Here is a 70,539-nt window from a genome sequence, read left to right as displayed (position 1 = left end):
AATCATGAGATTGGCTTAAAAAATCACAAAGTTTTTTTTTTTTTAATAATACATTTGGGGGTCTTTTTATTTGCCTTCTGGTTTCTGGGCCTTTTGGGGAGCACTTAGGCCATGTAACCCAGCTTTTCCTCTACAACTATGAGTGCTAGAAACTTATTTTTCTTAAAATCAATCAATAAATGAAACTCTCTTCTGCTTGGCAGCCACTCACTGGAAAAAGAAAAATAGCCCAACCGTAGAGGAATGGTTCAAAAAAACCCATAGGAAGTTGTGGTTATAGAAAAATTAACGTACCAATTACGCACCCAACGAAACAGACAAAGGACAGATAGATACTTAGATATTTGTTTATCTTTTATTCAGTACTCAGACCCAGCCCATTCTCTGGCAAAAAACCCCAGCATCCCTGTCCAATTTTTTTGAATATTAACATTTGACAGACACACCTGGTCTATTCAATGATTTCACTCCATTTAATAAAATAATTAGAAACGACAGAGGTGTTGTCATGACACTCACTCTATAATTCAGTAACACCCTGTTAAATAGAAAGATCCGATGACTATATTGCGGTACGATGTCTCTTTAAACAAAAGCTAACTGTTGTGGTGATTGTTTTGTTTCTGATATTTACTTGGCAAGGATTTGTAAATTTGTTAAAAGGTCCTAACTAAATAGTTTTTTAACAAAAAGGAAATCTGAGATCCTCCCATAATCACCTGCCTCCAAGGGCTGTGGCTTTGATAAACACAAAGTATCACCCGACTCATGAGAGCATTGCAAGAGGTAGCAATGGGGACTATGGGGAGTGCAGCAATGACTTAAAGCCATCCCTGCTCCAAATGCAGGAAAGAAACACCTGAAAATTAGGCTCTTTGCACCTGATTCATCAGTGCCCCACACCTTGTTGGTAACATCTATGCAGCTTGGGTTTCCCCACGCTAGCTGTAATCTAGCTAGCCCAGTTAAAAATAGCAGTGAAGCCGAAGTAGAGCAGACTATACAAGCCCACCTGGCACCCTGGGTATGTACTCGCGTTGCTAGCTTGCACAGGGGTCCATGCTGCCATGTTTTCCCTGCTATTTGGAGTGGGGCCAGCTAAATTAAAGCGAACATGAGTATGCCTACCTGCGCTGCAGTCACAGCTCTGAAGGCAGTGTAGACATTCTCGGTGTCATCAGTTACATAGTACGTTGGTGGGGGGCATGGATCAGTGTTCACATCGCGCTCCCCGTCAGTACCTGGCCCAAGCCAGAGAAGCTAATGATCCAACCAGTGGACCAAATTTGGTGATGAATCCCGCCTGGTCATGTGCCACCTGCGGTACGTTGCGCATACGCTAAGAACAACAAGTTTGGTTGCATTTTGCACTCTCTGTGCACTGGTATAAATGACAACACAAGGGCCCAGTGCCTCGAAGGTGTTTAGGCACCAACTGGAGCTAGCTGCCTTGAGCATCTGTGCCAAGGAGCATAGCAATGAGGAACCAGGCCCCTCACTTAGAGCTCTGTGCTCTTGCTTGCACCAGCCACAATGATGGTCCATAGACAAGGATGTTTACAAAAGGACGCTGCATTTAGTGTAAGCCCATTAGAAACAGGTCAGTGGCCAAGTTCTACTCTCAGTTAAATGCTCGCAGCCCCGTGAGATGCTGCTGAGACCAGAATTCTGTGAAGGCTCCTCAAGGCAGGCAGCAGGGGCATTCGCTAGCCTGTTTTGAAAAAAATACATTCTGATCTTCACCTTCTGCTGTAAACTGGTGCTGAGTTAACCTTTTCTGCCTCACTTTCACCCACGTGCTTTCAAATATCACCAGTCTCCACCGGCAAAATCTCTCCTTAAGTGCGGAGGGCAAAACGGATGGGGGGAGAAATGGTCTTTTCTTCATGATGACACTGCACACGGCAGTATTTCTAAGTGTGAAGGAGAGAAAAGCAAGGGGAAAAAATCCCAAAGATAATATTGGAATATATGAATGCTTCAGATCTGCACTGTATAACAGTGATAATTGGGGTCAATATCAGCCAATTGAAATAGAAATCAATAATATCTCTGAGCTCCGTAACAGCAAAGTGCTTTGCAAATGACAGTGTATATATAGGATCAATGCAGCCACCTCTGGGGTGGAAGGTAAGAGTGGTCTGACAGTGCACAGGAACCCTATGCAGGAATGTAGGCTAGGAAATGAAGAATAATATTTCACCAGATCTTGAGCTGGTGTAAATCAGGATAGCTCATATGTGAGTTACACTGAATTACACCAGCTGAGGTTCTGGTCCATTGTATCCAATTAAAATGGCAGGAACTTATAGAGACAGAACGTAATGTACCCGCACTGGAATCCTAGTTTAGGAAGGGAGGTAGAGCTCAACGGATCAAATTCATCCCTGGTGTAACTCTACTGGAGTTACCCCCGGGCTATATTTGGCCTGAAACATTTAAACTATCTCATTTACTGTTATTCATGCTCTACTGGAGATGAAAATGTTTATACTAAATGAGAGTCTCTAATACTCCTTGGAAATAATAGAGTGTGAGGTTTATATGGGCTCTCATTTGCGAGGGCAGCTAGGGAGGCCAACTTGTCACAGATGATGTGGCAGCCACAGATTCCATGGTTCTTTACGCATGGTCCCTGCGAGGGGAGGCAGCTGCCCTTTCTCCTCCTTCCTCCTCCAGTGTTTCCACTTCTAGCAAGTGGCTCCTAGCCCAGCTCTGGCCCAGCAGGCTTGTACTCAGATCCACACCGGTACTTTGTTCCCCAGGGCAGGATGTGGAAGATCTGGGCCAAAGATATGGTTGGGAGCTGGTATTTTGAAATTGCTGGGAGTAAGTTTAGCAGCTCTTGTGGTGACTGATGGGCATGTGTGCAAAACCCAGGGTGGGGGAAGGGAGGGACACTAGAAGCTGGTAGCTAGGAAGCAGAAGTAGGTGATATAGGAGCCCGGGGAAGAGGAATGGAAACTGCTGAAGGGCAGCGTGGCCTCATGATGACTGTGGCTTTTTTCCATAAAGCCCCCATAAATCACCAGTGATCATAAGGCAAAAATCCCCCCCCTTTTTTTTGCCATCCTAGTTATAACAAAAGAGGAAGAGGGAATTTGCCCTTGTGCTTATCCCTACGGAGGAGCTGCCTAGCTTGCCTCCATCGGCGTGACGAGCAGGAACAGCACGTAAGAGAATTCCGAAGTGTGGGATCAGTGCCTAAGGAGTGAGCGCTCCATTTAACTTGGCACACGTGCACACTCCAGACAGTGCCAAGATGCAGCCGGGGTGTCCTCCTCGCTCAGTACTCCCAGCCGTTAGCCGGAGGCTGTTTCACTTGGTTACAGACTCCATCTCAAGGTCATTCCAACTTGCCACCCAGGCGAGATTCGCATAATGGCTCCAGCTTGATCGTGAGCAGAGAGCACCACACCTCTCCACAGAGAGCTGGGTAGAGTTTGGACAGCCAGACTTCGGGGACCCATCTTCATTCCTCCCAGTTCAGTTGGGCCACCTTTGCCAGGTCTGGAAAAATGTGTATTCTGCAGGTCTCAAAAGCAAAACCAATGGGCTAAATGCTTCCCTAATGCATCACCACTGCAGCCAAGGGCATGATGCCAGCGATGAATTCAGCCCTGTGTTTTCTTTGTAAGTCCAACAGCCTTCAAAATCCACTCCTAGAATTAACAGGTATTTCTTCTCTACGCAGGCATGCGGCCACATTGTTGCAGACCTTGCCATGCCCTTCGCTGGATTCTTGGAGGGCTGGTGCTACAGTTCCGTTCATTCTGTGTGCGTTTCCATTCCAGAGGGGAATTTCCAAGCAGCTTTGTGGTCTGTCCCTTGACTCCCTTCCCACTGGGAGCCCCAGACTGGGCAGTCTTGTTTGTTCAAATGCAATTTCTAATGTCTCATGGCTTAATGGGAAATGAGATGTTCTCATCAATTCTGACTGTCACTCGCTCCTCGGGGGATTTCAGATTCTCCCCGGCCCTCTCGTGATACTTCCCCACTCGCTGTAGCTGTTTCTCTCATTTTCATTTCCAGACTTTTCCAAATGCTTCTTAACAGAATCGGTCTTTGAAGCTACTTGCTTCAAACTTTCTCCTGCTACGTTTTCCCCAAGCGTGAATAAGCTGCAGCATTGCCAGACGCCTAAACCTGGAGAAAGCGTGTCAGGTACCGGTTGGAACAGGGACTCCTGGGCTCTAGTTCCTGGCTTCACCACGAATTCCTGTGTAAAATGGGCCTGGTACTTAGCTCACAGCTGTGATGCCATTGACAGCAATAAGGCAGTGTCAGTGTAGAGTAGGTTGGACTTGGTCCTATCGTTGTGTGCCAGCCTTGTTCTATACAGGTGCCCCGATAAGAGAGTAGTGCATTCTCTACATCCACTTGATCATTGGTCTTTCTGCTGCGATCGCCAATGAAGGTGGCATTCTTTTTTGCAGTATTTCCACTGGGAACCAAACAGCGAGCGCTGGCTTATTTCACAGAGGCACCAGATGGTAAGGCCGGTCGCTCATTACCAACCTGCGCTGGATCCCAGCCGGTGGCCTTGAAGTGAAAGGCTCTGTATTCCTCTGCCCATCCGCTGGGCTAGGCTACCCAGCCCCCAGCCAACAGAAGCAGTGTCCATGCTCAGGGGATGCTCTACTTTGATCCAGGTCTGCCCTTGGCGTTTGTGTGTGTGTGTCACAGTATAGACAGAGACGCAGGAGTCTGGGGAGCAAGAACCATTTTGTATAATTTGCTGAATTCCTGCTAAACCTCGGCTGCCTCTCCTGACCCCAGCTGCCCTGCTATTCCCATATGCAAGCCATTGGGTTGCTATACACAGATTAAAACATATCCCCATTTCTGCTAGCAGAGACCCAGGCTGTAGCCCTGTTCCTCTCTGTCAGCCATTAATCTTCCCAGGAACACCCCAAATCCCCCATCCCACCCTCCTCTCCATGTCTCCTGCTGCCTCCCCCCACCCCTGGGCCCCCACCTGTGCATGGAATCCTTTCACTTCCACTTAACATTCTCGTATTTCGTATGCACAAAGATTGAGGAGTGTCTCTGGGCATCAGCATATAAATCAAACAGCTGCCACTTCTGATCTGTGGGGGGGGGGGGGGTGAAATACGGTGGGAAAGGGGAAAGGCAAGGAAGAGCAGAGGTGGTGCTAGCCCATTGGGGGCCCAATGCATGAATATCCCCCCCCCACCCCACCCAAAAAAACCCACAACACATACTAAAACAGCAAATAAGGGGGCCTTGAGCTGTTCAGGGCCCTAAGCAATTGCTCAGTCTGCTTATGCCCAGCTCTGGCTCTGCGAGGAAGAGATCTTACAAGGGAGAGAAAGTAAAATAAAAGAGGGAGGGAGGAAGAGAGAAAGTGCTCAGAAAAGGTTCAGTTCTAAAGGAATGAACTGAGAAGAGGGGAGAATTTGCCACCTGGTGGCAGGGGCTGGAAGCGTAGCAGAGGACCTCAGGGCCCAATGCTCCTCTGCTGCTGGTCTCAATCAGGAGTGAGCTTAATGGAGTGAGACCGATGTAAATGAGAGCCAAATCAGGGGCACATTCCTGTGAGGGGACTAGAGTCACCCATGTGACTCTGCAGAGCATAGTTGGCCAGTTTCTCTCTTGCTCTCTCCCACTGCCCTCTTGCCTGTCCTTCCCTTGCTCCCACTAGGGATCTTTTATGTGGGGCAGTCTTTTAAGGTCCCCCATCAGGGAGGGCAGGAAATGCTGAAGGACGTCATCTTGGGAGCTTTGTGTCTGCCGACACAGAGCGCTGAGACCTGCCCCACTGTATCACCTGTGGATCCTGGGACCACTCCCACTTTTATTGTCCCTAACTAAACGGATGCCATTGCACATCATCAGCATTTGCATATGGCTCAGGAAGGAGCTGCAGGACTGAGGGGGGGGGGAATGCACAGAGCTAAGCCCTAGAAAGGTGATGGTCAAATTTACCCTCCCCTCATATACACAGTATCCTCTCCCGTTGGCTGGGACATTTGGCGACCCTGACACCCAGTCCCAGAAATAAACGGCCACAATCTAGCCACTGACCCAACGCTTACCAAGCCAGCCCTATTGAAGAGGAATACAATAGCGGGGAGGGAAGGGTCTGTGCCCAGAGTTGACTGGGGGAATGGAGAGAAGACTGCGGGGGAAACCAGAATGCTAAGCCGTAAGCGAGAAATGTCAGCACACGGAGAGCACAACCAATTTTCTTTCAATAGAGTTCATGCCATTCCCGCAGTGCCTAGAATAACAAACTCTTTCCAGCACCATCCAAGCCTGAACGCTGGAGGAAGCTGCTGAGGAACTTAATTGATTAGCCGGATGCCTGCGAGAATAGATTGCCCAGCATCAATGAAGTTACTGTCCTGATAGCTAATGTGCAGGTCAGAATGATGCTGGAGGAACCAGCTGTATCTTCGTGTTGCACAGCCCCTTCTTTCAGTTCAGAAACAACGCAAGGTTTGCTTTTATTACGTGGCTGTTTTGCAGCCTCCCTAATACTATTGCTGTAATGCAGAGGGATTTGAATCCAGGAGCAATAGCCCGATCCTGGCATCGCACCAGCATTTAAACAGGAAGGTGACAGCCGGTCAGCTGGACCCAGAGCATGGGAGGGCACGCAGGTGACCAGACCAGTCAGTCATAGAGCCACCGCAAAGCAGTGTGGGAATAGCAGGAGCACTGCCAAACCAGTCTGAATGAGCAATGTGTGCACGCGAGCATCGGTGAGTACGCATGGCTCTTGCTACGCTGTCAACGCATACTAGAGACTACGCTTTAACGGTGGAGCTAGTACACTTTTAAGGGTTTACAGCTTGTGTATGTAGGTCATTTCAGTGAGCACAATTCCAAATCAGTGCATAATAAACCTGCCTGTAAACAAGCCGTTAGGCAATATGGTGGTAAAAACGCCTGGTCCCTATCTGCACTACAGCCTCCACCATTGCTACCAGAGGCGGACCTGCACCCAGGTGAATTGTGTCTCTCATTGCTAATGTAGCCAAGGCCTGGTTCTGTTCTGTCTCCTCCCCCAGGGCCCATTCCTGGCTCACCCCAACCCCCCATGGAAGCCAGTGAGCATTTTAGGTGCATCGGGAATGCAGGATTTGGGTCCCTGTGTCTCTGCCTCACTTGCCCACGCTGTTCGGGCCCCACTGGCCCTTCCCGTGCATGCCACAGCAGAGGGAAAGCGCTCACTGTGCAGCAGAGGGCCTGGGCTAGGCAGCAGTGAGTGCTTAGCTGATGAGACACTCACGCAACAAGTGCCATCGCACGCATGATCTCGGGCTAGGGTGGAAGCTGTGCCACATTCTCCACCGCCCAGCACGAGAGTGGGCCTGCGGGGCAGAGTGTGAGTGCCCAACATGAGACACATCCCAGGGCTCTGGTTTTCAGAGCCCAGGTGCGTGGCCTCTTTGGAACATCAGGCCCTTTTTAGGTGTCTCAGGTTGAGCATCCAAAAATGGAGGCCCCGAAAATGATGAGCCACTTTTGAAAATGTTAGGCCCCTGCCTCCATCCATGCTCCCCCACCCACTGAGCGGGTGTCTGAACGGGACCACTGCATTATTCACTCCGTGTCTCTAGCTCGGTCATCAGAGATGACTTCTGTCCTAGATCAGCCGAAGAAAACAAGATGCCAAAAGTCTGGTGGGGCTGTGAACCTGCCTGTCATGTTTCCTGACAGCCGCAGCATGTTCCTTCGGTTTTGTTTTTACCAAACTGTCACCGCATGTCACAGCCCCGGCTCAGGTCATTGGTCTAAAAACTTCTCAAGCCAAGAGAAGAAAGTGTGTTGTTGTTTTTCTTGCTTGCTGACAGTGAGCGCAGTGCCAGTGAGAGGGGCCAGCCCCAGAGAATGAGCCCTCTGCCCACAGAATAGGAACAGGCAGGACAACCGTAACCCACTGGTCAGGGTGTGCTCCAGTATTGCCAACCCCAAATGTTCAGAAATCATGAGTCGGGCTCACCCTGGTTGGATCCTCAGGGTTGACTGGGATGGTGACTGTCACACAAGCTTCCCCGATGTTTTCCTCATCGATATTCGACCTGGAGGATGAGAAGGGAGTTTAGTCCCAGAGTCTTCCTGGGACAGGGTCTGTTTTCTGGAGGAAATGGGAACAGAGTCTCAACAGGGTCAGCTGGCAAAGTATAAATCCTCTCCCAAGGCCTGGGGCATCCTGAGGTTCTTGTGGGCAGAGCCAGGGCTAGGCAGCGCTAGGCTAAGCAGACTAAGCAATTCCTTCAGGCCCCAAGCAGCTCAAAGGGGCCCCCTATGAATAACTAGTATGTGTCGTGTATGGTGGGGGGGCAAATATTCCTACTTAAGGCCCCCAATAGACTAACACCAGCACTGCTTGTGGGGTAACTGGGCCCTCTTGAAACCCACTGGAAATGCAAGGGCTGGAGTCCAACATTTGGGATCCATCCCACTTCCCTGCAGGGAGGTCTGGTAACAGCAGGGGGATTGCTGCAGGCCAAGGGGATATGACAGTGGCTAATGACAGTAGTGACAGTGTCCCAGCAGTGCAGGTGAGAGCCGCCTAGAAATACTAATAAAAGGAGAAACTACAGAAAACAAAACAAAACTGTGAGGGGAAACCAAGACCCCCTGCGCTCTCCAGTGGGGATCAGAGGAAGAGGCAAAGCATTGTGGGATAGAGGGGGCACTCTGGCTGGATCCTGAGCCTGTCCAAATATCTTCCCATCGAGCTGTGCCTGGCCTCCGGCTACTTTTCGAGGGTCTGTTCCTCCAGTCGTGCTGTGATGACTGACTGTGCTCCTTGCTGTCTGTAGTGTAAGGGGATCTTGGGCTGGCAAAGAGGCTAAATGGCACTCATCCCCCTGGGCTGGGGCAATGCCAAACTCCATTAACTCCCGAGGCCCTAACTCACTGCCACTGCTCGCACACCATTCCCACTGAAGATAGAGGGCGCTGTGTGTGCAGGGCTGATCACTTGGCTTTCAAAGGCTGCAGAGGGAACAGACAATGTACGTACATGCCTGGGTGCAGACTGGTGGTGGGACCGGGGAGTTTGCGTGTGTGAGCCTGTTTTAGCTCTGCCGATTCAATACACAGTTTCACTTTCCCGTCCCCTTTATCCTGACAATTATCCATCATCTCAGGAGATTATCTGACTGCAAGACAGATCTTCAGTCGAGTTGGCATAGGCCTCTATACCAGGCCAGTCCTTATGGCAGTGTATGTCTTCCCATAGCTCCTTGGGGCTGAATGAGCGGAGGTACAGAACGGGGATGGGCCAGTGCTAGTGAATCTTCTGGCTCATAGTGTCTACGGGGAGGAGAGGAGCACATTGGACCAGCACTTAATTTTCCTGCCTCAGGAGTTTCTTTCCTCTCCCTCCCCATATTGACCACAGAGCTGTTTCTGTGAAGTGGATAAATTCCATAAAGGCTACCCTGAGAAAACTGAGACCCACAGACTCGCTTCACTTGTGACCTAAACCAGATTGGATGAAACCGAGTCTGAGTCTTTCAGAATTGCCAGCATGGAGGAGCTGGGTGGGGAGTCGACTAGCTCATCCTCAATTAATCCTGAGCCATCCTCACGGGGCAGTCAGATTCCTAGCGGAAATGCTTGTACCCAGCAGGGATTGTGCAGGCTGATCTACTGAAACCGGGAACTGCTGAAGCTTGGAGAACTAAGAGCTTAATTAAAGTGAAGGATTGAAGCCACAAGAGGAAGGTGGGCAGGCAGGCACTGGGCAGTTCCTCCGCAGATGGGATCCATCTCCCACCTGTCAGTCCATACTAGGCCCATGCTCGGCATCGCCAGTTCTGACCTGCATGCTCCCCTCATTGTTCCAGCCATGGGGCTCCTCCTGAGGAAATAATGGTGACCAGATTTGCTGCGTAGCTGTGATCTTTCCAGCACAGGCTGGGCATTGAGACTGCTAAACACAGTTCATCCTGGGGCTTAATCAAGATTTGAACCCAGGTCCTTGAAAGTAAAAAGCCAAGTGTATTAAATTATGGTGTCTCCACCACCTCACATCCTGTGGTTTACTTATATTATTATTATGTGTATAACCACAGCACCTAGCCTAGTCCTGGGCCAGGACCCCATTGTGCTAGGCACTGTACAAACACACAACAAAAGACAGTCCCTGCCCCAAATTGTATCTGCTAGTACCTCAGGTGTCCACAAATGTGCATTGGCAGTTCTGAGCCACTACCTGATGGCGCGTGCAGGCTGGAAACCAAAACCTGGTTTGGTGACATTGAAATGTCAATGTTGTTTTCCTTTCAAAGTGTTCAAAATGGCCTCTCTTTTGTTATATTTTGTGATTTTTTTTCTCTATTTTTAAAAAAAATATATAGCAAAAATGATCAAAATTGTTTAATATTTGAAAAATATTTTAAAACTGCACATTTCCCCCTCAAAATGAAAATAATTAAAATTTTTCATCAAAAATTTCAATTAAAAGAAGCCCACCTTTTTCCCTCACCAAAAAATCCTTGGTTTTGGGCTGGTGTTTCTTTGCAAGGGGCTCAGGCAGAGCTGTGATGATCACGGATGCAGAGATTATAACTAGAGGGAGTATGAAGTTCTGGGAGGTAAATTCCCATGCAGATCAGGTACACATAGCCACAAACGCTTGTCCCAGCTGAACCTTTTAGCTGGAGTCTCCCCCAACGTATGGATTTTCTACATGCAATCTGGGCATTTACCAGCTTGTAATCCCTTCTTTATATTACTGTGGGGCACTCAAATCAATCTGCAGCTTCTCCACATTTTAATCACACCTTACCTCAGCAGCACCGTGGTCTTGTGGAAGTGTAAGGCAGCACAGTCAATGGCTAGGACACTGGACTAGCATGCAGGCTAGCTGTGGCCTATTCCTGACTCTGCTACTGAGTTACTGTGAGCCTTGGGCAAGTCCCTTAACTTCTCCCCATCTCGTTTTCCCTTATTGTAAAGTGGAGCCAGCAATTCTGACTTCCCTTAACAAAATGCTGTGAGATCTGCAGATGAAAAGTACTTAAGTGCTACTAATAAGAAATACTTTGTTCTTCTTTAGCTCCTTTCACCTGAGGATCTCAACATACTTTAAAACCATTAGCTAATGGTTCACAGCTCCCCATCCTACAAGGTACATAAAGTAGCATAATCCTCATTTTACTGATGGGGAAGCAGAAGTGAAGTGACTCCCATAAAGCCATGCAGCAAGTCAGCGGCAGCATCTGGAAGAGAGCAAGGGCTGAGAAACCCATCATGAAGTGCACTGTCTACATCAAGAACACATGCTGAGCGATGATTGTTAGGGACATTATCTCCCTGAGTGAGGAGAGGAGGATGCCACTTCTGAGTTATCCCCTCTCTCCTCACAAGTAAACACGACTGCCATAAAAGATCAACCATCTCGCATTATATATGTGTTCCTCTCCTTCAGCAGCAAGACTGTTTTAGATGCCAGCTGGGCGGGGGCGGCGGGGGGAGGAAAGTGCTTGCAATGTGCAAATACAAAGGCATCTGAAGACTGTTCAGCCTTTAGCAATGTCAGAGTTATTAGATCAACAAGAAAACAACAATAAATGTGTTTGTAGTTCAGTTGGAAAGAGAAGCACCTGAACTGTCCTGGGCAAACCTCCGTGGATTTGCAGCCCGGGTTTGGTTCATACATTTTCAGCTGAAATCTGGAAAGAGACGGAGAGCTGCTGAGGCATGGAGTCTGAGGAGGCCGTTTCAGATTGCAAAAGCTGCAGAGGAGAAGGCTCTTGCACAATTGCTAAGCCTGAGTGAAAGGACAGAGAGGAGACGGGTGAGGAGTGAGTGGTGGAAGCAGGAAGAGAGACAGAGACTCCATCTATGAGACAAGCTGTAGGTGAGTGCAGGGAAGTCTTTAAAGGCAAGGAGGGTGGTTTTGAAGTGGAGCCTTCCCAATGAATAGGAAACCAGCGGTGTATAAGGATGAGAATGGAGCACTTGGTCTGGTCTGCACATGACAGAGTCTGGAGAACTGGGACTTGGGGAGGCCAAAGAGGAGCAGTTTGAAGTAATGACCTGGAAAATCTGCCTCCGTGTTCCTTAGCAGGATAAAATAAACCACCCCAAATGCCCCCTGCCCGCTTTGGCAGAGGCTCTAGGGCAGCTGTGACAAGGGGTGGGTGGTTCAAGCCTGTGCAGCCATCCAGTCCAAGTGTATGTTTGCACTAAACCTGCCGACTCTTGACATCAGCACTGAATTTTAGTCTCTCTATTAATTCCAGGCTCCACCATCCCTGGGGCAAAACGGGTCATGGGTTCGTTCTCACTGCCAGCCACTCTCACTGCAAACTAGGCCCATTTACAGTGCCATGTGGCACCGGCTCATTGGGCAGAGTCCGTCACAGCCACAGCAGAGAGGTGCTTTCCTGCAGTGCCATCGCTGAGCGATTATGTAGGCGTGCGGGGGGAGGGCTCTCTGCCTCCCTTGATCACTGCTAGACCCAGCATGTGGGAGAAGGTTTGTGAAAAGATGTCCCACATTCAGACCTGGTGTAACCAAGTGCAATATCTATGGAGTTTCCCCCATTTACACCTGGCCTTAGTTTGGGCCATTCAGACCGGGCTTAGGAGGCGGTGACAAACCCCATGCTTACACCTCAGAGATTAAACTGGAGCATGCCCCAGGGATCATATTGCTTTAGTGGCCACTGTTGATTTATATAGGCCTGGGAAGGGGTGATATATAAGAAATACTCCGCAGGAAACATGCTTCGGAAACACGTCTGTCAATTACAATTCCTCCTTGCCCGAGGGGGAGGGGTGTGTGTGTGGGAGGTAGTATAATTAGCACCTGCCCTATACCAGCAATAACGCCCCCTACCACAGTTGCACTGGCCATAAAGTTTGTGCATGGGGTGGGGGGAGGAGGGAGGGAGACCAGGGGTCCATCCATTCCCTTCCCACCCGCCCCCAGAAAGGGGTAAACTGGCACTTCATCCCAGGTACTCCCAGGGGCCCATGGCCTGCATAGGTGTGTCAGGGTGTTTTTTACACCCTGACTCAGGCTCATAGTCCCACTCCCAGTGTAGCCCAGAATATGGGCCACATGAGCTGACTCTGGGCATCGGGCAGGCGTATGGACCTGAGCACCGAGTGCACCCCCTGGGAGGCTGCAGGAAGACAAAATAAAATTCAAACCGTTTAGGTTGGAAGGGGGATGGGGTGGAGAGAGCAGGCCGACCTCCCCCACTGGCAGCCTCCTTTCTTGTTTTCCTCTTTTTAAATGTCTGCTTCGAGTACAAAGGGAATTAGAACTTGGCCGATTCACTTTAATTATCTGACTGGCTGCAAATCTCTGTTTGTTTGTTTGAAATCCCTTCCAGGCCCTGACAGGAAAGAATTCCTGCACATTTGAGATAAAGGATGCTGAGATGTAGAGGAGGCGTTTCAGGGTCAACAGAGGAAAAGCCAGCCAGTAAACTGAACTGCTGCTGCTTCTCTTTATTATCATTACTGCTATTATTCAGTGCCATTTACGTTGCTGTGGCCTGACACGAAACATGACATGGATGCTAATGATGGATAGCGTGAAATGGACAGAAAGCAGCCTGGGTTTCAAGGGCCGGCCCAGCCCTGAGCAGCACCTTCAGTTTGTGTGGCAAGACACAATGTATTAATATATTATGCTCCCTACTTTTTTGTTACCCCCTTTCATTGCATCATGGCTAAAAGGAGATTGTAAGCACCTCTGGGTAGGTATTGAGCCATCTTGTTTGTTCTGCACAACACCTAGCACACTATGGGCTCTGTAAGATAATTGCTACTTGCGAACAAACTTAGGGTTAGGGTTTTTTAAGTATTTAGGTGCCTAATTCCCATTGAAAGCAGTGGGAGTTAGGCACCTAAAGACCTTTAAAAATCTAGCCCTTAGCTTTTAGATAACACTTTCCATCTGTAGAGCTCAAAGCAATTGACAAAGAGAAGGGAAGTACATAGATGGGGAAACTGAGTCATGGAGCGGCACCATGACGTGGCCAAAGCTACACAGTGAGTCAATGGCAGAGATGGGGATAGAATGTGGGTCTCCCAACTCCCTTGTCCAGTGCCTTCTCCAGGCTGCTTCCCTCCTTGATGCTGTACAATACGCACACTTGAATGCCCTGGTCTAACAGACAGACACTGAGGGTACATCTACACAGCAAGCCGCAGGCCAGGGCAGTGAGTCTCAGCGCCTGGGTCTAGAGCAGCAGGCTGCCGCTTGCCGTGTAGACGTACCCTGAGATGACAGGGCGCACGGGGAAATCAGAGGAGAGAAGAACTTAGTGGTTTGGGGGGGTTTGTAGCATCCTTCTTGTGGAGAGCCCATCAACCGTGACTCTGCAGGAGGGTTGGGGTGGGGAAGGTGGGGTAGGTGTCAGATGTATTAGGGAGACATGGGAGAAGGAGGTGCCTGGGACACAGACGCTGGCCTGGATGTGATGGGATGTTATAAGCCACAAGGCCTGAAATGTCATCTGGCAAGGAGTCGTATGACGGGTGGAAAGGCAAGAACATTTCCCTCATGGGCTGTGTGTGTGTGTACCTTCATGTGTGTGCTGGTATATTGTGTGTCCAAGCGTGTATGTACTGTGCACACACATCTGCAGTGGGTCAGAGACAGGCCTCAAGCAACTCCCTGATGTGATCACTCCCAAACACTAGGGAGGGTCAGGTCTGGATCTAAACTTCCAGGTCCTGGCCCATCTCGCCATGGCAGCCATTTAAAGTGATAGCCCTGGGTGTGGTGCACCCATGCTGCGTGTCTGTATACTCTGTGTGCACATGGCTGTGTATCAGGTGAGGAATTTTCTTTACGTCCCTTGCCCGTGGAAAATCCAGATCCCTAGTGTTATTGTCCAACAAGTACACATGGGCATCCCCACTATGTGTATTTATTTTTTGTAATCGGAATGATTTATTTGGGGTACATGTGTCATAATTTACTCCTTCAAAGATAAGCTGCTGATACAATCTGACCGACATTGAAACCCTGGCTGCCTTGACTGACTGGAACATCTGACATGAAGCTGAAAATTCAAGTGGTTCCTGGCTTCAGGTTGTATCTCGATGCCTCTGTGTGAGCTAGATACACCCAACAGTGCATTCAAAGGAGACTGCATTCAGGGTGGGTGCACAAATGGCTGAGTGGAGCCACAGCGGGAAGAAGTCAGCAAAATAATAGGCTGGCTGGGTGAATCATTCATTTCTTCTGCTATCTGGTGGCATTTACATGTGATGTGAGGCAGGAGGTCAGTTTCCAGTCTCAGGCCAGGTCTACACTACAGACCTATATTAATATAACGAATTGTGAAAAAAATCCACCCCCTTGAGCAACATAATCATACCGACCTAACTCCCTGTGTAGACAGGGCTATGTTGGTGGGAGAGCTTCTCCCACCGGCATAGCTACTGCCTCTTGGGGAAGTGGGCTAGCTATGCTGACAGGAGAAGCTCTCCTGTTGGTGTAGAAGCAGCTTTGCTACAGTGGTGCAGCTGTAATGGCGTAGCTGTAGCGCTGTACAGACCCTCAGTAGTGAAGGGCCTAAATCAAACTCCTGAATCTGTATCTGAAGTTTGCAGCCCAGGCCCTTACTAATATTCCACCCTGAGACAAAGGGGTCCATCAGTCAGTGCACCCAGTTCTTAGCTGAATTCTACCCTCAGTTAGGCCCCAACTCACATACACACATGTTTAAAGTTTAACGTATGCTTACGTGACTTGATCAAAAGGGATGGATTTAAGTGTGCGCTTAAAGTTATTTGTATTTAAGGGCTTTGCTGAATTGGGGCCTGTCTGATTCCAGGATGCAATCCAGACCAGTGAGAAGTTGAGTCACCACCTGCCCCGTAACCCTGGGTGCCTCAGAATGCTTTGCTGTTGTATCTCCCAACCTGGGCCACTCACAAACAACTTAAGAGCATGCAGGTCATACCCTGAGTATGTGTATATAGCCACAGCCCTGGCCCAACAGCTCTGATCCCAGCAGCCTGTCAGCAGTCATTCCAGTCACACTCTGGCTTCCACCAGCCTGGCAGGGTGGCCCCAACATACTCCCAGTCCTGAATTTCCCCCAAAATGTGTGTTCTGCACTGACCCTCTCCTGGGCAGTTCAGATATTAGCGGTCCGTTGCCCCTGTAAAGGGTCAATATGCAACAGTTTGCTACTTTAACTGGAGTTACCTAAACAGTTCTGTTGAAACACAACACTGAATTAGTTTAATTAAAAAAATAAAACAAGTTCATTTAACTGCAAAGAGAGATTTTAAGTGAGTACAAGTATAAGACATTAAAGTCAGAAACGGCTACAAGAGAAATAAAGATAAAACACTTTCTAGTAGCTAAAACTTAACAAGCTAGCAACGTTGCTGACCAAAATCTCAGATCAGGATCCCCCCAAAGTGAAAGGGCTGATTCTTTTGATTTTGTGGGGGCAGGGGGTAGAGAGAGAAAGAGAGAGATGGGAAGAGAGAGATAGGGACAGAAATCAGGAGAGATCCCTGGAGGTGTTTTTTGTCTTTCACTTTTATAGTCCAGTCACCCTTTGAAGTGGATTCTTCTGGGGATTACCCCTCAAAGCAAAATTTATACAAACAGTAACAAAGGCAACTTTATGGAGTCTGGTGGTGAAGGTGGCTCCTTGCTCTTTCTTCTCCCCTGTGTATGCTGAAATGCAGATTTGCCTTGTCTCCTACCGATTCCCCCCTTGATTTCTCAAGAACCCTGTTTACTACTTATATGTAAACTGAGGTAAACACACAGGCCTGTGTTTAGGACCGATCTGTTTAACAATCTTTGCTTAGTCAGGCTTGTGTGGGTTTGAACATGTGCTAACAACATCATACCAGAGGAATTCATAACTTTACATAGACTGTTGCTGCACACATTTCACCATGATATTATTGACCAGCAAGTTATTAGTTTTCAAATGAGACCTTACGAGATATATTTTGCTCAAAGGTTATTAAAATGATGTGTAGGATGTGAATATGGGAGTGCTTTCGGTCACAGGGCCTTACTTTGCAGTATGCCTTGTCCTGTGCAGGTGGGGTATAATTTCTGTCCATTGTGCTCTATTTTGGGGGGGGGGGGCACTTCTTTGTATCACCTCTAGTGACTCCAGAGAATTAGATTTGAGTGACTCATCTTGCGCTTTCTTTAGTACAACTCGGTAACATAAAGGTCTTTCCTCCTCATGGTCTAATAATTCAGGTCTAATAATTCCTGAATTACTGGGATCTGGCCCCCAGCCATATACCTAAGGCCAACTTGATATGCACAGCAATAGGCTGAAATCTGAGAACACAAAGAGCAGAGGTAACAAACTAGACTTCCAGTCTGTTCAGCTACTCTGCTTCCCACCTTCTTTCATAGACTCCATTTGTGGATTGCTGCCCACAGGAAACATTTAGCAATGCGGGGCTTTTTTAAAATAAATTCAAATATCCTTTTTTCCTAGCCATATATTTAAGCAGGTAACCGCAGTGGCCGGTCTCAAATCCAAAGCACGCTCTGCTTTTCCTAGCCTCACGTACCCATGGCGTTTGCTGCTAGGCAAGATTGTGATGGGCAGGGCTCCGAGATGGAAAGTGAGTGGCATAATTCAATTGATACATTTAGTAAGTAAAAAAATTTCCCCAGGTGGAAATGCTTGTTATGCTAGAAGAGTGGGATCAGGTAACAATATTGGAAAGACGACCTTCCCCTGCAATTCTGGGGGAATCCTGGACCCATTGAAATCAACGGAGGTTTTCCCCTTGATTTCAGTGGAGACAGGATTTTATTTTACCCCTGGGATCGATCGATCGATCATCCCTCATATACCTTGCTCATCACCCTGGCATCTGAGCTGGGGGTCAGTAGTAGCACAGAAATATTGTATCCCAAACTAGAGCTCAAACTGCTTTTTAAACAGTGATGACTGCCATTAATTTGTATGACTGATCCAGGAGAACCCATTACTTATCTGTTGAAATTGATTAATTTTTGTTTTTTCACAGCACCTAATTAACCTGAAGAACTCATTTGCACAAAATCTTCCAGTGGCCAAGAGCTTATTAGCATTCAGAATAGAGTTAGATATTTACAGTGATGATAACATCCACCGTTGCATGAGACAGGATAGAAATATGTAACAGATATAAATCCCAATGCTCCAGGGCATAAACCGACTCCTGACTGACAGAGGTTAGGGAAAATCTTCCCCGATGCGCAGATTATTCCATAATTGTCCTTTATGGGGTGTCTTGCCCTTCCTATGCAACATCTGGTACTGGCTACTATAGAGTTTTTTAAGCAGGGATAGAATTCTCTATTCAGTTCTATAGAATGGTTCATAAAGCCTACAGAAAGGCTATCATTTTCTATTGAATTCTACGGGGCTTTTCCATATACTACAATTGTAAGGCAAAGTTCTGCCACTGAAGATTTGTTTGACATGATCGCCCCCTAGAGTTGAAGGAAGCGTCAAGATTCTTAAGCAGACAAGTCTTTGCAGATAAGCAATGAAACATGTAAGGCCTGGTCTACACTATGACTTTAATTCGGATTTAGCTGCTTTAAATCGAATTAACGCTGGACCCGTCCACACAACGAAGCCATTTAATTCGAATTAAAGAGCCCTTTAATTCGATTTCTGTACTCCTCCTCGACGAGCGGAGTAGCGTCAAAATCGGTATTGTCAATCCGAATTAAGGTTAGTGTGGCCGCAATTCGATGTTATTGGCCTCCAGGAGCTATCCCACAGTGCACCATTGTGACCGCTCTGGACAGCAATCTGAACTCGGATGCGCTGGCCAGGTGGACAGGAAAAGCCCCGGGAACATTTGAATTTCATTTCCTGTTTGCACAGCGTGGAGAGCACAGGTGACCACAGAGAGCTCATCAGCACAGGTAACCATGCAGGCTGATAATCGAAAAAGAGCACCAGCATGGACCGTACAGGAGGTACTGGATTTGATCGCTATATGGGGAGAGGATTCAGTGCTAGCAGAACTTCGTTCGAAAAGACGAAATGCCAAAACTTTTGAAAAAATTTCCAAGGGCATGATGGAGAGAGGCCACAATAGGGACTCAGATCAGTGCCGCGTGAAAGTCAAGGAGCTCAGACAAGCCTATCAAAAAGCAAAGGAGGCAAATGGTCGCTCCAGGTCAGAGCCGCGGACATGCCGCTTCTACGCCGAGCTAAATGCATTTCTAGAGGGGGCCGCCACCACTACCCCACCTCTGACTGTGGATTCCGAGATGGGGATAATCTCAACAGGTACACCTGATGATTCCGCGGAAGGGGAAGAGGAGGAGGAGGAGGACGAGCTGGCAGAGAGCACCCAGCTCTCCGTTCTCCCCAACAGCCAGGATCTGTTTCTCACCCTGACTGAAGTACCCTCCCAAGCCTCCCAAGCCAGTACCCAAGACCATGACCCCATGGAAGGGACCTCAGGTGAGTTTACCTTTTAAAATATAAAACATGGTTTAAAAGCAAGCATTTTTAATGATTAATTTGCCCTGAGCACTTGGGATGCATTCGCAGCCAGTACAGCTACTGGAAAAGTCTGTTAACATGTCTGGGGATGGAGCGGAAATCCTCCAGGGACATCTCCATGAAGCTCTCCTGGAGGTACTCCAAAAGCCTTGCCACAAGGTTTCTGGGCAGTGCAGCCTTATTCCGTCCTCCATGGTAGGACACTTGACCACACCATGCTAGTAGCAAGTAATCTGGTATCATTGCATGACAAAGCCTGGCAGCGTATGGTCCCGGTGTTTGCTGGCATTCAAGCAACATCCGTTCTTTATCTTGCTGTGTAATCCTCAGGAGAGTGATATCGCTTAGGGTAACCTGGTTGAAATACGGGAATTTAATTAAGGGGACAGAGGTGGCCGTTCCTACTGGGCTGTTTGCCTGTGGCTGAAAAGAAATCCTTCCCTGCATTTAGCCAAGTGCAAAGGGTGGGGGAGGGAGGATTGGCCCAGAGCTTTTCGCGTTTTGCTAGCAGGGATCTTCCCTGATACCAGCCACGCGGTGGGGGGAGGGATAAAGCACTCATCCCAGAGAATTCATGGCGGGTTGGGGGGGGTGTTAGTTTGGTTCCTGCAGGGATCTTCCCTGCTACCAGCCACGCGGTGGGGGGAGGGATAAAGCACTCATCCCAGAGAATTCATGGTGGGTTGGGGGGGGGTGTTAGTTTGGTTCCTGCAGGGATCTTCCCTGCTACCAGCCACGCGGTGGGGGGAGGGATAAAGCACTCATCCCAGAGAATTCATGGCGGGTTGGGGGGGGTGTTAGTTTGGTTCCTGCAGGGATCTTCCCTGATACCAGCCACGCGGTGGGGGAAGGGATAAAGCACTCATCCCAGAGAATTCATGGCGGGTTGGGGGGGGGGGGGGTGTTAGTTTGGTTCCTGCAGGGATCTTCCCTGATACCAGCCACGCGGTGGGGGGAGGGATAAAGCACTCATCCCAGAGAATTGGATGGTGGGGGGTGTTAGCTTGTTTTCTGCTGCTGAAGGTTAACAGGAAAACTGCAGCACAACGGGCTTTGCTTGGTATGTGGGAAAGCAGGGCTCAGAAGCCTAAAGACAGTGGCTTACCATGGCAGCATGCAAGCTGAATTCTGTTGCCCGGACCTGCGTCTGTGATCTCTAGCAGCAAAGCCACAGGCACTCAATATTAAGAGGCAAAATGCGACCTTGCACAGAAATCACATGTGCTATGTAATGTGAATAGTATTTGTCACCGTGAAAGAGTATAAGCATTGTTCTGAAAAATGTATCTTTTAAAAAAATTCTCTCCTTTTTTCACTCCCTCCAGCAGCTGCAAATGTTTCAAGCCTCCCTCCTCCTTCCCGAAGGCTATCCCAGATAAGGCGTCGGAAAAAGAAGACGCGAGACGAGATGTTTGCAGAAATCATGCAATCCACCAGGAGTGAAAGAGCTCATCTGAATGAGTGGAAGGACACGGTTTGCAAGTATAGGAAAGAAGCCAGTGAACGTGAGGACAGGAGGGACCAACGTGAGGACATGAGGGACCAACGTGAGGACATGAGGGACCAACGTGAGGACAAAAGGGACCAACGTGAGGAGAGGAGAGACGCTCGAGATGAGAGGTGGCGTCAGGAAGATCAGAGGAGGCAGGATGCAACGCTGGGGCTGCTGCGTGAGCAAACAGACATGCTCCGGCGTCTGGTGGAGCTTCAGGAATGGCTGTTGGAGAACAGAGTGCCGCTACAGCCCCTGTATAACCCCCCTACCTCCTCACCATGTTCCATAGCCTCCTCACCCAGACGTGTAAGAACACGGGGGGGGAGGCTCCGTACACCCTCCCATTCCACCCCAGTGGACAGCCCAAGCAAAAGGCTGCCATTTTTTTAACCTTTTTTTAGTGGGCTTTTCCTTCCCGCTGATCCTCCTCCCAAACCCCACTCAGGTTCTCTCCCTCTTTTTATAATCAATTAATAAAGAATAAATGATTTTTAAACAATAGTGACTTTATTTCCTTTGAAAGCAAGCTGGGGGAAGGGGGAGGGTGGGTTCCTTACAGAGAATGAGTCAATAAAGGGGGCGGGTTTTCATGAAGGATAAACAAACAGAAATTTCACACTGTAGCCTGGCCAGTCATGAAACTGGTTTTCAAAGCTTCCCTAATGCGCAGCGCTTCCTGGTGTGCTCTTCTAATCGCCCTGGTGTCTGGCTGCGCGTAATCAGCAGCCAGGCGATTTGCCTCAGCCTCCCACCCTGCCATAAAGGTCTCCCCCTTGCTCTCACAGAGATTGTGGAGCACACAGCAAGCAGTAATAACAATGGGGATATTGGTTTGGCTGAGGTCTGAGCGAGTCAGTAAGGATCGCCAGCGACCTTTTAAACGGCCAAATGCACATTCTACCACCATTCTGCACTTGCTCAGCCTGTAGTTGAACAACTCCTGACTCCTGTCCAGGCTGCCTGTGTATGGCTTCATGAGCCATGGCATTAAGGGGTAGGCTGGGTCCCCAAGAATAACAATTGGCATTTCAACATCCCCAACGGTTATTTTCTGGTCCGGAAAGTAAGTCCCTTGCTGCAGCCGTTTAAACAGATTGGTGTTCCTGAAGACGCGAGCGTCATGAACCCTTCCCGGCCAGCCCACATGGATGTTGGTGAAACGTCCCTTGTGATCCACAAGTGCTTGCAGCACCATTGAAAAGTACCCCTTGCGGTTTATGTAGTGGGTACCCTGGTGCTCCGGTGCCAAGATAGGAATATGGGTTCCATCTATCGCCCCACCACAGTTAGGGAATCCCATTGCAGCAAAGCCATCCACTATGACCTGCACATTTCCCAGAGTCACTACCTTTCGTAGCAGCACCTCCGTGATTGCTTTGGCTACTTGCATCACAGCAGCCCCCACAGTAGATTTGCCCACTCCAAATTGATTACCGACTGACCGGTAGCTGTCTGGCATTGCAAGCTTCCACAGGGCTATCGCCACTCGCTTCTCAACTGTGAGGGCTGCTCTCATCTTGGTATTCTGGCACTTCAGGGCAGGGGAAAGCAAGTCACAAAGTTCCATGAAAGTGCCCTTACGCATGCGAAAGTTTCTCAGCCACTGGGAATAGTCCCACACCTGCAACACTATGCGGTCCCACCAGTCTGTGCTTGTTTCCCGGGCCCAGAATCGGCGTTCCAAGCCTATAACCTGGCCCATTAACATCATAATCTCCAAAGCACCGGGGCCCGCGGTCTGAGAGAATTCACGGTCCATGTCCATGTCCTCATCACGCTTGTCGCTGCGCTGCAGTCGCCGCCTCCTCCTCCTCGCCGCTTTTTTCTGGTCCTGGGTAAGCTTAAACTCCACGAGAACGCGCGAGGTGTTTACAATGTTCATGACTGCGTTCTGGAGCTGAGCGGGATCCATGCTTGCTGCGGTATGGAGTCTGCAGAGTTCACTCAGGAAAAAAGGCGCGAAATGGTTGTCTGCCGTTGCTTTCAGGGAGGGAGGGGGAGGCTGTACCCAGAACCACCTGCGACAATGTTTTTTGCCCCATCACGCACTGGGGTCTCAACCCAGAATTCCAAGGGGGGTGGAGACTGCAGGAACTATGGGATAGCTATGGGAAAGCTACCCACAATGCAACGCTCTGGAAATCGATGCTATTACGGTAGCTTGGACGCACACCACCGAATTAATGTGCCTAGTGTGGCCGAATACATTCAAATTTATAAAATCGGTTTCCTAAATTCGAATTATATAAATTCGGATTAATCCCGTAGTGTAGACATACCCTAAGATACCTAATGCATGATGTGCTTGGTGGAACCTCGTTAATTCTCACTTTGTTAAGCCACAAACTCCACCGCTCACAAAAACAAAAAGCTTTCTCCGTCACCCAGCAAAGATTTAAGAGTGGAAGCACGGTTGTAACCAGAGACTTTCTCATTTCTACAAAATAGCCCCTGGAACATTTTCTGCTTCAGTGTGAGTGTAGGAGCTTAAATAATTACCGTGAATTACACTCATCTCAGATAAAGGACCTAAGTACATATTGTGGCACTTATTTATTGTGTTGGTTTGCTTACTTGCTATTTAGCAAAATTAATTCATTTGCTCTATGGGTATCTAGCGATCTATCTTAGGCTTTTACTGCTGCCCATGACTGTAGTATCTGAATGCCTGCCATACAAAAGCTATAGCAGTAGCAAAGTCCCTAATAAGTCTTTGGCTCTTCTCTCTTTTCAGGCTCTAAGGCCTGGTCCCCACTAAGCCCCCACTTCGGACTAAGGTACGCAAATTCAGCTACGTTAATAACGTAGCTGAATTCGAAGTACCTTAGTCCGAACTTACCGCGGGTCCAGACACGGCAGGCAGGCTCCCCCGTCGATGCCGCGTACTCCTCTCGCCGAGCTGGAGTACCGGCGTCGACGGCGAGCACTTCCGGGATCGATCCGGGATCGATTTATCGCGTCTAAACCAGACACGATAAATCGATCCCAGAACATCGATTGCCTGCCGCCGGACCCTCCGGTAAGTGTAGACGTACCCTAAGTTCTGCATGGGGTAGGCTTCTAGTTTTTTAGGTTTTGACAATTTTTTATTAATTCACCTTTATTGTTTTTTATGGTTGATTTATTAAGGGTTTTTGTTTGGTTGGCCGGTTTTGGGGTTTTGGGGTGTTTTAATAACTGGGATGACAAATGTACCCTCATTGTGGGCAAGTGGATAAAAGTTTACAGAATGTTTCAATCGCCTATAATGATAAATGGTGATGGGAAAAGGGGAGACAGAGAGATTGAGTTGGTGGGTTTCAGTCCAGCACCTAACAGGCCGGTGCCCACATCACACAGAAGCACCATTCAACTGGCACTAGCTGGCACCCTCTGCAGAGAGGCTGAGCACTGAATGGACATGGAGACTGAACTCCAGTCTCATCCCTGGAAATGGTTTCTCCGGGTCAGGTAATTGGTGGGGGCGGGGAGGGCATTGGTGGGTAAGGGTGAATGGCTGGTGCCCATGCTGTGTAAGGCCTCTGGTTAGACAGAGGGTGACATCCAGAGGCAGTACAGTCATGTGGTTAGTGAAATGGTCTGTGAGACCTGGGTTCTGTTCCCACATCTACCACTCACCTGCTGTGGGACCTCAGCTGACTTCACCTCCATTTCCCCTCCCACGCTTTTTTTCTCTCAATCTCTTTGGAGCAGGGACTCTCCCTCAGGGTGTTTATACAGTCCCCAGCAAACTATTGTAACATTAGTAATAATTAGGAGGTCATTCGTTAGGGCTTCCACCAGCACTGTGCTTCCTGGGGGGATGGAGGAGAGGGAGGATTCCTAAGAAAGGGCGGGGAGCTCTGATTTCTAATGTAGGGAAGATGCTCGGGGTTTTTCCTGTGTTATAGATTATACACCTGAAGGTTAAAGATAGCATCTATGCATGAGCAGATAAACCCCAGAGGTGTAGAAATGGATACTTTGTATACTTGCTACTTTTGCTTTTGTTCCATTTGTTTCTTTTAGAGCAGTATACATTTTGGCTATTTAAAATTTGTTACAATTCATGGGTTGAGTGGTGCCCTATTAATTTTACAGCATCCTTTACTAATAAATGATAATCAGACCACTTATAGCATGCATTACATATTCAAAGTATTATACACACACTAATTAATCTCTAATTAATCCAAAACCTCTAGCTAATTAGCCATTTAAAATTAAGGCTGGTACTGCCTGTTGGAGATGCAGAGCTCTGTATCAATGCTAAGTATGATCATATTTTTATTATTAACTGTGAAGATTCAACAAACGCCATTAATAACCGGTAATGCTAATACTGTGTTCACAGAGGCACTAGTGCTTGATTCTGAACTCACATCCGTGTAAATCAGGAGAAACTCACCGACATCTAATCAGATCTGTCCATCTATCTATAGTGTACTATTGCTGTGGTTTCTGTGCAGCTGGTGTGGAGTTACACCAATGTGACAGCAGTATATGTGAGATCAAAACCAAGCCCAGGGTTTGAATTTGTTTCATTCTTTATTATTATTGTATTTCTTCTTTGTTAAGTGCCAACAGGAAGCATGGCTCTGTTCTAAATCCAAAATTAGACAATCCTTGTCACAGAAACTTACAGTGTAGAGAAGACAAGATGTAACAGGGAATTTAGAGAAGGGCATCACAGAGAATTCTTTATTTGTTATTAGCTCCTTCACAAAAGGGGTGAGGCTTTGGGTCTTTCGTCATTTAGTCTCACCTTAGCTATCATCTTGTATATGGTATAGTGCTCCACCACTGATGCCAGCCTTTAATGTCCATTAGTCAAATTTCCAACAAGCACTGTTGTACTTTCTGCCACAGACTTTTATTCTGTGTGTGTACAATGCCTAATCCAGTGGCGCCTGTTCCCTCTGGCGCTGTGGCTGTACAAAGAGGAATAATAATACTTTCAGGAAGGGCTCAAATGGAGATATGGAGGCAGCTTTGTGAACTCTGCTAGGTAGAGCATTTAGCATGGAAGAAAGCACCAAGACAGGAGTGGGAGAAAGAAATTAATCAAATTCTGATCTGATTTGCAGCCCCATTGCTTCTGACTGCCCAGGCCGCTGTAATCCTGGGCAGAATCTGGCCTGCCCATCAGGCAAGCTCATTGTTAACAAAGTTAGCAGCTTGCCCCATGGAGCAGCAGCGTGTAAAACACCCGGGAGACCCAAGCGGGCTGTACGATGAAAATACCGCCACTCCCTCCAAAGACTCAGCCTCCCTACAAAGAAGCCTCAGAGGCACTAGCGGGCCAGACGAAAAAACTACATTTCCCACCAGCCCCTCTCAGCCTCGCGAGAGGTGAAACGAGACTTGCAGTGGATAGGGCGGGACACTTCCGGCTGTTGCGGTCTCTTCCGCTCGCAGCCGGCGGGGTGGCGGGCGAACTGGTGGTGAGTAGATTAGGACTGTGGCAGGATCCGATGCCATCCTCGGTAACGGCGCCTTGTAGGCTGACGCGGTCTCGTGATAAGTGAGCGGGTGGCGATTGTGCATCGCCCCGCGGTGTATCAGTTGGGTTGGTGCCCGGTTAGCGTGTCGCTTTGGTGGTGTAAGTGCTGCCCCCTTCCCCATCAGCCTGTGCGGAAGATCTTTGGCCGCAAGTCCCATGGCTGCCTCTAGCTTGTTCTCTCCTCCTCGATGGGGGAGTGACTAGGGCCCGGGTGCCCCTCTATCAATTGCCTCTGTTCCTCTGAAGCTACTGGCCCAGCTGGGTATGGGAAAGCGGCTGGTGATAAGATGCCCCAATTAACCCCTCTGGTTTCCCCTGTTGCAGGTCCCTGCCTAAAGCATGCAGGAGGAAGGAAAGCCCAGCAGCACCCTGCTGAGTCCTGGTAAGTGGGCAGATTAAATGACAGTGCAGCACAGGGGAAAGCTGGCAGCTCCCCCTTCCTTGTCCCCGGAAAGCTTCATTCAAGAGCCTGGGCTGAGGCACCCAAAGTCTTGGTGTAATTCAAGTTTAAAACCCACCCCTACTAGGTCATGTGACGTGCTGGGCCATTGAGTTGTCCCTTAAACCAGGGGTTCTTAACCTTCTTTCGGAGGCACCCCAACATGCTATAAAAACTCCATGGCCCACCTGTGCCACAGCAACTGTTTTCCTGCATATAAAAGCCAGGGCTGGCCTGCAAGCAGGGCAACTGCCTGGGCCCCATGCCACAGGGAGCATTGTGAAGATAAGGTGCTCAGGCTTTGACTTCAGCTCAGGGCTCTGGGCTGCAGTCTTGTGTGGTGGGGCTTTGGCTTTCTGCACTGGGCCCTAGGGAGTCTAACACCAGCCATAAGCATGGTGGCCCTGAAACCTGCCTGTGGGGCCTGGGCCCCTAGTTGAGAGACACTGCCTTAAACTACTCTAGGGTTCTCTGCGTAACTGTATATGCACTCATAGTGGTTCCTGATTCTACCCACTGGGCATTACTAATGGCCTCTGTGCTAAATGCGTCTGGGGTGTGTATATGGCACATGAATATTAAGGTTTGTGGCTCAAAGGGACACCTCCTATTCAGATATTCTGTTCCAATGACTCCTGTATATTATTGCCTACTTTGAAGGGACAGCTTGAATCCTGCTATTGTTGCTGAAGTCATTTCCTTTTGGCTGTAAACTGAAAAGCACTTCTGGTCTTGGTAGCTCATGGGAAATGTCTGAGAATTTTTACTTCTAAAGGGAATGGTTTCCCCCAAGGAACAGAGACTGAGAGTCTGTTCCCTTCCTTGCTCAAACTTTAGCATTTTATGCACTTCTTTGACACCTTAACAGGAAGTCATGGTAGGTGAAGTAATATCCTTTCGTTGGACCAACTACTGTTGGTGGAAGGGACAGGCTTTTGGGTTGCACGGTGTTCTTAAAGTCTCTTTTGGTTTCTCTTAACATGGAACAGTCAGTGTGAAATCCAGTCAATATAACAAAGCTAAGTTATGTCAGGTTCTGCTGACTGCCCTTGCTAAGTATTGCTGTTATACAAAACATGAACATGTAATTGTATATGGTGTGTTTCTCTCCTGCTATGTGGGAGAACTGCACAAACAGGGAAAACCAAGAGATTTTGGAAGTGTTCTTTAAAGTCTATAGGGATCTTTTCATTCACTTCAGTAAGGTTTGAACCATTGCCCTAACTGATTATTTGGGTAAACAGTACAGCTAACAATATAATATGCTGCATGTGTCTATGATGGATAAAGTAAGCTTTTTAAAAGGTACAGTTGAATCTGAGTTATGAACACCAGAGTGACTATTCAGTTCGTAAATCACACACCTCATTTGAAACGGGAAGGACACAGTCTGGCAGTAGCAAAGATATGGGGGGGGAGCAAATGTAGTACAGTACTGTGTTAAACATAAGTTTCAAAGCTGTGTTAAATCAATGTTCAGTTGTAAACTTTTAAAAGAACGACCATAATGTTTTGTTCAGAGTTACAAACAGCCTCTATTCCCGAGGTGTTCGTAACGCTGAGCTTCTACTGTAAATAAATTTCTCCTTTACTCTTTTCATTCCGACTAATCTTAAGGGGTTCTGGTAGCGGTGACAGAACAAAGTGATTGATTTATTTTTAAGCTGACTTTCCCATCAGTGTGAAGTGCTTCTCTGAGCAGTTCTGGTGTGAATTCTACTACAAAAGCAATACTCTGATACTAGAAAGATTTGTTTCTTTTTGGAGTGGGTGATGAGTTTGGCTAACAAACAGCCTTCATGCTGAACGTGCAATGCCTTTGCACAACACAACCTCTAACTGAAATGTCCAAAAAAGAAAATGAGTACTATTGAAGGTGCATACTGCTGATGCCACCAGGTGTCATTGTCACCTGGGGTGGAGAGCATGGCAATCAAAGGAACAGATACAGTTAGAGTAGAACCTTTGGCTCTGCACACACCGACTTTGCCTGGTACGGGTCTTAACTGTTTTGAAAGCTGAGCAGGTGATGATACAAAGTTATCCCTGTCTGAAAAAGATCTTTTCACTTGTGGAGTTGTGATTCTGAAGCTCAGCACTGCAAAATCGATTTAAGGAAACCCAGAAATGAGAGCTTGTCTGATCGTATGTTGACTAACCCTAACCCTGTGACCTGTTCTTAAATTCCCAGGGTGCAGCACCTCTTTCTGTTTGGAAATCAAGGATGAGGCTTTTGGATGAGAGTATCCCTCCCACTTAACCACCCATGAGTCTCTAACGAAGGAGGTGAAAATTCCTTTGTCAGTGTTCGTCTGCTCATCTGCACAATGGTGAGGCATGTTAGCATCTGTCTTGTGCTGTCAAAAAATCTAAGTCCCTTTCATTGTTGTTGGGAAATGGAGGCAAGACTGCTCTATTCAGTGGTTTTGGATGACACTGTTGTGATCCCTAGGGCTAATGAGTGCAGATATAAAAACTCAATGCTTGATTATTGTAATTATTCTGTCTCTCCCTCCCACCTGTCCTGGCTGCTGCTTTGTTGCAGTAGACATTTGAGTGCAAACCCCTTGGCTTTCAAAGACCACAAGTTGAAAGGTAGGGTTCCATGAATGGGGATTTAAGTCTGTCATTGTGCTAGGTTGGACAGCTGGGTGCTGTGACAGTCAAAGGTGAGTGGGAGAATGGAGTACGGAGGGATTAGGTAACACTCTGCTATAGAGATACTTGATGCAGCTCATCCCACAAATATATTTGTTAAAGGAATAGAGCTAGTGAAAGAATAATTAGTCTGTGCATTGATCTGGACTTACGCTGAAGCCTTTTTAAGCTTTCTTTGGCTGGAGGGGAGGCATAGTGATGACTCAACAGGGAATATAAAAGCTAAAGGCACCTCCAAAGGATGTATTAATAGTTTATTTTCCGTATGTCCAAGTGTATTTCATGTAATAAGCCCTCAAATGTCTTACAGAAAGTGCTGGTGGATTCTTCCTGTATGTGAGAGTCGGGGCGGGGGGGGTGTTACAACATTTCCACATGTTTGTCAGAAGCTGGGAATGAGCGACGGGATGAATCACTTGATGATTACCTGCTCTGTCCATTCCCTCTGGGGCACTAGCTCCTGTTGGAAGACAGGATACTGGACTAGATGGACCTTTGGTCTGACCCAGTATAGCCGTTCTTATGATAAGTTCTTAACGTAGCGCAGGGTAGTCCAACTGGTGGCCCCCAAATGTGTCCACTACACAGCAGACCTGCTCTAGAAAATGGTGTCCTGTGCAGCGTGACCTTGCACGCATTGTATGTGACGACATCGCATGGAGGACACCATTTTGTAGAGCATGTATTTCTGTATGTGGCTGGTGGAGGTGCCCCAAAACTAGCATCTGGCCATGAGCACTGAAAAGGTTGAGCCAAGAGGGATGCTGTTGGCTTGAAATACAGTGAATAAAAATGAATTTTAAAGTAGCTTCAGGTAAGGGACCTTCCCCCCCCTTGTCCCTGCCAGCGTGTAGTTTTACAGCCTTGTCTCACACACAGGGGAAACTGACACTAATCACCCAATTTTGATCATACGAAGGGCCCAAATTGGGAGGGGGTTGGGGAAGTGGTACTTTTTTTTTTTTTTTTTTTCCATTTTAGTAACTATAGGTAACACTTTAAGTTGGTGTCCCTGTAAGCAAGGATTTAGAATGAGAAATCTTGGGGTGTGGATGCCTACTCTTGAGTGGGTGACAAGTAAACAGCTGCAAAGAATGTCCTTTGCCCTCATGCTGGGCAGATCTCTAGTCTGAGTGCTGAGCTGGTGATGATGCTAAGTTATCCCTGTCTGAAAAAGAAAACTTCCTTTGTGGAATTCTGACTCTCTGAGGCTCAGCACTTTCACGTCTGCTTTAATGAAACTGAAGGATCAAAGTTTACAAAGGACTGGTATGATGAATCTTTAACATGTGGCTTGTACTTGCATTCACAGGATGCAATGTGTCTTCCACCCAGTGATCCAGTACTAAAGAAAGTGCCTGTCTCAAGCCAGGGGCTGGTAACTTTGACTGCAAGCTGGTAAGGAATTGCTAGAGAAATGTTTGCCTCTGTGCCTTGTGAGAAATCAACAGGCTTTTTGGTCAGCAGAGGTGGGTCATGGCGTGCAGAGTGCTGATTCCTTGAACCTATTCCTTGCCAGGGAAGCATAGGAATGTAGTGGGTGATCATTAGTATGTTCAGCTGTTGCCCTCCTGAACAGATTGAATCCTGTCTCTTATCAGGCTGTAACCTGATGTGGTGAATGACAAAGGGCCAAGGAAATGATGGTCCAAATGTTGCCGAAAGGAGCAGAACTCGACTTGATGTCCAGTTTTCCACACATTCCTCCTCCCTGCCAGTTGCTTAATCTCTGTGATCATATCTGGGTTACACCTGCAGTGGGCAAGGCTGACACACTCTGCAGAGCTCTTCAAATGTATCCTAACTAGGTTTTCAGTCTGCTTTTCTGTCCCTTGAAGTCTATAAGCCAGTGATGTGATGTTATCCCTGTCTGAAAATTCAGCCATGAGGGGGAAAAACAAATATTCTGAGGCTTTTGAGCTTTGCCCCCGGCAGTTTATTTTCCTACCTTGGTGGCTTTTGTAGAAGATTAAAATCTGAAAGACAAGATAAATGATAGGATGTCCTTTGAGTTTCCCATTTGTCTGTGCTGAATCCTATCCTGGGCAATCATCACCGCTTTGTCTTGGTGAATCCTATAGAACTTGCACTTGGGGACATTTCCCAGGAGCCATCCTTTTTCAACATAATGGATAAATGGAACCCTTCAAAATAGGCATTGCCCAGTTTGGTGCATTCTGTAAAATCTTTAGCAAACAAAAAATTGGTTGTGGATTTCATGTATGATAAAGGGTTTTTTAGAGACACATGTTGCTTGCCCTGGCTAGTGGGAAAATTTGAGAGGTTTGTGCTTAACTTGAGTGATCAACCTTCTGTTCACTTACAATCTGATTTTTGTCTGTTACCTTGACACTGCAGTAACATTGTCAGTGTTTCTGGTCGAACCAGCTTTGAAGCTTGTTCTACTGGCAAAATGCTGATTTAACTGATTCTAACTGGTGGGGAGACCTATAGGCAAAACATTGGCTATAATAACTTGATTGTGTCTTCTGTGGTGGCTCTTTTTATGGTGTCAACCAAATATGTGACATCAGAGGAATACGCTCCTGGGAGCCAGGATTTGGACTGGTCCATAACTACTTGATCTATGTGCTGTACCACTAGCATGTCAGAGCAAAAGCAGTGTTTCACCTCCCCACTACACTTGTGACAATTGTTTCTTCCCATCCCAAAGCGATAGGCAGCAGCCAAATTGGGATAGTGTTTGAGTTTCAAATACATTGCATAATGCTCTGTTCAGTACGCTGCTCTGATCAGTGCAAGATGCAAAGACATAGTAAGAGATAAGAACATAAGAACGGCCGTACCGGGTCAGACCAAAGGTCCATCTAGCCCAGTATCCTGTCTACCGACAGTGGCCAATTCCAGGTGCCCCAGAGGGAGTGGACCAACAGGCAATGATCAAGTGATCTCTCTCCTGCCATCCATCTCCATCCTCTGACAAACAGAGGCTAGGGACACCATTCCTTACCCATCCTGGCTAATAGCCATTAATGGACTTAACCACCATGAATTTATCCAGTTCTCTTCTAAATGCTGTTATAGTCCTAGCCTTCACAACCTCCTCAGGTAAGGAGTTCCACAAGTTGACTGTGCGCTCCGTGAAGAAGAACTTCCTTGTATTTGTTTTATACCTGCTGCCTATTTTCATTTGGTGACCCCTAGTTCTTGTATTATGGGAATAAGTAAATAACTTTTCCTTATCCACTTTCTCCACATCACTCATGATTTTATATACCTCTATCATATCCCCCCTTAGTCTCCTCTTTTCCAAGCCGAAGAGTCCTAGCCTCTCTTTAATCTCTCCTCATATGGGACCTGTTCCAAACCCCTAATCATTTTAGTTGCCCTTTTCTGAACCTTTTCTAGTGCCAGTATCTTTTTTTAGATGAGGAGACCACATCTGTACACAGTATTCAAGATGTGGGCGTACCATCGATTTATATAAGGGCAATAATATATTCTCAGTCTTATTCTCTATCCCCTTTTTAATGATCCCTAACATCCTGTTTGCTTTTTTGACCGCCTCTGCACACTGCGCAGACATCTTCAGAGAACTATCCATGATGACTCCAAGATCTTTTTCATGACTTGTAGCTAAATTAACCCCCATCATATTGTATGTATAGTTGGGGTTATTTTTTCCAATGTGCATTACTTTACATTTATCCACATTAAATTTCATTTGCCATTTTGTTGACCAATCACTTAGTTTGGTGAGATCTTTTTGAAGTTCATCACAGTCTGCTTTGGTCTTAACTATCTTGAGCAGTTTAGTATCATCTGCGAACTTTGCCACCTCACTGTTTACCCCTTTCTCCAGGTCATTTATGAATAAGTTGAATAGGATTGGTCCGAGCACTGACCCTTGGGGAACACCACTAGTTACCCCTCTCCATTCTGAGAATTTACCATTAATTCCTACCCTTTGTTCCCGGTCTTTTAACCAGTTCTCAATCCATGAAAGGACCTTCCCTTTTATCCCTTGACAACTTAATTTACGTAAGAGCCTTTGGTGAGGGACCTTGTCAAATGCTTTCTGGAGATCTGGTACACTATGTCCACTGGATTCCCCTTGTCCACATGTTTGTTGACCCCTTCAAAGAACTCTAATAGATTAGTAAGACACGATTTCCCTTTACAGAAACCATGTTGACTATTGCTCAACAGTTTGTTTTTCTATGTGTCTGATAATTTTATTCTTAACTATTGTTTCGACTAATTTGCCCAGTACCGACGTTAGACTTACTGGTCTGTAATTGCCGGGATCACCTCTAGTGCCCTTTTTAAATATTGGCGTTACATTAGCTAACTTCCAGTCATTGGGTACAGAAGCCGATTTAAAGGACAGGTTACAAACCTTAGTTAATAGTTCCGCAACTTCACATTTGAGTTCTTTCAGAACTCTTGGGTGAATGCCATCTGGTCCCGGTGACTTGTTAATGTTAAGTTTATCAATTAATTCCAAAACCACCTCTAGTGATACTTCAATCTGTGACAGTTCCTCAGATTTGTCACCTACAAAAGCCGGCTCAGGTTTGGGAATCTCCCTAACATCCTCAGCCGTGAAGACTGAAGCAAAGAATCCATTTAGTTTCTCTGCAATGACTTTATCGTCTTTAAGTGCTCCTTTTGTATCTCAATCATCAAGGGGGCCCCACTGGTTGTTTAGCAGGCTTCCTGCTTCTGATATACTTAAAAAACATTATTACCTTTGGAGTTTTTGGCTAGCTGTTCTTCAAACTCCTCTTTGGCTTTTCTTATTATATTCTTGCACTTAATTTGGCAGCATTTATGCTCCTTTCTATTTGCCTCACTAGGATCATTGTTTTCTCCTCAGGGAACACAAGAGCCCTACCGTCCTCTGTCATGCTCCACTTTATTTCTCCATCCCTGAATAACCTCTTGATTCTTTTATCAAAACAATAAGAGTAATAGCATTGAGAGCAAGAGGATGTTCTTGCTCTAGAGGCTACAGCAAGAGATTGGACAGCCAATCAAAGATTTACGTTCTATTCCTGACCTGCAGCTTGACCTTGGGCAAGTCACTTAACTTCTGTACCCCATGTCACAAATGAGGAAAGAGGAGAACTCATACGTGCCTTTTTAAGGACTCTGAGATCTTGAATTTAAAAAGTTTCCAAATGACTGACCATTAACTGCATTCTTTCTAGCAACTTACTGTAATTTAAACTCCAACAGGATTTGAAGGTGTGATCAATCTGCCAGAGGTCCTTGTAACACGTGCATGGTTTCCTGACCTGGAATGAATTGGACAATGGATCCAAAGATAACAGAACTCCTTTAGGCTTGGAGGTTGGTATGTGGGATGGGGAGGAATGTAGTAGAAAACCAATGGATTTGTTTTAAGTGTTTGGTGTTTGATATGCGGTAGATTTGCAGTGAATTCCTGTACAAAACTTTGTTCTATCATATGGATTTTTCATGTCACACTTTGGCGCAATGTCAGGATTTGTTTAATTAGAAGGCATAATTTATTGAGTAAGGAAAAACTGGAGCTGTCTGCTCCCAAGTTGCAAATAAAACAAGAGAGTCTAGAAATAGAAAATAAAAGTAAACAGTGTTCAGTACTTGTGGAGATTCAGGAACTGGTTCAAAGCAAATCTTATTTGTTGTATCTAGATAGCAGCTGTTTTTTTGCAGACTGCATGTCAGTTGACTTTGATAAGTCTCTAACTTCAGGATGCTGCTGCAAAAGAGGGAGAATGATCTGAAGCAAGGTCTCAGTCTGTCTCCTATATAGTCCTTGTTTATCAGTACTTCTCATTTGGTACCTGATACCCACAGGTGACGTCACCAGCACATAACTGCAGGGTTTCCTCTTTGCTGTTGAGTTTGACACAGCTCCGTGGTGTCTGTTAAGGCAAGAATGGGTCTTAGACTCAAGTGCTGAAAAGGGACGATTGCTTGGAGTGCTAGGAACATGGCTCCAGTGAGACTAGCTGTGACATTGACAGGACCAGCCTTGCATCTGATAAAGTGCAGGTCTTTATCATGCCAGTCAGTAATAGAGCAAGAACTGGCCTGTCCATCATTTCAGTTAAGTCTTGCCAACCTCCTCAAACGATCTTCTTTGTATTCCTGGTAAAATAAAGATGGATGGCTCCTTTGTGTCCTTGGCGTTTGGCCACCTTCCCTACCTTGGTTTTTTTTTTTTTTTTTTTTTTTTTTTTTTTTAAACAATAAATTTGACAGCACAGAAGAAAGGGGCTTGTTAATGTCTTCCTTTACTGACTAGATCCTGTTTTGCTTTTTCTCCCAGCAGGGCTGGCTGGAGAAGAGAGCTGTTGACCAAGGAGGCTTTATCTTTCAGAAATAAATCATCAAAAATGTCAGGTGTCTGAGTTTTAGTGATGCTCTAAACCCAAAGTTAAGTGAGTCCAACCAGCCCTTTCACCTATGATACATCAGACTCTATGCTATATGACTGCAAGGAGAAGGGCGAGACCCTCATAACTAAAAGAGGCTACATCACTAGGCTATAGAAAAAGCTAGTAACATGCAGCACTTTACAGGGTTTTGAGAATGTAAGGCCCTCCACACTGGGGCTTATGGCTGGAACAGTTTTCAGATATGGTTACAGCCTTCCATGACTAACCTACCCCTATAGAAGGCAAGAGACCTGCTTGTACCAGTAGGGTATAGTAGAACTGTTCCCTAACTGAGCTAAAGTTCTAGATCCCCCATGTTGGGCACTGATGTGGACTTGGACAATTCACATCCCCCATCTGTTAAATGCGGATAACGTGTATGTGCTTTACAGATATGGAATGAGTCAGTCTGAACACTGCTATTTTCTGTATCTTGCAATACATAAAATCAAACCTGAGAACAGACACAGTGGCACAGCAAGGTTGAGTTTCTGGGTATCCCGACACCTAGTCTTGTACCCTAGCTGTTCCCGCTGAGTGCGGTTCTACAAGGATGACTAGGACAAATAAACTATTTTTAAAAATGTTAATTCTTGGGCTTAGAGCAAAGCAAGTGGGTGCTGAGCCCCTGGCTGTGCACATTAGGATCACATTCATCAGCCTTTGCCACCACTTGTTGCTCATGTTCACCCTCCACTCCTGTGTAGAAATTCACTGCAGCGCTACCCCCAGGTCAGACTCCTCTGATGTCCAGCCACACACTGTATTGTTGCTCTGCTTTCAGTGCCAGCCTCTGCCAGTCATATTCTACCCCCTTCCCCCACCCCAACCCAAAACAACAAAGGAAAACATAAAATATCATTCAACATTTATGCAATTATACAGAGTGGGAAAATGTTTCAAATTACACTCCTCCATTGTGCTTTAGCATCCATCCATCACTAGTCATTGCAACCTCCCTGTAGAACAAAACCAACCTGTTGCTGATCTACTCTTCCTAGTTACATGTAATTAACTTACAAAATGTAGCTTCAGGGTTAAAGAATTTTCCCTCCTTACTGCTGGCTAGTTGGGTTTTTTATTTAGCTTGATGGGGATTTAGTATTAAGTAATGGAGTGGTGGGTTCCATCCATCTACAAGGGCTGGGGCTCTTCCTCTGAATATACACGGTGCCCCTAGGTTTGCAATGCAAAATAATGCATAGGGTCCCATCCAACTCCTCCCGTTTGACCAGGTCCACCTGCCCCAATTTCCTGTGGGGGAGCCTAATTAAGCTATGACAACCCCACCCTCACCTGTTGACATCAATGTGGAGTGAAAGCCCCAGGAGCGTGGCTGAAGCACAGGTTGGAGAGGGCAGTCAGCCTCTGCTGTATGCTGCTAGTCATGGGAGATCTGTCTGGAAAGTGGAGTGTATGTGCATGTGTTGGCTCTGGGCGCCTTCATACAGTTAAGGCTGCCTGGCCACAATGCTCTTCACCTACCCACCCAGTCTATTGAGGAGCAATGTCCACAAGCTCCATCCAGGTGGTCTCAGCTATAGGATTGTGGCTGTGATGTGTCCCACCATGAAGGAGTTTGAACACAACAAATTAGGCTCTTCAGGGTTGTGGCAGACCCTTGTGTGTGATGGAAAGGTGGGACCGGCAGGCTGGGTATTTTCCACAGCCACATTCTGTGCTCTGCATGTAATACTCAAAGGAAGGCGATGGGAAGCTGGAATGTGCTGGTGAGCGAGCGTCTTCTCTCAAGGCTATCACGCCCCTTTGGGAGACGTGCATCGAACGTTCAGGCTTATTGCTTCTGAAATCCCCTCTTCGTTTCCCAGTGTCAGAAGTTGCTCCCTGCAGGTGTCGTATTTGATGGGAGGAACCGGGGCATTTCTGGGACAAAGGCAGGGTCTGGGGTCTGTTGTCTCGAGCCAATCAGCAAGTTCCTTGGAGAGAGACCTCACCCCACTTGCTTTGCTATCTGAGCAGAATCCTCCAGGCAGCACCCCCGGCTTGCAGAAGGCAGCCTTGCAATTCACGCAGTCGCCATCTGCTCCTGCTTGTAAGGCTGGCTTTGGGTGAGCTCTCAGTTTGCCACCTTTGCCCATGAATTCTGGACGGCCCCTGCCAGGGAGAATGGAGCCCTTGGGGAAGAGGAGAAAAACTACTTTCGTTACAGCAAGAGTCCAAGGGATGTGCCACCCAGCCTCACCGCTGATACAGCTTCATGATGCCTGCCCTGTGCAGACTCTTCCACAGCTCCGCCTCCAGCAGCATGTCATGGTTGGCATAGAACACCAGAGGCTTCTTCTTTCGCTCATAGTAGTGGTCTGAAAACTTTCGGTAATTGTCCGTGATAAATCCATAGGCACTGACCTGCAGATGGGGGAAAGGTAACAGAGCAGACAGGAGGGAGGATCGGTGCCCAGCCTGTCCTAGGCAGACCTGACCCCAGGCTTCGGATAAGGAGTTACCCAGTCAGTCAGACGTTGCTGGAGTAGCTGTGTGGAGCACAATGCCCCACTGGTGCCGCCCCATGTACCTGGTACATCCTCAGTGCTATATCCTAAATGGTACATCCTGGAATCCATGTGGCACACTGGAGCAGGCACCATCAGTGAAATGATTCATACCAGGTTGGGGCTCATGGAGCTCTACCCAAATATCTCTGGTTCCTATAACAGGAGGGTTAAGAACCAAGCCAAGGACATGCTTGAACTCCACCCCACACTAATTCCATCAGCCTTTATTCAGGCTGGCCAACAGAGTACTAGGCACTGAAGAAAGGTAGCCCTGACGACTCTTACCTGGTCACAGGTATGGAGGGCTGTCAGTAGCATGAGGGCACCAGTACTGGGCATGTAGAGATACCCATATTGAGTATTTATTATTTCAGATCTCAGAAATCTGTAAACAAAGAGGGATTATAACAGGTGAGATCAGTGAAATGGAGAGAAATGGGCTGCACCAAATCCCAGTGAACAAGATGAGCTGCCGAGGAAAGGATGACACTACATGGCAGTGAATGGAAACACAGTGGCTTGCAAGAAACTGGATTGGCTTGCAATGAATGGGAGCACGTGGGTGTAAATCCAAGATGGATCGCAGTGGGTTGGGCTCCAGTGACTGGGATGTAATGCACTGAGTGGGACTGGACTACATTTCAGTGATGGGGGAAGGCTGCAGGGAGCAGGTGCGATTGAGATGGAGGGGTTTGATTGAGGGGCAGGCTGCAGTGAACAGAACCAGGGCAGTTCCAGAGCGGTTTGCTGAATGAGCTGGAGTGTTTTGAGACAATGTTTTCCCCAGAGGCAGTGCCTCGTTTTCCTTACCTCAGGGTTAGATAGTGTATGAAATCTGAGTGCAGCAGCTTGAACTTTTTTGCAGATGCCTCTGGTCCAAAATACGTCCGTGGGCTGTGGCAGGAAGATCAAAAGGAAGAGTTTCATTTCAAGTCAGTATTTAGACAGCTCAGTGTTTATATTACGACCTGAAAAGAATCTGAATTTTTAGACTGACCAATGGTGCTGGTTGTCAGCAGCAGAGGGATCAGACTGAGAGAAAATATTAAACAATGGAATAAAAATACAACTCCCTGGAGCCCAGAGTTAACACTTTTCCTCTGAGGCAGAAACTCAGAGAGACACTGAAGGGCTTTCATTTTTTATTATGGAGTTAATGTTGCAGCCAGATGTATAATGTAAGCTTTGTTTTGATCCTGCTCCCTTCTAACTTTGCTTACAAATGAAAGGTGCTTGTGAAAAATGATTGTCATTAATAGAAGGGAGGAGAATAATTTCTGTGTGCAGAGATTTTCTGTATTAAATTACTTGTGGGTCGGTCGTTGGGGACGTCTGGGTGATACTTTCAGAGCTGCTCCATTTGGGGTTGTGAAAATGAGGTGCTGCTGAGGCCTGAAGACAGGGCAGAGAGAGGAAAGATGGTCCAGTGTTAAGGGCACTAGCCTGGGATGTGGGAGTCCTATGTCCCTGCTCTGCCACAGCCTTCCTGTGGGACCATAGTCAAGTCACTTAAGTCTCTGTACTCCAATCTGTATAATGGCCCTTCTCTCAAAGAGGTGTTGTGACGATGAATACACAGACTATGGGCCACATAAGTACCTTAGAGAGGGCTGAGACACCTTTGCAGAAGGCAGTATGCACTAACGCTGTCTATGCTGTATCCACCCTGCAGTTGGGGGACATCCATTGCCCAGTAGCATTATGCCTGAGATGGGTCAGGGTGGGCAGAAAGGTTGGAAACGTTACTTACTCATCGCCTTTGTCATAACCCTCTTGGACATGGCTGCCCAGTATGGCTGACTTCAGCATGACGTAATCGCGTATGTCCGAGGGGATGAAAATATACCGCAGGTCCTGCAGCGGGGCAGGGGCACAAAATACATAATGCTTTGGTGTAGCAGGCACTACAGCATGACATCCTGTCACACCCTCAGCCCCACTTAGATGCAAGAGCCTCATTCACTAACGCAGGGCGACTAAACGTACATATGCTCTTTGGCGGTAAGATTGAGCATGGGGAGCCATGGACACCCAGTGCTTCTCAAACATGGAGGAGGTTTCTGGTGGAGCTGAAAGGAACCAGGGCGACCTCACAGGAAGAGTCACAGATTGATGGTCTCAGGGCCTCCTGCACTTTACGCAGGTTCCAAGGTGGTGTGAGTCAATGGCCAGCAAGGCCAAGATGGTCAGCAAAGCTCCATCCCGCAGCGGGTGTTGCCACGGCCTGGATGACTCCAGTTCCAACCAAATATTTGCACAACAACCCCCAGCCCTGATGGCTTACCTTGGACTGGGGTATCTGGGTGAAACCATACTCTCTGTAGGCGATCAGGGAATTCTTCATTGTGTTCACCGTGAAACCATAGAACGACGTCTTGGTCCCGACGTCGTCTTCAAAGCCTTTGATCACAGCCCCATTTAGCCTGTGGGTGGAGAAGGGAGAAGACCAAGGCTCTGATTAAGGACCGGTCTTTCACCACGGAGCCCTAAGCACAATTCTCCCCCATCAATGCTGCTGCTAATTGGGATTGTGTGCCAGTTTATGGCTGTAGAGTTGTCACCTAAAGTCCCTCGCACCTTATTACACAGGGATGGCACAGAGGGCCACGCGTGCAGTTTGAAAGGCCTAGGGTCCTGGTTCAGTTCCCAGCAGGGGTGACTCATCCCTCATCCTTCTGAGGTAGCCGTGCTGGGTATCATGCACTTATTGTATGAGGAGGGACAGGAGCGTCACTCAGGGTATGTCTACACTACGGGATTAATCCGAATTTATATAATTCGAATTTAGGAAACCGATTTTATAAATTCGAATGTATTCGGCCACACTAGGCACCATTAATTCGGTGGTGTGCGTCCAAGCTACCGTAGTAGCATCGATTTCCAGAGCGTTGCATTGTGGGTAGCCAATAACATTGAATTGCCAATAACATCGAATTGCGGCCACACTAACCTTAATTCGGATTAACAATACCGATTTTGACGCTACTCCTCTCGTCGAGGAGGAGTACAGAAATCGAATTAAAGGGCTCTTTAATTCGAATTAAATGGCTTCGTTGTGTGGACGGGTCAAGCGTTAATTTGAATTAAAGCAGCTAAATCCGAATTAAAGTCGTAGTGTAGACCAGGCCTCAGAGGGACACTACAAACTGAGGCCTCTCTCACTTGGACAGTAAATATCTCAGCCCCTCTACAGCACCAGGGATTTGGTCTGGTGTCCTTGGCCTACATTTCCTCTCCCCTCACTGGTGTGCAGAGCACTGCACTGATGCCTTCCCTTTGGCCGAAGTGCAGGCGCAGTCTTGGACAGCGGTTACACCTTCCTCCTAATTGCACAAATGCTACCCTGGGGCCGGATAATCCCACAGGATGAGGCTGTGCTGGTACCAAGTGACTGGAACACGCCTTACACTGGGGCATCCAGGAAAGGCCAAAGCAGCCTGAAAGGGGAACCGTGGGATCGGGATTTGCCATATGGTCTCTGTGAACGTTGTAGAATCCTGCCCCTTCTGCTGGCGCATCTGGGCCACATGACATGCTATCAAGCAGCATTGCCCACAATGGGCAGCAATAATAGCCAGGGCTGCAAGAGGGCATGAAATGTACAGCCGGAGCTGCCCTACGAAGAATGCCCTGGGTTAATACACAAGATCTTTAAGCAGGATCCTCTGCTAGTTAAGGAGCACAACAGCCCTGCTGATCACGGGTAAGTGCCCCTGGTTCCCTCAAACTACAGCTCCCAGGATGCGTGGGCTGCTGAGCTCTCCATACCTGAAAACAAAGTCATGGGCATCTATCTCCTTGCCTTGCCGGGATCCATTGAGAATCCCTCCGTTCCCGACCACGGCGCAGCGGACGCAGCCTTCAGGGAACCTGGCTTTGTCGAACAGCCAGCTGTTGGCAGAGTCATTGAGCAGATGCAAGGTGGAGGCAATGGCTGCAGATCAAGGCAAGAATCGGCTAGTCAGCACCAGCCACGTACTGCTTGAACAGAGGCGCAGGTATCTACAACAACGTCTAAACTGGGCCCAGCTCAGAGCTCAGCAACCCCGACTTCTGCCGGCTCCCCGGCCCTCCCCGGGTGTGTCTGGCTGGCTCGGGAGCAGTGTAAAGGCTACCGTCTGAGTCAGAAAGGAACGGCTCTTTGCAGTAGGGGCCTATGGAGCTCTCTGCTCTCATCGCCCTACTAGGGGTGGTGAGACAGAAGCAAGCCTGCCCTGGCCCTTTCAGGCATGACTCTTTGCAGCTGGTGCTGCCCACGCAACTGCCAAATGCCTCTGTCGTCATCTCATCATTGAGGGAGTCATGCTGCTGGCGGCTGGAGAGGTGCAGAGGGTGGGAAGGGAAACAATTCCCAGCAGCCAGTCGCCAGCAACAATGGAGCAGGTTGTTTGAGAGCCTTGCGGATTGAGTTAATAATTGTGCAGACACTGGGACCTTTTATTCAGGAAAATGTCACAAGATGTTGATTGCAGCATTTCCAAACCGTCCCCTCCCACCCCGCGGGCTCTGACTCCCCGGGGAGGAGGGGCTTTAGTCAAAAGGTATTTAATTCTCTGGTTACACAGCAGGCGTTTTAATCAAGGCCTGGGCTGTAGGATGACCTCTACCCAGCCATGCCCATACATGCCCCTCCAGTTAATCTCTCTGTCTGTGGCAAAGAAGTTTGTAGAGCAACCACCAGCATTTCCAACCTGAAGTGAGCCTCTTGTCAGAGATCACCCTTTACCCTCAGAGGCGGTTTGCCCACCCTCCCCCGCCTCCCCTCAGGCACAGGATGAGATGGTTGCTCTACAGAGAAGCTGGGAGCAGGGGAAAGCTTAGTGTAATCACTTGGTTTGTAAATCTGCTGCCACGCCCCCCCTCCTATCCCGCTCCCCCACCCCAGCTGCCCTATCCCCCTCCCCACATCCCGCTCCCCCACCCCAGCTGCCCTGTCCTCCCCCATCCCATTCTCCACCCCAGCTCCCCTGTCCTCCCCACATCCTGCTCACCCACCCCAGCTGCCCTGTCCTCCCCCATCCCACTCTCCATCCCAGCTGCCCCACCCCCTCCTCCCATCCCACATATCCGCCCCACTCAAAACAGGAAGCGAGTGCTGGTGGAAGGTGCCTGTCCCAATGCTGGAGGAGCAGTCCTCCCAACAGCTGCAGCACTGGCAGCTTCCTTGCCACTGTCCTGCCCATGTGTCTCCACAGCCGGGGCCACTCCTCGAGGTGAGCAGGGAGCTCATGCTCCATGGCCTGTTCACTCCTTGGCCTCTCTGCCAGTCAGAGCTCATTAGTTTGGAGGCTTCTGTGATACGGGTGTCTGCTAGGAAGCTTGCAGGGGCAGCGCTGGGATATAGGGTTAGGCTGACACAGCTAGAGCTGAACCCTGGGAACCTATTCCTCTTACAGCTCAAACCCCTGTGTGAGACAGGCAGTGGTTCAAGCCCTAGGCTGAGACCTTAGTTCTATTCCCAGCTCTGCCACGGAGCTGCTGGATCCCCTTAGGTAAGTCACTGCACCACTCCGTGCCTCAGTTTCCCTATGGGTACATGGGGATAATGATACAGACCTCTTATGTGAAGGGCTTTGAGATCTACCAATGAAAAGTGTTATATTGGAGCTAGGAATTATAAATGGAAAGCAGGGCCCGGACGGCTAAGAGAATTGGTGATGGGATCCAAAATCTTCCATCCCTACATCACTTTCCTTTTGTTCTTTTATCCAACCTATTGTATTTATAATGCATCCAACACAATGGAGGTACCAGTCCCAGCCTTGGTGGGCGGCAAGGGAATGTTGTCCCCATCAGATGGCTATTGGGTAGACTATTCCTGGGACCAGGAATGGGGCTTCTGGCATGTCACAAAGGGGTTTGCAGTGCACCATCACTCCCATTACCTGTGTCGGACAAGCCCTGCCAGCCATACGGGACGCTGCGCTCCTTCAGTCTGTCCCGGGTCTCCTGGGTGAAGTGCCGTGCCCACATCAGCACTGGGATGTGGAATCTAAAGAGCTTCCCGAACCTGGGGTCCGCCTTCACTATTGACGTCAGTGACTGGGGGCACGAGCTGGCCTGAAAGAAGAAGGAACCACATTTTGGTCTTGAAATCATCCCACACTTCTCCTTAACACCTCCATTCCTTACCAGATGCCAGGGAGGCATGAAAGGGATGCACCCACCCATGGACTTCTGCTAACCCCAGCAGCAGCAGCTGTTTGAATTATTCATTATTATTATTACTATTTTTTTGGATTGTGGGAGCCTGTATGAGCCCTAATCATGGACCAGGAGGATCCCATTGTGCTAGGTGCTGTACAAACACAGAACAAAAGGATGGACCCTGCCTCAAGGAGCTTCTATACATATTGGTCTGAGCATAGGACTGTGAGCTGAGAACTCCTAGATCCTGTCCATGGCTCTGCCACTGACCTGCTGTGTGACTACCGGCAAGCCACTTCTCCGCTCTCTGCCTCAGTTTCCCCATTTGTAAAAGGAGCATGGTGATACCCAATTCACAAGGGGTGTTGGTAGAATCAGTTAATCAAAGCACACAAATCACTTAGAGATTAAGAGTGCTCAATAAACAGTAGCAGTATTGTCTCCTCTACAGACTTATTCTGTGTTAAGGGGCTTCCAATACCTTATTAATGATTCCTCATCACAGCTCAAATGTACTTTCCTTGGCTGGTCTTAAAGCTTGAAGCCACAGCCAGACCAAGCATGTCCATGGAAAGCATGAATACAGGGCGGGGGAGCTGAGCACTAGACAAACCCCATATACACTGGCCAGGCAAGCCAGTGTGAAAGCCATGCAAAAGCAGAGTTCTAAATGGGGTTCTGCCACAGCTTGGAAAGCCAGTGGAGATGGGTAGAACAGTGGGTCCGATGGTGAGCAAGAGCTGCAGAACTAGGCACTGTGGACTGGATCCAACTCCCATGGATTTCAAATGGCACTGGAGCAAGCTCCTGCCTTGGTAGAACATTGATGTTCCACCACTGTTCTACCATAATTTGGCTAGTGTGGACAGTACAGACCCGGGCTTAGCACTTCCACACATGCTGCTTAACGCTCCTCCTCTTCCACCCACCAGCTATGACTTCTTGCTTATTTATTTACACTGGGAAGGTGCAGAGAAGGCCAGCCCCTTGCCAGTCACATCCTGGGCAAAACATAATACAGTTCACATTCAACTCCTGCACTAGTCCAGTGCCACCACACAGGCTATCACTGGTATAGCTGTTTGGATTAAAGAAGAGGTTCCCCCCACCTTCAACACATACTTCAGCTCTTCTGAGGTTCGGAAGAGTTTGACTTGCTTTTCCATTAGTATCTTTCATGTTCTCGCTTCCTTGGGTTCCACCCAGAGCTGGGTGCTCAGGCACAAACATGCCGTGAGAAAAGTCACTGGCATCCAAAAGCAAATGCCTGTCCCTTGAGAGTCCCAATTCAGTTTGGCAGGCCCAGGAGGTCTGGGGAGAGCTAATGAGTGGCTGAAACTCTGTCTGCTTCTCTGAACCAAACCTCCAACCTTTTCAGAATTGCTTATCCTTCCTGCAAATCTAGGATCACTCAGTCTCTTAGGAGAAGTGCCGTGGGAGGGTGTGTGTGTGTGTCAAACACCTTTCAAATAAACAGACCTTATTTTCAGAGAACATTTCCCCTTCCTCATCGGGTTCTTTTCCCAAAGCCCAAACTGACTAAAAACTTTGGAAAGACAAGGACAAAGTGATGAGAATGACAGCACTAAGCATATGCTTATTACCTGTTCCTTGGTGGATTTAGCCTTGCCAGGCTCAGAAGATGGCTTCCCTCTGGGGGGGAAAAAAAAAGAGAAGAGCTAAATATTCCTTTTGCACTGAATTTCACTTGTGTGCATTTCTCTTTCATGTGCTGGTAAATCATAAGAAGATCCAACAGCTTCTGCTGTAGCTCTTCCTATCCTTCTTACTGGCATTCCCGATGGTCTAATGATTAGTGCCTGGGGGGCTGGGAGTCAGGAGACCCGGGGTGTAGTCCCAATTCCGATACTGGGTCAGTGTGTGACCTTGAGCTAGTCACTTCGCTCTAAGCATTCAAATCTGTGCACTAATGTTGAGCTTGGGTTTTGGGAGCCCAGTTTGAGAGGCCCAGTGATTCAGAGGTGCTGAGCCCTCGTGACTCCATTTGGAAGAAAATTGGTCCTGTGGTTAAGGCAGCACTTAATTTGTAATGAAAGAGGTGCTGGGGCTCAAGCAATTTTTTCTTTTATTTTCATAACTGATGTGGCAAGCCCAGGCACAAATTAAGCACTAGCTTAAGGCACTAGACTGGCACTCTTATGGGGTCAGTCTGTCCCCTTAAGGGTAGTAGGCCCGAGGGGGCAGTCCACCTCTGTCCCAAGGCATGGCCCGTTAAGCTTTTGGGCACCGGGCAGATGTATGCAGGGACCTAGGAAAATAGGAGACATTGGTAGAGAGGAAGCAGTCCCAGGAATAAGTAGTGTCTGGGGGGCAAACTTGTTATTGTTTCTTTAAGAGCCTGGGACCAGGAGCCTTGCAGAGTGGTTGAGACAAGGCTCCTCTCCCTCCCAGCCAATTGGGATGAGCTTTGGGAAGGGAACCAGCATATGTTCTGCCTCCTCCCGCAGAGCAGGGGATGATGAGGCATTAGCTGGAGCCATTCCCCCCCTCCCACATAAAGGTGAAAGGGCAGATGAGGGGGGAAAGGGACAACTGGAGGAGAAGCCGGATGAGGACTTGCAGCTGGCCTGAATGAGAACCTAGCTCTAGAAGAGCTAAGGGGAAAGCTAATGAGCAACAAAGTCATTAAATGCCTGAGGCATAACCGAGCTGCCAGGGAGTGCACTTGAGGGAGCCTCTCAGCAGCTGGCTGGGAAGAAGCCACGTGTGGAACCTGAACTACAGACAGAGCGGGGCAGTGAAGCCTGCAGCCCTGTGAGAGAGGCTGACAAACAAGGCAAAGGCAAGAGTAGCGGTGAGGGATTATAAGGAGCAGCATTTAGCTGCCCCACGCAGGTCCCTCCCCAAACAAGAGAGGGAAGTACAAGCTTCGGCACTAGGAGTCTCAGATGGGGACTGAAGGCTGGGCATCATGGCCAGGAGACTCTGGATTTGTTTTGTTTGGACTTTTCTCTTACCCCTGGAAGGGGCCGGAAATGGAAAGGGGACCTGGCTGGAAGGCTGAGCCATGGAAGCTGTCCAGCAACAAGGGGCAGGACAGTAAAGAACCCCTGCCACACCATGTCCTGGCACGAAGGGGGGATAGTGAGCGTGCCCTGGCACAGGCACTCCGGAATTATGGATTTTGTTACTGCCTCTGCCGACTGCCCCACGTCACTGTGGGCGAGTCCCTTGATTGCTCTCTGCCCCGGCTCCCGCTGTAAAATGGGGGTGACAGCCCCTGTCCATTTAGACTGTAAACTCTGTGGGGCATTGGTGACGTACAGGCCTGGTGCGGGCTCTCTCCTGGAGGTTAATGCACCCTGGAGGGAAGGGGGGGGGGGGGGAGTGAGATGGGCAGCACAGCCTGGGGGAAGAGGGGCCCTTCCCCTCTAACCAAGGAGTTAGATTAATGGAAATAAATAAACCATGCGGTGGCCAGTTCCAGTCCAGACAGCACTGAAGGTGGCACCATCTGGCAGGTGCCTGGGGTCCCTTGTGAACTGAGGTGCTGGCCTCCTTCCAGTCCAATCACGAAAAACCAGTTGGGAGTAAGCGAGCCCCTGGCTGGCAGTCTCAGCGCAGAGGCAGGGGACTAAACTTCCATCCCATCCTACAGATGGGCCTTCCAGGGCTGGGTTGAGGGGCATTGGCAAGACAAGGTAAAAGCTGGTCCTGTTGCTGCCTGATCTGGGGATACCTAGAGGGCTTTGCTGTGCAGGGCTGTCAGTCAGCCCAGTGCCTTCCCCTTGCATAACCTTCATGTGGGAAGGAAAATAACAAAACCCAGTGATCTGATGCTGCTGGAACCGTCCCGTCTAGGAGGCAACAGTAACCCCCACCCTCCAATAAGAACAATTGGCAGGGGAAAAACCATGAGAGATGGCAACTAATTTCCTCCTTACCCCTGCACCACTCACCTGTCCATGCTGCTTTCTCTGCTCAGGCCATGGCTCCCGGCATTTCGGGACATCCCTCCAGGCACCAATGGCGGTGACTCTTGCTGCAGCAGGCTAGAACAGAGACCACAGAGAGAGAGCCTCAGGGGGGAAGGTGCAGCCAAGCCACCACCTCCCGTGTCTATCAGGCCTCCCTTGTCCCCTTTAAGTGAGAACATGTGAGCACAGAAGTACCAGCAGCAGTATAGACCGGTCGTGCATCAACTGGATTCATGAGACAACCTGAGATTTGATATGTCTGAACGTGGCCTGGATGGGCCAAAAGGTAAGGGCCTTGAACCCAGCAGTGTCTGTTTCAGGTAGAGGGGCGGTAGACTTGCAAAAGCTGGGGGCCCCTATGGAAAATTCAGGGGACACTGGCTTGGAGAGGCTCCCTGTGACTTGGGTGCTACATCAAACCAGGTGTTTTCCCTCTTCAGTGCTGGGCCCTCAACAGTTTTGCCCATTGTGACATGTACATCTTCTAACATGAGGCATGCAGGGATGCAATCTATCCTATAGCACTATACAATACACCCAAGTGAGGCACTCCAGGCATGCCAGAGCAACATGAAAGGTGTATAGTATTTTACACCATTAGCCGAGCTCTTAGCACCTTTCATGTCTCCAGGACTTCACCAACATTAGCTAATACCAAGTTGATGAGACCAATGATGGAAGTTGGGGCAATCTGGAAAATTGAAGGGGTCTGATTTCATTGTTTTATTGGAAAAAGTGGGGACACTGGACCATCCTGCAGGTTCCTAAGGAGCCATTCACCTTTAGGTTTTTTTGTCAAAATCTAGCCCAGGTTGGTCGGGAGTCAGTCATTAGTAGAGCTGGTTAAAATTTGGAATTTCCATCGTAGGGGAAACTCCAAGATTCCAAAACTTGGTTTTGTCCCGATCTGGGACAAAATGTCTCTCGCAGAACTTTTTGCAAAATGAAATATTCTGAAAATATTTCATTCTGATCTTATCAAAATGCTTCTTTTAATATGATATCAAAGTCAAAACAGTACAAACAAAACACATTTTGATAACATCAGGAAACATTAGACCAAATTGGTACATTCCCAGGAAACATTTTGATCTTTGTCCAATCAGCATATTCCGACAAAACTGTTCTATTGGGCAATTTCCGACCAGCTGTAGTCATTGGCATCTGATGGTTATTTCACGGCCCACATGAAATGGGTAGGTGGGTCTCAGATGAGTTCCTACTGGGCACGTGTCCACATCTGAGAAACTACCCATGCAATTTGCCCAAAGTGGGCATTCTCAGAAGAGAGGCCAAGCAGTCAATGGAAAGGCCAATGGAAACTGAACTCCCCTCCTCCCCCTAGCGGGGTCCCCCCACCCAGGAGCACTGGCAGGGTGGTGTGGGGAGGCTTGTACTGCTGCTGCCCATGCTGTAACTGTCCTGTGTGCAAACAAGAAACCTCAACTTTCATGGCTGGCACCCTTCACAAGCAGAAATGCCCTCTTAAAAAGGGAGGCCACAATTGCAGAGAACAAGTCTAGGTTTTTCTGTCTTTTTAGGTAGCTGAGAACAGAGGCAAGTGGGCTGGGACAGTGTCCTGCCTTTGCCCATGGCTGTGTCTGCTGGGGGTGAGTCTGAAGGAGGTGGTTCAGGAAGAGGAGGGCACGGTGTTTGGAGTCAGAGGCTGAGGAATGGAGAGGCGTTTTAGGTTGGAATTCAGCGAGCCAGCTTCGTGACTGGTATTTATCATTCAGCAAAAAAATGTTCCTGTTTAAACATTAACTGTCGCCCATCAAGGCAGCGATGTAGGGAATGAGAGACAACCCAGCCCCCAAAGGGCACACACCAGCCCAGGGTGGGGGGGTTAATCCAGCTTTAGCCGGTGCTAACCAGCAGAGAAGCACCTGGTGTTCCCTCAATATGCTCTGCCTGGTGCAGTGAGAGAAACGGGCCTCCTGGCCTTTCATTGACCCTCAAAGGCACAGTAACGGACCTGAGTGGGGCTCAGACATGCAGCTTTGCTCTGGCCCTTCATCCCTGGCTGCACCTACACTGGCAAATTTAAGATCCGTGATTACCACCAGTGCAGCTGTAGTGTAGACAGGGCTCCTGTGTTTTTAGCATCATGGCATTAACCTTGCTCTGGGCAGGTCTAGATTCTAGATGACAGAACGGTAAAGATGCCAGTTAGTGAGGCTTGTTTGTGGTCTCTGCACCAAGTTGCTTATGACCTGGGACCCTGATCCTGTGAGAGGCTGGGCCCCTTCCACTGAAGTTGTCATGCTAAACCCAGGGAGGTGCTGAGGACTCATGGCTCCTATTGAAGCCCATGGGAGTGGAGGGTGCTCTTGCCCGCTCAGGATTTAGCCCACCGGGAGTCTCTGTTATTCTGTGCAGGCACAAAGGGCAATGGGCTCACTGCCAGGTGGGTCGAGATGCCATCGCCCTGGAGTTCAAACAGCAGTGTCCAAAGTCAACAGTAAATGCAGATCCAAATCTGCCCCATGCTCTGGAGAGATGCGTGGCAGTGAAATGGAAGCTCCATGCCAGCTGCTGGGTGCAGTGAGCTGGAAGTCTGATTTTCCTAGGCCCTCCCTTCATTCTGTCCTCAGGCCTGAAAGGTGAGGTGAGTGGTGAGGGATTATCTCCCTGACTGCCCCACTGAGAAGGGACAGCAGCAACAGGTGGGAGTGGCACTGCCTACAGATTGGATATCGAGTCTCTTTGGAACCACACGGCTCACAGCAGTCACTTTCGGTCCAGGAGAACCACCCGGGGGAAATTGGGTTTATTCACATTTGCCGAAGGGAATCCCACCCCCTTCCAGAAACATAAGCTTCCTGGCGTGGCACCAGGAGATCCAAGCTCGGGTAGTTCTGGCCCTCCGTACCAGCCCTCTGACTTGACATGGCTCCCAAAGTCACCATGGTAACACAGCCCAGAGCAGAATGGGAGGTCACTGGGGGGGTGGGGGAGCAGCCTTGGGGTTCCTTTCTTTAAACTACCTGCTGTTCCCCTTGGGGTGAGAGGTCACCCGTCAGCAGAACACTTTATGGCAGGAAGCCAGTTGTCACCTGCTCACTGGGGCTGCCTTCTCTGAGCAAGGAGAATTTCTCTGCAAACAATAGTCTCTTTTAGTCATCAGTTCCCGACCTACTGGATTATTTTCTTTACTCCTTTGCAATTTGAAAAAGACTCATGTTCCTGTTGGGGTTTTTTTTAAAATAAAGAAAACCAAAGAAAGGCCCAGGCCAAATCCCTGGATAGAAACACACTCAAAAGTGGGAAGAGTTCAGTCAGATCCAACACTGAAATCCATGGCTGGCTCCTACATCTATAATGGGCTGAAACTAGGCCTCAGTCTGGACACCCTCCAACTTGAACTTCTCAGCCTCTTTTTCTTCCTTAAGCCTCTCTTGGGAGTGATCAGAACAACTCAGGATTAGCTATGACGTGTCTGCACATAAGCCCACGGAAGCCAGCAGCCAGTTCCCACCACTGGCCAATCCCTCATGTTTCCGATGGAGATAAAAAACACACTTGGGCAATTGGGCAATGCTGTGCTGTGTGGGAGGATTCCTACCCTGGAAGCATAAACGTTAACCATCTGTATCACGCGCTCAGTTTGCATATCTACTCATCAAGCCTCCCAGACCCCTTCGAAATGGAGAAAGGCTGAATCTAGGCTGCTGTTCTGCAGCCTCCAGCTAAATTGATTGCATGGGTCCTGCAGGGTCTTGATCCACAGCTGCCACTAAGAAAAAACCACAGACCTTTGATAGGGGGAGTAAAGGGCATATGCCCTCCCAACCACCCCATCTCTACCACTCTGTCCACGATGACAGCTGTCAGTATATCAGGATCACCTTCAAAACATACTAAGCCTCAAAGCTGATCAAGACTGTGCAATAGAGTTGGGGTCATGTGCCCAGACGGCTCTGAGCAACTGCTTTGACTTCCATGGAAAACTGCCCCGATCCTGAAAGCTCTCCGTAGGAAATCGGAGGGCTTACAGTACCAGGTGCTCAGCTTGTGTGTGTTGTGTGCAAGAGAGAGACGGCTCTAGTGGATGAGAGCATGCCTTCCAGAGGCTGCAGGCCACCTGCATACTTCTACTTTCAGAGGCAGGAGAGATAAGTTTACAGCAGCTCCGCATCCCAGCCTGCCAGCTGGGCCCCCGCAGAAAGGGGAAAAAAGGTTCCTATTCATCAGCAAACAGAAGGTTCACTTCAAAGCGACTCCTGTGGCAGTCTCTGTTCTGGATGAAGGGGGCCAGCTGGGGAGGGGATGTGTATCATCAGGTGCCTGAATTAAAATGCCTTACTGTGGACGAGACAAGAAGCATGTTGTTAGAGACATTGTCTGAGGAGCCTGGGACAGGTAGAGGCAGGCGGATAATGGAGCCTGCCTCTTGGTCCTTCTTCCCAGGTTTCTGTAAGAAAAATATCAGAGCTTGCTCCAGGATTGGATTTCCAGGTAGCTCCACCAGGTTCCCAGGATGTACGCCATTCCCCAGTGCCCTCTGCCTACTTAACATGAGACCTGGAGTGGTTTCTTATGTGCCAAACAGGGCTGAATGCACAGCTGCAACCACTGGGGAGCAAGGATAAGTGACCCCCTCCTTTTGGCCTGCTGAGGGGTCCTCCTTAAACACTGTATGATAGGGCTGCCTGTAGTGTCTTGAAGAATGTCACTTTCACAGTGGCCTCCTCCTCTGAGTGAAGTCCCTCTTTATTTTCTAATATACAATACAGGTTGTCTATCTACTGTGAAACACCTCTACCTCGATATAATGCTGTCCTCAGGAGCCAAAAAATCTTACCGCGTTATAGGTGAAACCGCATTATATTGAACTTGCTTTGATCCACCGGAGTGCACAACCCCGCCCCCCCCCCGGAGCGCTGCTTTACCGCGTTATATCCAAATTCGTGTTATATTGGGTCGCGTTATATCGAGGTAGTGGTGTATCTAGGCACTATTTCACACTGGGAAAACATTCTAATTTAACTGCTGATCAAAGCAAGTGCCTGTTTTCCTTTAACCAATGCTCCAGTTGGTGAGGAAGCAAAGATGCCAATTACTGAGCAGCACAAACATAGATCTTACTATCATTGCCAACAGAGTCTTTTTCCCCGTCTCCCCCTTCAAAGAAATCTGCTTAGTCTGCAGTTTGTGTCTCTTTCTGGGCTGAATCTCAGTGAACCTGGTCTCAGCCAGCTGCTAGCAGCATGGCTAATTCTTTTCTTTTTACCAGTTTAGCTGCTCCCCCTGGCTCCCCCAATGCCACCTTCTGAGCTGCTGCTTTTCACTGATGTTCCAGTGGGCTCATGACAGATGGTTGTGCTCTAGGAATTTGGGGAGGTCAGACTATATGATTACAATAGTCCCTTCTGGCCGTGGAATTGCTGATTGGGCTGGTACAGCTGGCCTGAATGGCTCTGACTTGGAGGGCAGGAGGCGTGAGTTTTAGTCCCAGCTCCACTGCTAACCTGCCGTTTGACCTTGGGCAACTTATTGTCTCTTTCTCCCTCTCCCCCTGCATTGTCTAATTACACTGTGAACTCTTCAGGGCATGGATGGTGCCTAACTGCGTATTTGTACAGCGAGGCCTGCAGACACTACTGTCATCTGAATAAACTAATGGTGGAGCTGTGTTTCGCTTGATACCTGGCAGTTCAGCAGGTGTTTTTGACCCCCTAACAATACAGTAATGGTGAGTTGCCTTTTTCCCAGTATGCCTGGCCAGGGTTGAAGACTGCAGCCCCCTTTTAGCTGAAGTACTCAGCACTTCTGCAGACCTGAAGCAGCAATGAAATGATTGTGATGCTTTCAGGGAGGTGGAAGATGTCCATAGCTGGCAGAAGAGGGGTTGCAAAGTGGGCAGTAGAGAACAATCTTCTGCTTTGGGTGTTTAGGGAAGAGAAAATGACGCAGGGTGGAGGTTTGGATTTGAAAGGTAGCCCTTGTACATGCACAGTAACCCCTTTTCATAAAGATGTCTTGTCCCACATACTCTAACTCCCTACATGCATATTTACACATACTGAAGGACTTTGGATTGCTGAATGGAGATTGGAGAGAATGGAAGTGGCTATGCAAACAGGCTGGTACATGGTGGGAGGAAGGGAAAAAACAAGACTTCTGATAAGCTATAGGGGAGGCAAGGGTGGAGGAGAGATTGAGATGAGGCCCCACGTTGGGGAGCTCTAGCAGTGTCCTCTGAGGAGCTCTGGGTCTCTCATTGCCCAGTGGTGAAGTTTGATTAGTTTATGACATTACAGGGCTTTGGTCTGCCCATTCCAGACCCACTACAGGCTCAGGATATTTTTGGCCAACCCAGCGCACATTCACCCTTGTACAGAAGGAGATTCCTGAGAGAAAGTTTGCCACCTTCAGGCAAAAACTGAAGTAAACCCACCCTGAGCCCCTGCCACCTTCTTCCTCAAGCCTCACCCCCTCTGAGAGACAGCTCAGCCCTGACTCCTCTGCTTGGCCTTTCCTGATGTACTCAGGCTCTCTGGCAAGGCCTCCACTTCAGGCCAGGTGTAGACACTGCGACTACGTCCGCACTTCAAGCTGGGAGTGTAATTTTCAGCTCAAGGAGACACTGGTACTAGCTCTGATCAAGCTAAAGATAGAGCACAGCCCCGGCAGGTAGGGCTAGCCAACCTGAGTAACTGTATCTGAGTACCTGTCCAAGAGCCTGGATACACACACACACAGAGCAGCTAGCCACTCTTGCTGCTGGTGCAGCCGTGGCTACGCTCTATTTTTAGCACGCTGGCTTGATTGGAGCTAGAGTGGGTACGTATCCTTGAACTGAGAACAGCCCCCAAGTCGAAGGGCAGATATACCCTGGCACCTTTTGTGCGGCATGCACCAGGACTGACACTCGTGGTGCTGGACTCCCAATGCAGTGATGTGGACCAGATGAGAAACAGGTGCCAAAGACACTGCTGCCTAGCCAGCAACCCGATGTGGGGGATGCCATCAGCTCCAAGATGTCACTTGCTGGTGACCGCATCAAGATGGCAGCTGCTACTGGCAAGCATGGAGGGGCAGGGTCCCTCAGGACACATGGGAACAGGTCTGAGCACTTAAAAGCTAGTTATCCTGGTTAGAAACTGTCACAACACGTAGCAGGGGTAAAGTGGCTCTATCCACTTCAAGCCCATGTCTGAATCAATGCCACATAAAGTTAAGCATGAACTGAAAGGCCTTGCTCATGCAGAGCCTTCGGCTGATGCCATCCCCCTAGTGGCTGGAGTACAGAGAGGATAAGAGACCTGCTACTGGTAGCAGCTACAGGAGCTCGCTGTGAAGAGGCAGAGAGCTTTTGGAGCTAGAGGAGGCGTTTAAGGCTATGGCTACACTGGCGCATTACAGCGCTGCGACTTTCTCGCTCAGGGGGGTGAAAAAACACCCCCCTGAGCGCAGCAAGTTACAGCGCTGTAAAGCGCCAGTGTAAACAGTGCCCCCTCGTGGAGGTGGAGTACCTGCAGCCGTGACCACACTCGCACTTCAAAGCACTGCTGCAGGAGCGCTCCTGCCGCAGCGCTTTGAAGTTTTGAGTGTAGCCACAGCCCTAGTCTCAGCTCCCCATGTGTAGGTGTGTGATTCAATCAGGGCCGGCTCCAGCATTTCTGCCGCCCCCGAATTGCCGCAGGTGCCGCCCCTCTCCCTTGGCCGCCCCAAGCACCTGGTTGTTAAGCTGGTGCCTGGAGCCGGCCCTGGATTTAATCTAAATAAATCTGCCCTGCCCAAACAGGTTTGCTCTTTCCAAACTGTCTGGGAAGCCAAATTATACCAGAATATTTTGTTCATAGTGAGGTGTCCATTGCAAAGGGTGCTCAGAGGCTCAAGTGCAAGGCAGCTGGGTAGCGACTGCTGTCCTTACACAGCAGGCTGCTCACTGGTACCATTCCTCAAATTGCAAGCACTACGGACCCATCAACCAGGGCCGGCTCCAGGCACCAGCTTGGCAAGCAGGTGCTTGGGGCGGCCACTTCGGGGAGGGGCGGCACGTCCAGCTATTCGGCGGCAATTCGGCAGACGGCCCCTCACTCCCGCTCGGAGCGAAGGACCTCCCGCCGAATTGCCGCCGCAGATCGCGATCGCGGCTTTTTTTTTTTTTTTGGCTGCTTGGGAGGGCAGCCCAAACCCTGGAGCCGGCCCTGCCATCAACGCAGAGGTCATTGGTGGAATGAGCTTGGAAGTCTTGTGGCGGCAGCAATACATTTTTTGTTTGCTGAATGGGATACGCAGCAGCAAACCACAGGGTGGGTCTTGGCTGTATTTTAATTAAGCACATCGGGCCCCCAGCTGCTGCAGCACCCATCGCTAGCCAATCGAAGGAGCACCATCAATGGGTTCTGGAGGGAGCCCAGCTCTCCACTGTGACTCCAAGGGCGAAATAGAGAAATTCACAGTGCACGCTGGGGGTGATCCACAGCCGTATCCAATACCCAACATGATTTTTAAAAAATTCCCCATGCTCTCTAGTAAGTGGCTGATTACCCCTGTCAGTCATCCCTGCCTGTGTTATAGGAGCACAGGACTGGTAGCCAGAGCTACTCTGCTCTGCTCTGCAGTTCTCATCCCTGAGCTGCTCCTGGGGCAATGCCCTGAGACCACAGAGAGGTCAGGCCCACCAGCAAGGCTTCGCTCAGGTTCTGTATTGTCAGCCAGTCCACTGGAGGTTATACGCTTACATTTAAGCATGTACTTAAGTCCCACTGAAGTCACAGAGATGCTTCTTTGAACTACGGACATTCCTAAGATCTATCCCCTCCCAGTCTTTGAATGACCCAAGTCACCCATGTTTAGAAATAGTGTGTCTACTCCACCCCTGCCAAACTGTGATCAGATATTGTCTGGGAGCTTGGGAAAGGGAATTTAGTTTATCTGAGACTCCCCACCATTCCTTCTCAGACACTTTGTTTGCAGAGATGATAAGATCTGAATCTCTGAGGCGTATGTCTGTGAAACAATTGAGTGGCACAGAATATTTTGTTCTTTCTCCAAGAAAGGTCCTGACTAAAAAGAAAGATCGTCCCCACCCCTCCCCTCCCCAGACATTGCATTCCAGGGACCTTACAGTATGTGGAGTTATAAAGAGCTTTAAATCCTGTACAGACCACTCCTGCTAAAATAAGGCTTAAGTACATCTGACTGGGACTCTACTGCAAAATGCAATCAGCTAAAAGGTAGAGTCAGAGGAGCAGAGTCATGACATTCAGAGCGGAATCAGATCTACAGTCGACTGTTCTCAAAGCTGAAGAGGGGTTCAGCCCTGGGGCCCTGGGCTGGGCCTATCTCTGATCAAAAACTTACATGTTTCAAGAGAAAGGTTGGAAAAATCAAAACAGGTGGAAAAACTTGCAATCTGCCAGCAAACCAAGTAACACAGGTGAGAGAACATCTTCCCGGGTCTCTGAAATGCTGTAAGATGTCTCTCTCCCCCTACTTACCTAGTGTAGGATTTTCACAAGCACTCAGCATTGGCCTTGATGTCAATGGCAGCAAAGTTAGGCCAATTGTTTTTGGAAATCCCACCCCTACGATTTTTCTAAGGCTGGGAGATTTAAGCACTCCCAGTGGTGATTAAGCACTATATAGTGTCAAACCAGCAGTTTAAACTCACTGGGCCCAATTCATCCCTTGGCTTGCACAGGCACCAATGGAGAGAGAATTTGCGCCTGCCCTTTTAGGGGATCACAAGGGTATGTACAGGCCCCAGTGCTATTTAGAACAACCCTTTACCGGCTGCGCTACTTTGCATGCCCCCGTCCTTCCATAATGGTCGCTATGGCCCATGGCAGGGGTGCAGAAGTGCCCAGGTGCAGGCCTGCCCCAGTCATACCCGTTCATGCTCCAGGACACTCCAGCACCCAGGGCTGGTGCAGACGCTCCCTGCAGCAGCAGGGAATTCCCTGGAGTGTAGGGGAATTTACACCTGGCCTGCAGCCCCTCTGCCACAAGGAGCTGTGGCCCAATATTAACTGGGGCCCACTCCCTGCAGAAAGTTATTTTTCCTTTAATGGACTTGCCCCTCCCCCCCCACGGCAGGCTGACCCTTCCATAGGTAACTGTTGTCATGACTGTCAAAGTGCTTTGCAGACAGGAGTCGCTCCAGCTTCAAGCTGACTTGTGAGTGACTTCTCTGTCCAGATTGTTTGCCTGTTTCTCAGTGCTCTGCTGCATCCCGAGGGGCCCGGGCCCAGCTTTGCAAGGGACGTCCACCCAGACAGAGGAAGGTTGTTCCCATCTGTTCTGCCTTCCACTGAACCCTCCCCTAATTCCCAGCATTCCTGCAGCAGGGACAGTGGAAGACAGATTAGCAAGAGGTGGGGGCTGCAGTGTTAAAACATCTGCGTTAAAACACCCCTAAGTGGCAGTTTAGGAAGGAGTCATCCCATCCCCTTCTTGGGGTTGCTACTGTCCCAAAAGCTGTGGGTCAATCCTGAACCGGAGTCCTTCATCCCTAGCTGGAGCAACAGAGCCCTCCCCATGCCACCTAAGACTTGATTCTTAGAACAGACCCTGCCCCCTCCCTCAGGTGAGGAACCGCACCCACTTCACTGCAGGAGCAGCCGGAAGGGTTACTTACTCAGGGCCTAAGCCAAAGGCTACTGAAGTCAATGGGAGCCTTTCCACTGTCTGCAGTGGGCTTTGGATCAGGCCCCTGGCGCATTCCGGAAAGACGGGTGGTTCTGAGCCACTTTTTAAAGTGTTGTGTGTAAATTCGAGGTATTTCCTGGTGGAGTAGTGGGGGTATTTTGTTAAAATGCCGCCCCCAGTAAGAAGAGTAGGCTTGGCAGGGGCAGTGAGGCTGCCTAGGAAATTAGGTACTTGACTCTCACTGAATTCCAGTGCAGGCCTAACTCCCTTAGGCTTGTTTGAAAATCTCAGCCACAAGCCCAATGTAGTTTGCTCAAAGGTTGTCAAGCCCTGAGGCATTCCAGGATCTCCTCAGGCCCTATATTGCCAGGGTGCCTGCCTGTCCCTCACATGCAGGCATGCCTCTGCTGGCAGGTCACTTCCTTGCAAGTTTCTGCTGAGCTAAATGATCCTGGAGCGAGGCTATGACGTAAAGCAGTAACATCAGAGCATTGCACGGCCTGCCTGGTGCTGCAGCCATCCCAGATTCCCTGTCAGGGTAGAGAGCTGGTGAAGGCTCAGGGCATCATGTCAAAAGGTCATGACGTCATCACGTGATGCACCAAAGCACCACTCTGACCTTGTGTCTGCTGGCAGCCCTTCCGGGGACCTTTCAGTGTCCCCAAAGCATGCAGGTGGGTTGTCTTAATAGCTGTGGAATCTAAAAAAATGGTATTTCCAATGGCTCATTTCCCCACCGCATTCCCTGTAGATAACTCACTTGCGAGCACGCAGTGGAACTCCGCTGCCTTAAGCACACACTCAAGGACTAAGCAAATCCACAGGAGAGGGAGCCCAAGCAGGGCCTTGCTCTGCAAAGCGCTGAGCACCTGCGGGGAGAAGTGGAACTCCCATGGCTGGCCGTCTCTCACAGGATCACCCTGGGGCTATGGAAACGTCAACAGTCTTTTCCTGTGTACTAATAATGAACGACAACGCTAATCATTCCCATCCTGCCAACACCGGATGTTTCTAAGTACGTCATTTGGAAAGAAAAATAGGAGCCAGGCCTTTATGTTCCATGAAATCCTATGGACTAAGGCTTTTGGCATTTGAGATTCTGTACTGCTTTGTACCTGTGCAACTGTCACCCACTGGTGAATGAGTGTGTCTTACAGGTCCCCCTCCGTGCCAAGCCAGAGGATTGCAGCTGTAACAAGTAGCCAAGAAGTAGCAGCTCATGCTCGTAGCACTGGAGCATCCTGGGTCAGCTGAGATGGCGGCCACCCTACAACCACTTCCCTCTGCACAAAATGGTCATCGTATTTGGATTGTGTGGCATTTTACATCCACTTTGCACAAGTGTGATTGGCTGTGCAAAAGCACTGGAGAATCAGACTCACGGAGTGGAAGTGGGCATGTACATAGGAACAGCTTGCATGTATGTAGCACCTCTTATCTGGAAGGGTTCCAAAATACGCACTAAATATCAGTCACTAGTGAAATTCAGCTACCTATAAAACGAAGCAGGGCAGCTGCTCATCTCCCAATCTTGTAGCAGGAACAGCATGCTTGCTTTAAACTGGGATTGAGTTCTGTGGGCCTGGCGCTTGGCTATACAGACTAAACAAACACAACCCAGCCCTTGAGTTATAGAAATGGCCTTGAGGTTATCAATTCAGATACAGATTGGCTTAGGTTTATGATTCAAGGGAAGTAATTACAATTCAATGGAGTGCATAGAAATAAGGAATTTGGTTTCGGGTCTGTGATTGTATAGTTTAGGTTTAGAATTAGGGGGTTTGATTTAATGTGGGGTGGCAGGTGTTGCTGTTTTGTTTAGAAAGTAGGGGGGCTAATGATCCAGGTTGGCACTTTTAACCTTGTTTTGGGATTAGGATTTTGATTTTAAGAATATATTCCTCCTTTTTAGCATCCCCACTGGCCCCAGGAAGCAGCGTTGTCCAGTGGCTATGGCACTGAACTGGGGGGTCAGGAGTCTTGATTTCTGTTCCCTACTCTGACACTGTCCTGCTGTATGGGATCTTGGGCAAATCACTTCACTTCGCTATGCCTGTTTCCCCATCCATAAAATGGGGACAATAACACTTTCTACAGCACTCTGTAGGATGAAAAGCTCTGTATGAGAGCCAAGTCTTCTCCTTCTTCTCTCCTGATTACTAGATGTTGTTGTTCAGTGCAGACACAGGGGTGCAGAAGTGTGGCTGCCCTACAACTTCTCCACTGCTGCTTGACCTTTAAACAGGGCTGCAGAGAGCAGCAGAGGTAAAGACTGAGGTTTCCAGTTGTGCCACTTCCCAGCAGGAGAAGGAATCACGGGATTAGAAATGCATATTAGGGACAGGGAGAATTTAGCAGAGCTTTGCTAGACAGCGGCTAGAAGGGAGGGAGGGTGTGGATCATGTCTGAGATCCAGATTTAAAAATTTTATTAAGATGATGTTAAAAAAAGTAAACAGAGTTTGAGCATAGACGTTTCTGGTTTTCAGAAACGTCTATGCTCAAACCCAAATGGATCCCCAATCCCCACAGCTGGGTGATTCCCACTGTATTTACATATAGCACAGAGAGATGCCACTGCCAGTACCAGTCACTGACTCACTTGCAGGCTGATACAGTAAAAACCATCACCCTGAGTCGCTTGTTACATCCACTCTCTTTACATCCATTTACTTGACCCAAGGCTGCGTGACATAGAGGTGAGCAATGCTCCTAGAGGAAATGCAAGTGCAAATACGGCACAAGCTACGTGATCCTCCCAGCAAAGCAGGATGGATTATGCCCCTGGAAGCAAAATGCCCTGCAGTGAAACTCGCCTCCCACATGCATGGCTGCTACATTGCAAGCTACTTCAACATTTTCACCATCTGGGTTGGCAGTGGATGGAACCCTCCTGGGGTCCTTTCAGGGCCTGGCAGCTGAGCAGGGCTGAGCCCAGGAGATTAGGAAATGGTGTCCATGAAGTTTTGCAAGTGCTGGGAATCTCTCCAGGTCTGTGATGACAAGGTGCCATAGGTACGTTCAAAGTGCTGGGGGCCAGGCCTCCAGCAGGTGTACATCAGCACTGCTCTGTTGAATTCAGAGGGCTGCATCTCCAGCTGGGATGAATCAGCCTCGGCCCATTGAAGTCCAGGGTCCAGATCTGCTGCTGGGGTAAGTAAATCCGTGTAGATCTAGTCTAGGTCACTGGAGCTATGCTGATTTACGCCAGCTGGAGCTCTAGCACTGGGGGGGAAGCCCTCAATCACGTAAACCAATGTAAACGGAGGGCTCTCCGCACCATGCAGGATTGGGCCCAGAGAGAGACCTCTGCGTAGCACGTTACACAGCCCTGGGCTTGACAGAAAGCTAAGGGCAGCCAGAAGCCTGGCTTATCCCTATGCACTTAACATTCCCTGTCTTCTTTTACTACCAGCCCCTTGAGGCCCAGATTAAAAATGCCCCTCTTCTCTCCTGCGCTTTGCTGCCTGCCTCTAGCTCCAGGGTGGTTTTTTCCACTCTGTTGTCTCCATGTCTGTCCTTTGCTCTCTGTGTGTGTCCATCCTTCACTGTGTGTGTCTGCCTGTCCATCCTTTGCTCCATATGTGTGTCCTTGGCTCTGTGTATGTGTCTGTCTTTCTCTCCGTGTGTGTGTGTCTGTCCTTCACTATATGTGTCTATCTGTCCGTCCTTCGCTCCGTGTGTGTGTGTGTGTCCTTTGCTGTGTGTCTGTCCGTCCTTCACTGTGTGTCTGTCCGTTCTTTGCTCTGTGTGTCTGTCCTTCACTGTGTGTGTCTGTCCTTCACTATATGTATGTCTGTCCTCCCTTCACTCCATGTGTGTGTTCTTTGCTCTGTGTGTCTGTCTGTCCTTCACTGTCTGTCTGTCTGTCCGTCCTTCGCTCCATGGGTGTGTTCTTTGCTCTGTGTGTGTGTCTGTCTGTCCGTCCTTCGCTCTGTGTGCAAGTCTGCTGCTCCGGCCCCACCGCAGAGCATGTGTTGCGCTGCTGCCTACCGCAGGACACTGTTGTAGCCAGAAGTTCTCAGGAACTGTCTCTTCCCGTCCGCTGTGAGCTCCAACCCGCCCGCCGCCGCCGCCTTACCTGGGCTTCGAGGAAGCCTGCGCGTCTCGGTCGTGCCCACACAGGAGCACCCAGAGCGTCACCGCCGCCAGGAGCAGGAGGCAGAGCCGCGCCCAGCGCGGAGCCCCCATCCCGGGGCGTCGCGCCGCCGAGCCCCCAGCCCCCGGAGCGCAAACTCCGGCCGCCAGCGGGCGTGGAGCGAGCCAGGCACCCGAACGCGCCCCGCTCCGCTCCCGGGCGGCTCCTTCTCCCGGTGCGCGCCCAGCCCGGCCGCTCGCTTCGGCCCCGCCCCGGCCCCTCCTGCCCTGCCGCTCTCGGGGTCCCTCCGGCGGGGGAGGCGGCACAGCGCGGGCGGGGCGGGGTCCTCGCTGAGCGATGAAAGCGCTTTGAACTGGGAGCCAGGCGTTCAGTGGTTCCTCCGGGAGGGAGATGCCATTTTCGGTCCGTCCCCCCTCCGCTGCTTCTTACAACTCTGCAGCAAATCCAGCAGCCACTCGAACCGGCCCCTGCGCCAACGCACAACAGGTTTGCACTCTCGGGCACAGGCCCACACTCAGTGACCAGCGTGCACAGGCCCAGGACCAGCCGGATCTCTCGGACACCCAGTAACTCCGAGGCCCCCAGCTCTGCTAGCCAATCCGTGGAAGTGGGCGCTGGGGTCAGTGAGCTCAGAATCTGGCCCGCAGGACCAGGGAGGCACACAGTGTCACATACCCAGGCTGACACACCTGTTCCACAAATACTGACCTGTAAACCCCACCCCCCCCCCCCGAAATAAACAATGGACACGTCCTCAGACACAGTTCCTAGCATGGCCACAAGACCAGCAAGGCTGCCTCTGCCTAGTTGCCTTGTGTACATTAAGGCCATGTCTACACTACCACTTATGTCAGCAAAACTTATGGCACTCAGGGGTGTCTCTAGTGTAGACATAGACAGAGAGAGACAAGGTGGGTGAGGTACGATCTTTTCTTGGACCGACTTCTGTTGGTGAGAGAGAAGCTTTGGAGCTACACAGAGCTCTTCTTCCGGTCTGGGGAAGGTACTAAGCCCTGGTCTACACTGCAGACTTATGTTGGTAAGCGTTCACATCACACTCCCCATCAGTAGCCGGGCCGAGCTGGTCTGGAGACGCAGACCAAATTCAGTGATGAATTCTGGTGACGTGCCAGCTCAGGCATGTTGCACATATGCTAAGAAGAAGGGGTGCAGAAAATCCACACCCCTGAGCGACATAGTTAGACCAGCCTAACCCCCAGTGTAGACTGCACTATGTCGATCAGGGGCTTCTCCTGCAGACATAGCTACCGCCTCTGAAGGAGGTGGCGTACCTACACCGACAGGAGAAGTTCTCCCATTGGCACAGGTAGCGTCTTCACTAAGCGCTACAGCTGCACCGATGCAGCGTTGTAAGTGTTGACAAGCCCTAAGAGCGTCACAGAGAAATACAAGATTGAACAGATTGTTTAAAGTAGTTAGCACACACTGTATTCTAAGGGACCATTTGAGGTGAAGTGGCCTGTAGCGAGGCGGTGGGATACCCCACAGCCCCGCTGAGGGCCGAACCTCCCCTAACACCAATGTGGGCGGAGCCACCGGGTCCGGCGCCCGCCCCCCAGAGGTCACGGCGCAGACCCGGAAGTATAAAAGCCCGCCTGCAGAGCTCAGTGGAGAACAAGCCGGCGGAGAGAGCAGACGTTTGTGGCCGAGCTCCCGCTTGGGAGACAGCAGCAGGCCGCGACCTACCTGCTGACTCACCAGGCCAGCTGAGCCTACCCCTCACCCGGTATCCTGAGGACTGGCCAAGCCTGCCCCTTTCCAGCTACCCCGAGGAGGAGCCGAGCCTGCCCCTTTCCAGCTACCCTGAGGAGGAGCCGAGCGTACCCTTCGCTACCTACCCGGAGGAACCGATGCTGGTGGAGAGCACCAAGGACACTAGTACGGCCCAGGTACCCTACGAGGGGGAGTGTGGAAGTAGCCCGGGGGCAACCGACCCCAGTCTGGCTGCAGCACTGCCAGAGCCTATGTCTCCAGGATCCCCACTGACAGCAGCGAGTTTCCGCCGCTGCTAGGGCCCTGGGCTGGGACGCAGTGGAGTGGGAGGGCCTGCGTCCCCCCTGCCACCCACTCCTTGGGTGGCAGACTCCCCCTTCCTCCTGGCCTAGAGAGGCTGGGACCTCTTGCTCCTTGACTCAGCCCCTGCTTAAGGCCCTGGGTTCCTGACTGCGTGATTGCTGCCCCACCCTGATTGAGGGCCCGGGGCTTTTTCTGACCTATTGGCTCAGCCCTTGCTTAGGGGCCTGAGCCCCTAACCGTGTGTTTGCTCCCAGACCGCCGCTGGACCAGGACTGACGGCAGACCAGAGCGCGGCGGTGGGATACCCCACAGCCCCGCTGAGGGCCGAACCTCGGCAGAGACTATTACATGGCCCATTAACACCCCTGTAGTCATAGGACAAAAGGAGTTAGTGGATTACAGATTGTTGTAATAAACCATAAATCCAGTGTTTTTAAGACCATGATTTTTAGTGTCTAGCAAAATTATGGATTTAAGCTCCCAGGCTCATAGGTTCCAGCACCCACAGAGAAAAATTAGCGGGTGCTAAGCACCCACTGGCAGCCAAGCTCCCCCTGCCCCCCAGCGCCTCTCACCTGCCCAAGGCCCTGTTGACCAACTCCTCGCCCTCCCTCCCAGCAACCTCCTCGCTCCCCCAGCCCCCACAAACAGGAACTGCTGTTTCACGGCTTGTAGGAAGCTCTGGGAGGGAGGGGGAGGAGTGGGGATGGGGCGCGCTCGGGGAAGGAGACGGGAAGAGGCAGGACAGGGGCGGGGGCTTGGAGGAAGGGGTGGGAAGAGGCAGGGCTGCGGCTTGGGGGAAGGGGTGGAGTGGGGGCGGGGCCTGAGGTGAAGGGGGGGGGGTCGAGCACCCCCCGGCTAGAGGGGAAGTCGGTGCCTATGCCCAGGCTGATCTTTTGAAAGAGTTGTGCAGGTTTCCTTTGAGGAAGAGGCGTAACAGGGCAGATATAGAGATCGCTTTGTGAAAAGTGTTCACCCACATGTGACAGGGTGTTTTTGTCTTTTATCATTTTCCTCGGGGAGTTCATTTGAAAGTGTTGTGATTGTCTTGTTTCACCTACACAGTTGTTATTGGGGCATTTAGTGCACTGGAAAAGGTACACCCCATGTTGTGAGAGGCAGGTATAGGACCTGGGGATGAGGGATCTTGTAAGGTATGCTGTGGGGGGTGTTGATCATTGTAACAGTGGAGATGTCTGCAGGTTTTGCATCTGTTGTTCTGGCAGAGTCTGGTGCTGCTTTGAGTTGGTGTGTCCTGGTCTGTGGGGAGATTGCTTCTGATGATAAGATTGGGGGGTTATTTGAAGGCCAGAAGAGGGGGTTCAGGAAAGATTTCTTTCAGGATGGGGTACCCATTGAGTATGGGCTGTAGTTGTTTGATAATACTCCATATGGGTTCAGTGTGGTAGGTGACAAGTAGGGCTGAAGTCAGATGGGGTTTTATTTCTGTATTGAAGCAGGTTCTCTTGGGGTATTTAGGTGGCCCGTTCCATGATGTGATGTACTCCTCTGGTGGAGTGTCCTTGTTTGGTGAAGGCAGTTTTGAGTGCACTAAGGTGACTATCCCACACTTTCTCCTTGGAGCATATTCTGTAGTATCTGAGTGCCTGGCTGTAGATAACAGATTTCTTGGTGTGTTTAGGGTGGTTACTGGATCCATTAATATCGTTGTCTGTAGGGTTCCTTTGTTGAAGCTGATTATGGTGTCCAGGAAGTTGATGCTAGTTTGGGAGTTTTCCAGAGAGAGTTAAATGGATGAGTGGTGGTTGTTGAAGTTGTGGTGGAAATTTATGAGGGAGTTGAAGTCATCTGTCCAGAGGATGAAAATATCATCAGTGTATCTCACGTATATCATTTGTTTCGTTGTGCATTTGTCCAGAAATTCTTCTTCAGGGAGGCCTATGAAGAAGTTGGCATGTGGGGGAGCCATCCTAGCACCCATGGCTGGTCCCATGGTTTGGACAAAGGTGTTTGTTGTTTGAATGTAAAATTGTAATGGGTGAGGATGAAGTTATGTAGAGCTTGAGTTTGCTAATGTTTTTGAATTTGAGAGAGAGTTCATACAGAGCAACGAGAAAGCAGCAAACCATTGAAGGCAGAATGCATCACTCTGAAACGTGAAGGAAAATTACAGGGATTAAAGAATACCTTGCATAGTTAATTATATATTTTCTAGATAGGAATATGATCTGATTCTCCTTTCCGTTATGAAAGAATAAACCAGAGCCAATGGAGTTACATCAGTATAAAGCAGGTGTGACAGGAGAATCAGGCCCGTCGTATAAGAAGTACATTTTTGATAGAGTTTTCTAGCAATCCCTGACTGCCTTTCATGATCCCCAAAACTGTGATCAGTTCTCTCAGTGAATAGTATCATTTTACTGATACTTCCCAGCAGGCGCTCCAGGCTGGAAAAGTGGAGCAGGAGTCCGGGAATCCAGCTCCCACTTGAATGCACAGGAAGAGGGCGATTCCAAGTTGTTGCACAGTAAATCCTGATATTCTTTGAAAATAAGTTTGGGTTAATTGAATATTGGAGACTGTTACATTTTTAAACAATTACAATGTACCTTGAAGCAGTTTGGAACCCCCTGTTTTCAGGTGTCTGCAAATGGGAGATTTATTCCCTGAGCCCTACTGGCTCTCGTCAGATTGTCAATCTGGCAGCTCCCTGTTTGTTAACAGCGCTTGGTTTATGCAGACTATTCCAAGTAATTGTGTGTACTTTATTAGGACTTAGATCTAGGAAATGACATAGCCTTGGGTAAAAACGATACTCTCTGTTTTTCCTCTGGATTACTACTACTTTTGGGCTAAGATGCATTTAGCCAGTGTCCAGAAATTAAGTGATGTCTATCTAGAAGCTGAATAAGTGTAAAATTTTGAGCACTAGTCTCTTAATACTGAAGTTGCCACATAAAAATAAATCCAAGAAGAAAAAAATCAAGATTAAAAATAGAGTCTCTCATTTTTGTCCATGACTTTTTATTGGAAACAAAGCCAGTGACATTGCTAGAGAGAAAAACAAGAACATTTTGCATCTTGTGGCTGTTGGTAGCAAATTGCTGCTGAAAAGCTCTGAATTCACGCTCTGCACTGTGAAGTGCCATCACTCTGGGGGAAGGCGATCTCCATAGATCACACAGAGGACTGTGTATAGACCCAGTTTGTTCAGCAGAGGCCAAAGGTGCATTCAGCCAACTGCAGAAAATTTGGCCTAAGGAAATCTCCCTCCAGATCAAAATCTGGAGCCACGAAGCTTGTGTTCTGTCAACCTTGCTATAGAAAGCAGAGCATATGGTGCTCATGAAGGCAATGCTGCAGCATACTGACAGATTCGATAGCAGATGTCTCAGGAGGCTTACGCAAGGCCCCTCAATAGCAAACATGAGGAGCACAGATAGGAGAAGATGTGTCTAACAGCCCCTTGCCAGCTCACCCACCAGAAAAGGGGCATGCATTTATGGGAAGGAGCAGCCTGCAAAATGCCAGCCGGAACTGAAGGCTAGTTGGTAGGGAGTGGATTCCAGGGCTCCATTCCATCTCAGCTGGGGCTTTCGGTGCTACTGCAATATGAATAATAATGAAGGAGATGATGATGGGTCACAGAGATCTGGCAGTCATCAGCGCACACAAAACGCTGATTGCTAATAAGAGCTCTCATGTGTTCCAAGGACCTGAACTGATTGCTGGCCTTTGGGCTGGATGAAACATCAAGGCTGTGTTTGGGTTGGTTCCCCAACTTTCTAGGCTGTTTTTTTGCCGAAGTGACCAGACATTATGGATTCAGGGACACATTGAGCATGAAGATCATTAGTCCCAAGTGACACTATTATGGTGACAGTGGACATAAAGGGGAGCAAGACCTAATATGCGGGATCTGAGATGCTCAGGACAGTGCTGGACTGTGCATAAGAGCAATAATAATAATTTGCATTTCAACAGTGACTTTCATCTGAAGATCTCAGAATACCATAATGGCATTAATGAAAAACCCATCCTGAGTGGTAGGTATATTTTTATTTTTCCATGTTATAGATGGAGAAGAAGGCTTGGAGCAGTAAACCTGGTGAGTCAGTGGCAGAATGGGAATAGAACCCAGGAGTCCTGACCCCCGGCTTCTAATCTTCCGTCTGACCTCCAGTCTAGACAAAACACCCTCCACACCTAAAGAAGAGGGCTGGTCCGGTAGTGTAGACCTGGGGCTGGGAAGTCCTAAGCTAGTCCTGGGTCTTATACTGACTTCTTGGCAAAGTCATTTAACATTCCTGCCTTAGTTTCCCTATCTATCAAATGAAGCTAATATTACCCTACCACGCTGAGGGGTTGGGAGGTTTAGTTAATCCTATGATCATATACTGAGTGCACCAGCTGTACTAGGAATGTTTTCTCTCTCTGACTGTTCAGCCAGTGTCAGAGCCGGCAGAAAACAGGATGCCCATGATCCAAAGGTGTTTTGTAGTATGGCTGTCACACAGAGAATGTTATTCACTTCAAAACACCCCCAGCGGATTGTTAGATACAATTCACACTTCCAGTGCACAAGGCCTGAGGCGAGGCAAAGGACCTCAATGGAGGTAGCTCTTTGTGAGGAGGCTGGAGCCTATGGAATTTCTGTCTGAGAGGCTGCTAATAGCACCCATTACCATAGCATCTGAGCATCTCCCAATCCATTTGTCCTCTACACCCATGTGAGGGAGGGAAGCAGGTAGGGCACTCAGGCCCAGAGAGTCTGTGTGTCTTGCCCGACATCGCACACCAAGTCTGTGGCAGAGGAGGAACTGGAACCCAGATCTTCTGGTGCCTAGGCTAGGGCCCCCACCACTGGAACATCCTTCCTCTCTCCTGGGTGTCTAATTTCCATTGAATTTCAGTGGGGTTTGGGCACCTCACCCCTTAGACTGAACATCCCAGCCTTGTTAGTTAAATAGAGGTTGTTGGGGCTTTTTTGCTTCCTAGGTGGTTCGTGTCTCTGGGACATTTGGGTAAGAAACCTCCATTAACGCTTTCCCTGCTGAATTATCCAGGAGCTGCTGGGCAGTAGTGGGCTGCGGTGATGTTGTTCTGAAGCACAGATGTTCCAGAGATGCATGGTGTCCAGGAGATATGGGGGCACCTGCGTGAGGCTCCTGCATCCCTGGTGTGCTTGGCAGCACACAAGTGGTTAACAACTGTGTCAAACTACCTGTACGCATGCTGTGCCCTTAGCTCACAGAGCCATGGGGGGTTAAGGATAGGTGGGCGGCTGGGGGCCTTAATGCTGAATTTC

At 49.0% G+C, this 70,539-nt stretch overlaps 1 protein-coding gene, 1 long non-coding RNA gene and 3 other non-coding genes across 7 annotated transcripts; 4 read left to right on the top strand and 1 right to left on the bottom strand.

Annotated features, from left to right (window-relative positions):
- Positions 1–26,341: 26,341 nt before the first annotated feature.
- Positions 26,342–35,897, top strand: LOC135887901 (uncharacterized). Of its 3 annotated transcripts, none has more exons than XR_010561831.1 (6): positions 26,342–26,387; positions 26,771–26,828; positions 29,077–29,215; positions 30,856–30,941; positions 34,746–34,859; positions 35,830–35,897. It is a non-coding gene; the product is annotated as an uncharacterized LOC135887901 (long non-coding RNA). The 3 variants fall into 3 exon arrangements; XR_010561830.1 differs by having other exon boundaries at positions 35,827–35,897; XR_010561832.1 differs by having other exon boundaries at positions 26,352–26,429; positions 35,827–35,897.
- Positions 28,904–28,981, top strand: LOC135888542 (small nucleolar RNA R38). Its single transcript, XR_010561885.1, has one exon. It is a non-coding gene; the product is annotated as a small nucleolar RNA R38 (small nucleolar RNA).
- LOC135888541 (small nucleolar RNA R38) lies at positions 30,680–30,759 on the top strand. The gene has a single exon (XR_010561884.1). It is a non-coding gene; the product is annotated as a small nucleolar RNA R38 (small nucleolar RNA).
- LOC135888543 (small nucleolar RNA R38) lies at positions 31,385–31,460 on the top strand. Its single transcript, XR_010561886.1, has one exon. It is a non-coding gene; the product is annotated as a small nucleolar RNA R38 (small nucleolar RNA).
- A 2,237-nt stretch (positions 35,898–38,134) lies between the features above and the next one.
- ST6GALNAC2 (ST6 N-acetylgalactosaminide alpha-2,6-sialyltransferase 2) lies at positions 38,135–63,325 on the bottom strand. The gene is made up of 10 exons (XM_065415686.1): positions 63,216–63,325; positions 48,516–48,608; positions 46,200–46,248; positions 44,334–44,508; positions 42,217–42,382; positions 40,733–40,871; positions 40,199–40,302; positions 39,259–39,342; positions 38,734–38,833; positions 38,135–38,302 (listed from the first exon to the last, which is right to left on the bottom strand). Exons 1-10 carry the CDS (start codon positions 63,323–63,325, stop codon positions 38,135–38,137), a joined length of 1,188 nt encoding a protein of 395 aa, XP_065271758.1.
- Between the last annotated feature and the right edge of the window lie 7,214 nt (positions 63,326–70,539).

This window comes from Emys orbicularis, chromosome 13 (genome assembly GCF_028017835.1).
Source record: "Emys orbicularis isolate rEmyOrb1 chromosome 13, rEmyOrb1.hap1, whole genome shotgun sequence".
NCBI classification, from domain to species: Eukaryota; Metazoa; Chordata; order Testudines; family Emydidae; genus Emys; species Emys orbicularis.
This window is presented reverse-complemented; position numbering and strand designations above follow the sequence as displayed.

Excerpts from the sequence above, each read along its gene's own strand:
- ST6GALNAC2 (XM_065415686.1), bottom strand. The coding sequence starts at position 63,325 with ATGGGGGCTCCGCGCTGGGCGCGGCTCTGCCTCCTGCTCCTGGCGGCG. Across the intron at positions 44,509-46,199 it reads CTAAATCCACCAAGGAACAG|GCCAGCTCGTGCCCCCAGTC; the intron begins GTAATAAGCATA and ends TTCTTCTTTCAG. Across the intron at positions 40,303-40,732 it reads CCCAGATACCCCAGTCCAAG|GACCTGCGGTATATTTTCAT; the intron begins GTAAGCCATCAG and ends GCCCCGCTGCAG.